Raw genomic sequence first — 72,089 nt, 5'->3', positions numbered from 1 at the left:
TTCTCTTTATGCAGAATTGCCTTGTGGCAGGAGGAGTCTTATCCTGTGGCATAAATGTCACTAGCAATAGTCAAACCTCAAACATCTTCAAGGTGATACACAAATATAAGCTGAATGCTTCTGTCTCCATGTGGCCTGGAACACAGCTAGGAGCTTTTCTGGGATGTAACCTGAAAAGCACACCTGAGGACCCTCAGGCTCAGAGTAATATTTACCCATGCCAGACAACCTACTTTCTCCACTGAGTGCTTGGGCATGCTCTTTGTTCCCCTTACTTGCTGGGGTTTTTTTTCCCAGAAAGTGTGAATTTTGTCTCCAGTGGTTTTCTGGTATGTCTCCTGTAGTATTCCAAAACATGCTGGTTGTATGACTAATTAAGTGGGAATGGGATTAGCAAAAATCTTTTCACTTTTTCTGTCATCAGTAGGTATATCAATACTGGTAACCCCAGCTTTGCCAACCCTGAGACCCGAAGGCATGTTCTAGGTACATCCATACTCCTGAGCTTTCTTGCCCACCAAAGCATGGGATAGGCACATTCATTCTGCCTAATGGATCTGGTCCATGGCTTGTGCCATCTCCTGACACAGACAGGGAAAATTTTAGGAAAATGCTTCTTGGCATTAGCCAGAAGTGTACCAGGGACCCCAACAAAAAAATTGGCAACATAAACATATTTTGGTGCCTGGGAATGTGTTTTGTTACTATTTCATTTATTAACACAGGAATGCCCAGTGTGTCCTGAACAGGGCTTGTTTTACTTTTTCCATGATATTGCTCAAAGAAGTATGAGCACTTTTTAACTCCTTTCCAGTCTAAAATCTCCTAGATCCAAGATGTATTCAAGGGTAGTAATTCCTGGCTGGCAAAAGAAATGCTTCTGGACAGCACTTCTGTGCGCATTTGTGTGAGCAACGCTTAGTTGTCATGCACATGCACAGAAAGTGACCATATGTGAGAAAGAATTTGCAGAGAATCTGATTGACAGCACTGAGATTTTTATTTGTTTTTCTGAGCACATCCAGCACTTGGTGATATAACTGGAAGTCACAACATTCTGCTCATATGTGGAAGTCTATGGGACAGGAATTGCTGGTCTCACCTCTTATTCATATTCTTTAGCTATTCATGGCATAAAAATTGTGTCTGGCTCTTGTGCAGACTTATGGGGAAAGTAGGGTGAATCATACTTGTAGTGTGAATGTGTCTTTCATTCCAGGACATTCTTTCACTGGAGAAGTTCATAGCAACTGGTTGGGTGTAGGGAACCTGAATCTGATGTCAGGGCATATGTATAATTTCTGCTGTAACCTATGAGTTCACTGGTGAAATTATCTTTTTCATGTTCCTTGAAAATGAAAAACATCTTAAATGATTTCAAGTGGGCATGTTGAAGTGTTGCTGGTGTAAGCACTAAAGGGCAGTATAAGCCTTCTCATTCTTTGGCAATGGCAGAAGATCCTTAATGCTCATATGAATCCATGAATGAAAGGTAGCAGATGCTTTTCCTGGTGCCTCCTCATTAAAGTTAGGAGGATAGCTACAAGCTAGGGTGTTTCTACCTCCCCTACTCTGATTATTGCTTAGAATCAAGTGCCAGAAGAATTAGTCCATTGCTGAAGAACTTTACAATGCTTTTCTTAGCAGATCTCTTATCCCATGCAAGGCAACAATTCACAGGTCTGAGTCCAAGCACAAAAGGGTACTCCAACTGGGAATGGGAAAGAAAAAAAGCCTTAACGTAATCTTACTTCAAACTAGTTCATGTAGTGCATTTCGTCCACTACAGTACCACCACCCACCACTCCAGATGACTTTGGATTCATCTGATATCATACCCAATCAAATGTACAAGACAGACAACACTCACAGTGCACAAAAATGTGATAAAATTCTGTTCTTATCTCCATGTCAAAGGGCCCCAGGCTGTGGATCACAAATGTAAATGAATGCAGCTGAATGCTTTTCCATTTTCACTTTTGTTTTTACCATGGGGTTTGAAGTGTCATATTCTGTAATATAACTTCCCTTTTCTTGTCACAAATAAACATCTGGCCACTTTCAATAATAAACTTGAAGAGAGGGGACATTTCCTTTTGGCTTGTCGGGCCCTTTCTTAACCTTCAAATTCCTATGAGAGTTAGGGAGAAGGAAAACTAAAAAAAATATTTCCCTAATGATTAAACTTACTGATGAAGAAAAACTTTCCTTCGAGCCTCTGAGTACCGTTTGCTTCACACAATCTCAAACATCCTGACACAGTTAATGCTTGAGGACCTGTTTGCTGCTCCCACTCTCATTCTTACATCATACAGGAAACCCTTGCAGGAAATGAAAGTTCTGACAGCCTTCTTCTCCCTCAACACCTTGGGCTTACAAGTCCAAGACAGAAAGTATACGAGGAGGAATTAAGGTGGGGTAAGAACACTGGAGAGGCAGGGCAGACACAGATAAATCACACACCTTGATCTTTCTGTCTGGCATAACATTTAATTTTCATTTTGGAGATAATTCTGTGAAATAATCTGGGTTTCACTGAGCAGGAAGGTTTCACTACATATCCCACATGGAGGCTTGTCATTCAGGGTTGTGTAGGCTGAGTCTGCTTTGTGCCTGTGTCATCTCAGAGGGCACTTTCAAAAGAATACAAATAAATTAAATACCCCTCTTCCATTTCAAGTGAAAGAATGGGCTCCCAGCCCTAGATGTATCCTCAGCCTGAATATTCTTGTCATCATAATGATTTAGTGCAGCTCTTTGTTCGGTTGGAAAGAGTGTGGTTTTGACCAGATCCACCCCACTCTTTTTAAATTAGGAGCAGAGAATGGCTGAGGTTATCAAGAGGAATAAAAACTGGGAAAAGCATTGTGAGCAGGGGTAATGAAAAGCTCTTTTCTTCCTCTGTTCTTAGTCAACAGAAATACCAGACACATAATTTTAAAGGTTCAGTCCAAACCACTGCCAATGATGCAGTGTGTAGTACATCCAGAAGAGGCAATTTCGTGACTGTAGAAGGAACTGCAAGGCCTTCGTCTGGTGATCTACAAGAGTTTCTTTCAGAGCTGATTAAGGACAAGGGAAAGATCCCCTCTGGTTCCTATGGCCCAGACAGTGGTACCATCCTTGCCACCACAGCTAGTTAAAAGTTTTCTAGATAAATGGTCTTTTCTTTCTGATGAAAACATATATATATAGAGAGAGACTGATTTCTGTTGAAAATATTAAAACACTAAATGGAATTGCACCAGTTCTGCCTCCATTTCTGCCTGCCTACCCATCTGGCTGCCTGCTCATCTCCCTTCTAGCTCCCTTGGCAGTTGCAGGACTTCTGTCTTGCAAAGTGTTTGGAAAAGCACCTTTTGGTTTCAAAACACTAGGAAGTGCCACAGCAAGAGTTGTCTGTTTTTGTTAAAACAAATGTACAGCTATTGCCAAAGCAAAGCTAATGGGGACTGCAGGAGCCAGGCAGAGATTCAAACTTCTGCACTGACATCATCACAATCTGAAAAAAAGAAAATTTATTTTAAAAAAAGGTATGGCACTTTCCCATGAACTCACAGAACAGTAGAAAGCCCTCAAGGTTTCTGTAGAATATGAGGCCTGTTTGTGATTCTCCTACAAAAGGGCACTGGCAGGCAACTACAGCCCAGGTGGGTTCACCAATGCACAACTGCTTCCTCTCAGGCTGCAACAGGCACCATGGCTTTGCCGTGCCCTTGTGGGGTGCAACGTCATCCAGATCTTTTTAAAATGTGGCCCTCTCCTTTGGAGGTATGTTGCATTCCCCCAGAGACTCCCTGGGAGCATACTTCTGCGTGGAAAAATGCAAGTGAGCCTCTCATGGTGCATGAAGGAAATGCTCTGCATTGATCCTGTCATGTCCAACAGAGATGTCCAGCTTTTATCTTTTTGCTAGCACGTGGCGTCTGGGGCTGTATGAGGTTCCAAGCTCTCCTGTGGTTGGTGGTGTGGTTATTCTGGTTTGAGAAGTCCTTAAATAATCTGAAACACCCACCGTAAAAGACAGTGAGCTGGCAGGCCCACTGATGCTAACATCACCTGGTCACATTTCAGTTCTCTTCCACACCCATCCTTATCTTGCAATGATCCATTAGGAAGAGAGAAACCCTTAGGAAAAAAAAAAGGGCAACAAAACCAAACAAGAAAAGTTAGGAGTCATGTACTTGTGCTGCATCAGCTGGTGCGTTTAAGGAACATAACAGCTATCACATGAATCACAGCAGCGTTGCAGGAATCATTAACACCGGGGATGAGTTTAGACACAGCTCAGAACAGAACTCCCTAAAGCAGTGGTGAATCGTCAGTGCTGCTGTGCAGTCTGCAAGGCTTTGGAATATTACCTGGTAACACACGAAAGGAAAAATCTAACAGGGAGGTGTTGCTCCCTCTCTGTCTTTGTTTGTTTCTTAGCATGTAATAGTCACCTGACACTCTGGCAAAGAGCAGCCTCTATAGCGGCTTCCCAAATGCCACCACCATGCTGTGAGGGCATACACATGCATTTGGAAATGAGAAAATAGCTGTTTGTAATATCTATGTCCATCTGCAGAAGAGTCCACAGCAGAAACAAGCAACAGGACCAGTGAGCCTACTGACCTTGAGAGGCTCACAAAATCACACTTAAAAAACCACCTGAGATTTAAACTATCATTATAACACATTGTCTTTTCCTCTGTTGCCTTCATAAGTTGTGATCCTCCAAGACTTGTGCTTCTCACAGCTTCTCTCTGCTACAAGAGCTTCTAAGAAAAATAGTACAGAATCTCCTAGGATGACTCACAGCTCATGGTCACACTGTTCTATGGTAAGACAAAGGAAAATACAGCAACGCTGGTTAGAGACAGTCAACTCTAACCCCCTGACTCTGCTCGGGGACACAGAAGCTCAGGCCATGTCACTGAACGTGGGTCACTGACTTCAGAGCCTGTGGTTGTATGCTGTTCCCATCTCCAGTTCACAGGGGATGCTCTGGGAATCAGCTTAGCTTTCTAGCCCATGAGAAGTTTACTCGTAGTTTACATTTTCCAATATTTTCTCGGTGACTAACAGTGCTAGTGAACTCTGAGGAGAATAATCTTTCTGCTGCCGGGTGACCAGCTTATTTTGCAGGTCCCAGCCTCATCTCTGGCTCTCCCTGCTTGCAGACTGCTGTCCAAACACTTCCTTTGTCCCTGAAACCCTGTGGTCCAGTGCTTTACAGCCTGTTCATCTCCCTGACCTGCTACAAAATCTCTTTCCAAAAGCTATCATTGATCAGTTTGTTCCTGATGAGAATAGTTGATCAAAGCAAAAGTGTGGCTTATTGTACTTACCACTATCAGAGAATCTCACAGCATATTTGATGTAAGCACCCACCTTCATAGTAGCCAAGCAAATTGTAATCATGATTAGATGCACACTGCCCCCCAAAAAAGGGCTTGGCCGGTGCTAGAAAGTTAGCTGATGTCCCTAGGTGGGGAAAACACTGATGGTGTGTGGAGAATGAAGGAACACAGAACTCACCCCAGCATCTCTGAAGCCTCTGAGAAGAGCCCAGAGCAGAGAGTGTATGTGGCGAGGCACGCAGTGCTCCATCCCATCCACCTACAGGAGACAGGTGGCAGAAACATGGTCTGGCTTGGAAAGTCACGATACTAGTACAACGCCTGAGTGACACAGAAAAGTCTCTGTGTGTCTGGTAAAATGACCAAAAACAAGGCCTGAGCGGATTCTTTTATAATCACGATCATTTTCTAACCTGCAAGCGGGAAAGCAGAGGGGCATTGCAGGAGAGGGAGATTTTGTTAAGCGGATTAACATATTAACTAAAAATAAAGACTGGACATATTTGGAATTCTAAGATAATCTTGCTTTTCTGGTGACAATAGAAACAACTCAAGCCTCTCTCCTCTGCTTTCTGTAGCACTCAAATTCATACTACCCTGTTAATTCATAAGTTTATATATATTGTACATAAAAAAGATACATCTATTCCTAGAACACATGCTGACATTTGGGTCCAGATGAACTAGTGATTGTCATATTTGATTCATCAACTACATGCTGAATAGTTTACCAGAAGATTTATTTTGAAATAAAAATTAGACTTAATTATTTTAAATCTTTTCCCCATACAGCATCTCCCTTTCGTTTTATCTATCCAAACTCATGAGCCTGATCAGGAAGGGGATTTTTTAAAACCTGCTATAGTTTCCACTTAGCTTGAAATGTCAAAACTCCCTACCCTCCCAACAGCAGTCTTGGCTCTGTGCTTGAGCCCATAGCAGTCTGAGTAGGGGAGCTATCCCTTGGGGATAACAGTGTCCATCTTGAGGCTGGACTGTCTTGATTTGGCTAATTCCAGTCCTGGAGGAAATCAATATCAGCTGTCTTGGGTGTCTACTGGTGTGCTGTGTCCTGCATGACATTCACTGTATGACATGCAGGCACACATGGGCCTTTACCTTTCCTCACAGTCGTGGCTTCTGTTTGGCCAGAATATATGTTTGGCCAATATATGCTTGGCATATATAAGCAAGATGATACATGGACCTTCCATTTCTCCAGGTTTCTTAGTGTGGCCCCCCTCCCTTACATCAAAGCAGAATGATGTCACAAGTGGCTGGAGGATCACCCCAGAACCTTGGCCTGGGGGATTGTCTATGCCATCCTTTTAGGAGAGAGCCCAGAAAGCCAACAGCTGCACAGGGTGCAGCGGACTCAGTGCCTCTGCTACCTGCATTATCTCCAGATTGTGTTAGTGAGGGTAATTGGTCTATTTTCCCATCTGTCAGCCCCAAAGGGAGCCTCTGGGTGCACACACCCAATGTGGACTTGGTGACCAATTTTTCCATGGCAGCTCAAAGTCATGGGGGTTTCAGACCCTTCTCTCCCAATCCATTAGAAAACACAAGGAGACACATGGGAGATTATTTTGGCTACCCATTAGTGGCACAGCCTGGGTGCAGTGTGTCTACCAGCCAGCAAGCAAACATTTACCTTCCTATTGGGACAGGTCTATCTCATGACTCCTATACCCTACTCTCTTACAACTTAAAATTATTTCTTCTTTCAATTTGCAAAGACAGCTGAAATCTCTCAAGAATTAATGAAAAATAAATGCCATAGCATTCTTCCATAGGAACCTTCCAGTGAGTTTATACACATGTGTGTGTGTTTATGTATATAGACATGCACACATAGACTGCACCATTTCAGCAGGGGACTTTCTATTTTACATTCTTCTCGGGCTAACACTTGCACTTTAATACCAGATATCACTGTGAGACATAATGAGGGTCATTAAATGTATTTATTAGCTTATTAAAGTGAACTGCCTTCACTGTTGCAGCTGGCCTGTGTTTTATAGAAACCTTAGCAAATCCCCAAAGTCACACAACAGGAGCCCAACACACTTTAGCTGATGACAGAGTAAATATCAAATTTACTAGGGCTAGCAAGTGGCAAACACAGTTATGGTATGTTATTTGAAAACCTGCCATGAGGCATAGTACGTAATTCTCAGCTCATAAGGGTAGAGTTGATTTGGAAGGAAATATGAGAAGAATTTGATAGGATTTAGTAATATTTTTGGGGATACAGTTTAATTGCAAGCAGCCAGGAAGCTCTTAGATAGTAGCTGTGGGTCTCAAACAACAACTGAATGGAGAGTGAGTATTCTGCTGGCTGTATGAGCTGGTAAAACATGGGGTTTAGTCATAATACATGAGACAGATACACTTGAAGTGCCCACATCTTTAACAAAGTCTATATGGAAAACAAGTTTATGCTTCAGTTAAGTTCAGGCAGGAAGAAGAAGACCCCAGTGGGTGCTGATTGTCTAAATGAGGTGTACCTGTGAGTGTGCAGGTAAATGCATTTATGCTTTTTCACTAGGCAACCTGTCTTTCTCACAGGGTGCTGTCTGCAATACAGTTTTTTCTCTGATTTTCATGACACGAATGTTTCTTCTTTCACGCTGGGGTTCTTCAACCCTCATTTCAAACAACTGGGGGATTTTGATAGCATGGTCTTCTCAGTGACCTAAGCACGGATGGAGGTAAGTATGGTGCCAGTGCAGGCTGGGGTTCTGCTGCTCACCACTTCCTCACAGGAACTTGGCTGGAGCAAAATACTGCTGAGGAGCCCGGCTGCAGTGAGGCCCTCACTGTCAGGGTGGGCAGATGGAACAGGAAGCTCTGCCCTCAGCAAAGCCCCAGGAGGGGCTCACTATCCAAGCCCCACAGATGTAGCAAAGGTTGGGACCCTGGAATTGTATCAGGGTAACGCTGCCCTTTAACCCTCACTTTCTGGTAGTCCTGCATGTGTGAAGATGGTGGGAAAGGCTCCAACCCTCTCAGACATTTCTTGAGCTGTCCCTCCAGGGCAAAGACAAATGACAAACCTGACAGATAAATAGATGCAGTATTGGTAGATGGAGAATTGGCCACACTCTTGCTTGGAGATGGCTCCAGAAAGAAACCAGAAACCAGAAAAGGATTAATCACAAGGAAATAGACTTTGTTTTTAAAAGCTCCTCTAGTCCAAACAGCCCTCTCAAATCTGGTCAGGAATAGAGTCTCCCAGGGCACAGGACGAGCAATGAAGCCAGGTGAAGACAGAAAAGCTGCTCAGTTGCTGTGAGATAGCTGTGACTAAGAATGATGACTACTGTCTGCCTTAATCAAAAAAAAAATAATCCTGTGTCCCTTTTCACTCCCATTACAAGGAACTCACTAACGGTTTTGCATCATTTTCCATAAAGCAGAAGGAAAACCCCTGCTGAGGTATTTTTACTCTCACTCTATCTCACTGTCCTGCTCTAACACCCACAGTTCTCCTGAAGATACAGTCACTGCTTATTCAAAGTTCAAGTGTAGGGAGACCTTGAGCTGTTCTGCCAAAAGCTTTCCCCTTCCCCCACCACCCCCGCCTGAATCACTGGCAGCAAACATAATGGCAAAGGGTGTCACATTCTTCTTAGCGTAATTCTGTAAAGCAGACTGGGATATTTTCCGAGATTTCTTGTAAAGCTGGATGCAAGCAACTCTGTGTGTGTGTACATGTGCGCATACCCGATTGCCAGTAAATCATCTTAAACTCACGTGTTTGGAAAATTAATGTCTGATTAGGCTGTTTTCTCACAATTAAGTGTGTGTATTCAAATTATAATTGAAGTTCTACTTCTCCAGGCTTTATTCTTCCAAGCTCTTTGTTAAATTTCATATATGAATAACACAAAAGTGTATCCCAGATAGCCAAAAGGCATGAATTGTAAGTGCCCACACCCCTATACACACATTTTTATAATGGCTTACTCTGACATGAGCCAGGAAATTCAGAGTTTGGTCTCATATGGCCTTAATTCATACCTTTGAACACACAAAATCTCTCCATAGGGTTATATTTTAAAAATAGCCTGTGGGACTTAACCCCAAATTTCTGTGCAACTCTGATTACATTGGCTCTTCCTTTTCCATCTTTATCTTTTACAGCTTTTCTTGATCATTTTTCAAAAAGATAACAGTTAGAAAGAGGGATTGGGAAAGGATTAATTAGTTTTCTGTAAGACCAATGCTATTTTTGAAGCTCTGGAGTATCTTTTTTTTCATTTTAATATATCTTAAGCATGTGTATGTTTTATATGTTCTTATCAACACAGTGAAAAATACTGTAATTAAGTGATCCAAGGACTCAACAGTTAAGAAATACCAGAATAAATTGCTTGCACAAGTCTGTTCACTTCTCTTACACTTACCTACAAGGAGATGGCTTCCACTGAGGGTCAATCCACGTTCACTCTGGCACTTGCCCTTATCAAATCCCTCTGCCCTCCCTGTCCTCCTGGGTCCCTCTCACCTTGGCCAGTCAAGCCCAGTCCTCCAAAGTTCTCATCAGATCACAGCCTCTTATCCCTCTTACCCTGTTTTTTCACCCTCTCCTAAGCTCCTGGCCCACAAAAGCCAGAGGAATCTCCCAGCTCTCCTCTCAAAGCGTGGTTCTCACCGAAAACTGGCACATGATGGTGGAGAGAAATTGGCTGTAGATCACGTGATTGTTTTGCACATACACAAATACACCATCTACCAACAGGTCTCCCACACGTTTCACCTGCTGCCTGCCCAGGTCAGTAGAGATATAACTAGCTCCAGTTTGCAGATGAAGACAAAGGAAGGACCTAGGGACCAAAGACAAGAGATGAGTGAGAGAGTTGAAAGCCAACCTGGTTGCATGGGACATTTGCCTGAGCCAAGCAGCCTGGGCATAAGACACCCTATGCTTGCACAGACCTGACTGTTTATCTGCTACTGCAAGCAATCTGTCAGGGAGTTGGGGACATCTGGTTGCCTGAGCTGCTCAACATTTGGAAATTGGAAGATCTCTGGTTACACAACGGAAAAGGCTTATAGGCCTGGTGGGCCTGACTTCAGCAAAAAGTAAGAAAGCAAAACTGCAAACCCCTCTCCCCAGCCCCTTTTCTTCCTTGCCCTTCCCAGCCCCTTTTCTTCACTTGTCCCATCCCAGCTTGCTTCAAATGTTCATTTGGCCCTTAGGCCAAGAACAGAAAGAAGAAAAATGGGTCCTTGTGAAAGACTGGGTCTTTCTTCTAGAAAATAAACCTGAAATGCTTTGACTGAAGGAGGAAGCAGTAGCCAAAGATGTGCCACCCCTGTCTGCAAAAGGACCTTTTCCACCAGAGCCTCCTTTGGCTGAAGCTGGGCCAGAGGTGAGTGAGGCAGCACAAGCAGGACTGTGGCTCCACAGCTGAATGCTCTGGGACTTGCTTGGGAAGCTGATGAATTCTGGCCACTTATTCTGTATTTTCATTTTAAATTCAGTGACCAGAGAGTTTAAAAAATGCATTACTCCCCCAAAACAGGCTGCAGTGTCATACCACTTTCTATGCTGTCTGGGTGGTTTCTGTATTGCTAAATTTGCCCAGAAATGTGATTCTGAAAAAAGCTTGGGGAGAGGCAGTATCCCGAATGCAGTGCTGGCTGACAGCAGTGTGAAACAGGGAGCAAAAGGACTGTCACCTGCAGCTTGAGACCTCCAGAGACCTTCAGAGAAACCATAGTTTCTGAATTTTTTTGTAAGTAAACAGGATTGTCTCAGAGAGACAGCTGACTCCATCTTCAGCTTCCCGTGCAACACCTGCAGCTCCACATATTTGGCTAAAGTTTGGGTCAAAGAGTAATATTAGTGTAATCAAAGTAATGTAATGAATTTAACACAGTGAATGGTTTCCAAACAGCCCAAGGTCTTTTGGGCTATGGACTGCTGGGATTCCAGACCTAAAGCTTCTCAATCTTTTCTAGAAATGCCAGTGGGTGCTAGGATATAGCGTATACCTTCGCTGACAGCTTGATTGACAGTGTTCCCGGTGAGCTGAAAAGGCTTTCATCCACATGGAGACATATTCAGTGCCCTCAAAAAGTGTGTTTAAGGGCTTCAGTTCTGGTTCCCTCCCTCTCTCCCATTTCCCACTGGGGAGAATAGGACCAGTGTTGAAGACCACAGTCCTGGCATTGCCCACTGTACAGCTGAACATAAAAAGCATTCATACCCTGAAAAAGAAAATCTCTGAATCATATCCTGAGTATTCCCTAAACTCTATATCATCTCACTTACTCTTTACTTAAGATGCATTTTTATTCCCAGCTTTATTCACAGCATCTTCCAGAGCTCTGCCAGTTCATCTCCATTGATCTATTCCTTAGCTTACATCTCTGAATACAGATCTTCTCTGTGGCTGAAAGGATGTCCCCTCCCCCCCAACCCCACATGTTCTCATAAACCTTTGAAAAACCCCTGATGATAAAGAGCAGCTTGTTGGTTATTCTCACTGCCTTGGCAGGTAAACCAGCCTGGACGAACAAGGACCTCTCTACCCTCGTGCCAATGGAGGTACAGCTTCCCTTCCACTGTTGCCAGCAGTCTTCAAGAGTACAGAATAACAAAAAAAAGTCCCTCTAAAGAGCCAAGGAAATGAGACACTCTGTCTAAATTCAGGTAAAAGGTTTCTTTACACTAGTTGCTTTGTGTGGTCAGGAACACTGATGGGGTAAAGAAGCAGTGGAAGCCACTTTCTTACCTTTTGGCAGAGGCAGCATCAATTGGATGGGTTTACTGTAGTGTCACTTATGACAGATACATGGAAAACTGCTGTGAGCAATAGAAAATTGCTTGCTGCATGGGCAGATTTTACACAGAATAAGCTATTGGTTTGGATGCAGATTGGGGGTACTGAATGAGAGGAGGTAAGGACAGGAGTTGTGGGTGTCCTTACCCAGAACCCCTCACTACAAAGCCCACACTATAAGCAACGCCATTCCAAATGTAAGAAACTCAAGAAAATATTGTCATAAGCAACTGGTGTGTGAGGAAATAACAGATTTAAAATCTAAAATCTCTTTTTTATTCTCTACTCCTAGTCCACTCAAGTTTCAGTTGTTTCAAAGGACTTTCCTAAAAGAAAAAAAGAGAAAAAGAAAAGAAAGCCTGAGCAGGAATTTGAGCTTATGGTTTGTATAACAGTCTCTAGCTTGAGCTTGTGAAAGTATTTTGCTTTATCTTTGTTTCAAAATGGAAGCTGCTCAGTTCACTAGCACATTTTGGAGCCTACAAGTTAACTCATGGTTTACTTCTGTAAACCAGGTTGAAGGATCCATCCCACTGACCTATTTTTATTATCCTGTTTATTTCCCAGTAGAAGAGCTTTTTCAAACTCCTTGATGTAGTTTTTGGGTATTAGCCACTGGGACGCTGAATGCACAGGTGCTCTGAAAGACATGCAGTATTAGGTTACAGAATAACTCTGATGTGATCTTTTGACATTTGTGTCTGATTATTAAAAAAAAAAAAAAAAGGAAAGAAAAAGAAGAAAAAACATCAATTGACTACATTTCATTAGAGTTTTTCGTCCAGCAAATGGGTCAGATGAATTCCTTAATTGTACATGTTTCATTTTGGGACCTTATGTGTAATATCAAAGAGAGTAATTGAATTGCATCAATCCCTGATTCAGCATATGTAGACCCTTGTTGTTGAAGTTTCCCAGTCAATCTATCCTTTTGCCCCCCTCTGACATAAATAAAGTCAGGAGTGGAAGATTCCCTTCAAGGAAATTTATCTCTTTGACAGTCAAACAGGTGGCGAAGTTAATGTGAAGTCTCAAGAGAACTTGGTTGGTAAGAAGGACCCTGCAATAACTAACCACAATGATTTACAAGGGACTAAATTGCCAGATTAGGCCTTGATAATTTTTCAACTCTTGACTTCATTATTACCTTGTGGATCTGGATCTTACATCACCTCTAGGAATGCCTGGGATCAAATTAAAGTGGAAACACCTGGTTGAAAGTCAGTTAAAAATACAGATTTAAGAATAGGGTGGTATTTGTGTGCTGGATCTGCTTTTCATGCATGGTAGACAGCTATAAAATTCCGTTTCTCTGTGTTCAAGTTTTGTTTTCAAATGCCAGTATGCCTTAGATATGCACTTGCTAATAACCACTGCTCTTTGCAAGCATACTCACTCCTTAGAGATCTACAGTGCTGGCATGTGCAGTGGATTTAAAAGCTAAAAGGAGTGTCCAAGTGAATCAAACTACAAAGTCAAAGCCTTAGACTGGGATGAAAATCTGTAGTTTGATCTAACACAGCATGACTATCTAGGGAAGAAGGCAGAGGTTCTCATGCAGCAAGGATTTGCAAAGAAACAAGATGATCCAGTAGTTAAGACCACATGCAAATAATTTTTTTTTTTTTGAGTAATGTGTGAGAAAAAAATAACAATTTTTGCCAGGAATCTGTAGGTGGAACAATCCAGTAGAATGCTCGGAGGAACAGTGAGCAGTGATTTAACAACACAGTACTGCCACACCGCTCTGTTTGAAGAGAGTCTCCAGCAAGTCTTTACGCTTTTTGTTCCTTTCATCTCAGTTGTCCTTCACCAGCTCTTCTGCTTGTCTGGGAAGCTGCAGCCTGTGCTTATGGCTGGGTTTCCATGAGCCAGGGAATTCAGCACTGGCACAGGAGAGGCAAAGCTATATGACACTACAGCAGTAGGACCCCTTCAAAGGACACCAGGTGAAAAGTCAACAATTTGTCTACTTCAGACAGCTGCCAGGCCATTTAATGAGAAGATGGCTATTAATAGAGTAAAAAATCCTTCAATTAGTTCTGCTGCTGGCACACAAGCAGTGGCAGATCTGGCCTAACAACCGCAATTGATGAAAAGTAAGCAGGTCAACCACAGTTGCCATGTGAAAAGACTTAACTTGATCTGGAGCCAGTCCTCAAGGGTACCACTGCACATGGCTGATAGTACAACTCGGCATGACATACTGTTCAGAGACCAGGGTATTGGTGAAGCTGGGACAGACTTGTTGCCATATTTCAGCAACTGATGCATTGCTTTGTCCTCTTTAGGGGTGAGGTTCTCCCACGTGTGGTGCCTTTCTGTTTGAAAAAGATGCACGTGCAACAGGTCCTTGCTTGGGAAGAAGTCAAAGGTGCTTGACAGAAAATGACTGCCCACAGGGGCACTGGAGCTCCCTGCAGAACCTGCTCTGCCCAAGGCATCAGAAATTCCTAACCACCTACATCCACTCCTGTTCACAACCATATATTCTCACAATCTTTCGCTGCCAGGTGAAATGAGTGTTAGGATATGTGCTCTCTGCATATGGCCTTGTGTCTTACTTTTCTGGGACTAAAGATGCTTTCATAGGGCTATAAGTGGACAATGCAGCACAGGGGCTCAAGGGGAAACTTCTCTAGCTCAGGAGGCTGGGCTAGAAAAGTCACCCCCATGTGTGTGGACCAGCCTGCAAGTGGTAACTATCTCTCCTGTTTTGTCGTGGGCACTTGAAACTTTTCAGTGTAGGCTGGGAGAGAAGCAAAAGCACAAAGATGATGGTAAATAACTCCCCCTTTTCCCCTGCGAGAATGACGTGACAGATGGGGAGCTCTCGCAGTGCCCATGTCATTAGGTTCCTGGCCTCCCTGGGACCAGACCCGTCACCTCCAGCAAGGAGAGGAGGTGAGGATGCAGCACCTCAGCAGATGAGAAACCTCAGAGTCCTGACCATGACACTGGAATTGTCTTCAGGGAGTGAGACTTAAGGAAAAGCTCCAGACAGTGACAGAGCAGGAAGTTACAGCAGCTGTAGGAGCTGCAGTTAATGAATTTCCCAGTGGGGCTTTAGCTTTTGCTCTGCCTTGCTCCCTCTGGCCCAGAGTGCTGTATTAGTTTCTCTGCTTCCCAGCCATCCCAGTCCCACAAGCTTTTTCGAGTAAGAATTTTCAGGGCAGCAGATTGTGTTATGAGTCCCCAGTGAGAGAATAATTTTAGGTCTGTTTCCAAATATTTAGTAACAAAGGCTTGGCTTCCCAAGGTGAATCCCAGGAACACTGACAGCATCTCCACATCTGATCATTCAAAAATCAGGAGGAAGGAAAAAATGAAAATACGCAGGATTTTGAATCTTGGGTCCCACAAGCTCAAGGGTTGCAGAATTTCATGTGCAATTTTGTCCCTTCAATGCAAAGGGGTTACCTTGGCTGACCTGACTGCTCTTATTAGATGCTCTAGGTATTCAGAGGAGAACCTTCACAGGGGACTGCAAATATTTATTAATACAAAAAAGACAGAGAAAGGTAAAAGTAGGTTGTTGGAGACTCTGGAAACACTTACCTCCAAGTCTACTGTAGCTGCTAATTTCAGCTAGAAGTTTGCAATTTTTCCAGGAATGAAGAACTTGGGCACAACTTCTCTTCCAGTCCTTGTGCCAGTTTCTGTCCCAGTCCCAGCCCCAACCTGGCTTGGACAGTGGCTTGGTGAAAATTACTAGTGTTCCCTTTCAGCAAAGGAGAAATTAATTATTCCTTGAGAAAACACCACCTACCAACAGCTGTGGCCTCAGAAATGCTATAAATAAGTATTCCATATTAAAATATAGTTCAAATTATTTTTAAAAATTCACTCCCAAAGCTTATAACCTCTTCACAGACTTATCACTATTTAGGTTGTTCACTCATCTAGCAAGAACAATTCCACATCTTCTAATTGCTTCCTTTGTTCTAGTTTGCCACACAAAATAAAGATGCGAAAGAGACTGAATAACTGCTTGAACAATCTGCTTTTTTAGAACTACCCTAATATTCCTCCAAAATTCCCAGGTTAGTCCTGGGACTAACAAAGTGCCTTATTTTGCACATGCTAACAGATGATGTATTATGTGAATCACATGTTATTTTTAAATGTCAAAATTTTTGGTTAAAGAACCAGAGAAGTGATCAGTTCTGTAATTCAGAAATAAAATACAGAGGACAACTGCTTAAATGATCTTTATTGAGAGTCACTTCAAGGAGAGAAAAGCTGGTATTTCTTATCAGGTTGACTGGATTGTGGATACAAAAGAGAGATGCAGAAATCCATGTATCAGTGCTTTTGCTGGACTATTCCAATTTAAGATGTCTCCTCTGGAAGGTGGTCACATCTGCCTCATGCTTATTTCCCACCACTGTGAACACTTGTCAGATAAGAAGCTGGTAGCCCTTGGCATTTCAAGCATTGCAGTTCACAGGCAAGCCCTGGGAAAGCAGCAGCCTTGAGGAAACACTTGGTTCCTTGGAGCCATATCTGCATGAAGGCCGTTGCTACCTTAGTGAACCAGTAGGAGCCACAAGACAAGAACTGGGAATGAAACCTCTGTGAAGACACCAATAAAACAGAGCACTGATGATAGCTTGATTTGGGGATATTTGGGAGACCTTAATTCCACCTTCTCCTCCAATCCTATTGTTGACATAAAACTCCTTACCTTGCAGGCCAGAGGTTTAACTAGGCTGAAGCTCCCTTCTAAAACAGCTGCAAAGGTCAATATTCCTGGCCCTCAGCATGGCAGGAAAACCTGACATCATGGTGGGATGCTTCCCATGAACTACTAATCTACATAGAGACCTAACTCGTATTCGGTACAGTTTGTTAAGCAGGGGAACAAAATGCCTGTTAAGAAAGCAGAATAAGTTTAAGCTAACTTTGCTTATCTGTAGCTTGAGTGGACACATCTAAATGAAGGCTTGTAATTACCTTCTAAGGGCTTGTTTAGACGTGGCAAGTGATGGAGATGAGAATAGAACAAGCATTCAAAACACACTGGCTAGTCCTGAATAAGTCCCAGAGTACAGAACTTCTTCCTCCAGAGCATTGCTCTTAAGTTAGGCTGAAACAGTTCGTGCTTATTGCAAAGTATTAGGGTACACCCCCCCACACACACTTAAGTGCAGTTATTTCAGAATAAGTCTTGTGCAGGAACATACATACGTAAGCCCCGGTAGATGAGCTCAGGACTATGGCTGCCTGCAGCTGTGATGAGAAGGGAGGGCTGGATGTCAGAACATGGGTAGGATGCTGTGCACACACTCTGCAACAGAAGCTGCTAGCATGGGGTGTGGAGGCGAGATCCCTAGAGCCATCTTAGCACCCCATTCTTCCCCCTGGATACAGCTACCAGCTTTTGTAATGGTTTAGCTCTAGCTATTCCCCACATCTTACTGTCACAGCAGCTTTCCTCAATAATTGGATTAGAAAAGAAAGCCTCCAGTTAATCCAGTGCCATAGGCACTGGCCCAGGCAAAATGTTTGCCAAAATGTTTTTAATAAGAATAGATAACATTTTAAAGGCAGTTTGGTTAGCCAGTACAGACAGGAATGTGTTTAAAGACTTTTTTTTTTCAAAATACGTTGTGGTTCCTTGGCTAAGAGCTACAATTGCCCAGTTTAGGAAGAGGGAAACAAACATCCTGCCAATTTAACTTACGCACAAACAACACAAACACTTGATCCTGACGGCTGCACATTCATCATTGAGCTCAAAAGCTTTTTTTATTATTATTTTGCAGAAGAAATGAATTGTTTGTGTATTGTCAGCATTAAACAGACAGATAAGTATGTAAGCTGAAATGTTATTTCTAAAGTTATTTTAAATATTTGGGTTGTCCACTTAAATTATGCCTAAATAAAGTTACTGTGAAGATCTTCATTTCTTTGAGGGCATAGTAAAGCCACATTTTCTGTCATTAGATACAGCAGCATTTCATGGCCAGGCAAATACACATGGCAGGTCAGTTAGCATCCTACGGGTTTGGGGTTTATGTAACTAAATTTCTAACTTTGTTGGGGACTGTCCCTAGACTTCCCAGTTCTTTTTTTTTTTTCCCCAAGGGAGAAAAGTAGCTGTGTGACTAAACACCTGGAATTTAGGCTTAGGATGACAAAATAAGTCATAAATAGGTACCCTCATCAACCAGTTCTGCCTGACCTGCTGTTTCAGGGACTGTCAGAAGACCTTATCTCAGTAACAGAAAGTTTTATTTCCTGTTTTTGGGGTATGAACTTGGCAGCAAGGGAAAACTGAGTGGAATCCCAAAGCTTCTGTACTTGGAAAACCTGGGTTTAAAGCATTAATGGACAGAAACAGACTCTTGAGGCTAAATACCTACCAGATTACCATTTGCATTATGATCATCTGCCTTTGTTGAACAGAGGACTTGTCTACTCAGAGATGCAAGAAAAATTAGGAATCAAATTCAGAGGTTAAGATGCTTTTATATGCATCAAACTCTTGAGTAAATGCACACTTTCAGAACCATAGTGGCTCAAAACGTACTCCGTTATGTGCGTTCACTACACAGCTCTGATCCCAAATGAATTTTCCTAAGTTGCTCCTGATAACAAGACTCAGAGTTCGTCTACACACAAGAGTTAGGACTGACTATGATGGTGTTTGAATCTAAAGAATAATGCTTGCTCCTAATTATTTATTCATTATGAAGTAAAGAGGTATGCTCCTGATTAGCTTACCTCACTTAGGTCCTCTGCACAAGTCCTTATGATGTAAGCTAAAGTACCCACTTACTCTGTGTTAACAACTCTACATACACAGACAGGCCTAACAGGGGGGGAAGAACAATTTATACTGTAATGGGCATCTAGCTTAGGTGCTCCAAGCTGCAACTACATTAATACATAAAATAACCTACAAGCACATGATACAGGAAACTACTAACACCAAAAGCAAAGATACTTGAAGCCCAATCTTGTCTTATCTCACTCCAACTACTGAGTGGATACACCCATTTTAGAGATCTGGCAATCCCAGATTCTTTTTAAAGACTAGGGAATAGAAGCCCTAGAAAAGCATTATAGATGAACCAAGGATGCAATTTGTTCTGCTTACTGGGAAGTAGAGTGCTACAGAATGATCTTCAAATACCTTGTTTACATGACTGTAAGCTTAGCATCATTAAGATAGGAGCTTTCTGAGAAAACTTTCATCAGCTGCCTATCCCATCAGGTCATTACAGCAGGACAGAAAATGACAAGAGGTGCACCCATGTCAGCTCACTTGGGTTTAACAGTAAAGTTCCACATCATCCTAACAAATGAAGGCAAGTGTTCCTATATTAAGTTACTAGGATAAAGTATTGATTTAAAACTTTTACCTGAGGTACTTAGACTGTATTATTTCACCATAAAGTCAGTGTAGTTTATTAGCCACAGCCCTGAAGAGACACAGCAGTTCTCATAGTTTCTGATCAGAGTGTTAAAGGAAACACTCAGCATCACGTGATAGTTGCAGCAGTTTAGGGTAATATAAACAGGAAATACCCTGGTTCCCACTCCATCCTCAGGCACAAATCTTCTCTTCCTGCTTTACAGGAGTCACCCATACAACTGGGAAGCCATCCAGTCAAGAGAAAACCCTCTTGGACAGGTGATTAGCTTCTCTATGTGCCCCATTTTTTTTTTTTTAAACAGTGGGACTAGAGATGACAGAAACTTCAGTATTGTTTTAAAAACAGCTTATCTGTATCAGAAAAACTAACAAATTGAATTTTTCTGGAGGTTTGAATTGAATTTATGCTCTGTCTCCCACTTTGCAAGACACACACTATGCAGACTAAAGGTCCTCCCCAGAAGCACTTAAGAAAGTCTCACTAGATCTACAAGGTATCTGCTATTCCCTTTCTCTACATCTATCTATGACTTTTGAATAGGAGATAAAAAGTTTTAGAAACATACTCAGAGTGCACCAGCCACGAGCCAGCCCTCAGCCACACAGCTGAAAAACTGAGAGAAAAGGTAGTAATAACCTTAGAGGAACCACACATTCAGTAATTAAAGGAGAATTCTGCAAGCCTTGAAACTTGCTTTTTAAGTAAGTCTGTAACCACTGAAAGTGGCATGGTGCTTTACAGAACCTTGGTATTGTTGATCAGCTTCTTGTTCTGCCTTTTCAGTCAGTCTAATTAAGTGTCTTAAGCATCAATACATCAAATTTTTAAAATTGCTTCTTAGCCTGACACAGCAGTAAAGATTGAGACATCTTGAAAACAAATATGCAGTAAAATGATGCTATGTAATAGAATGAAATTTGCTGTATTTGCTCTTAGTGACTTTGCTGGGAGTTAATTTGGCTCTGGGGAAGTCATTAAAAGACTTTTTCAAAAGAACATGGAATTTGGAGTAAGGGTTAATGTAAACAGTTTCTTCTACTTTCAATTAGTTTCTAAACAGAGTTAACAACACTGTTCTTGACACAGATACCAATTTTTTATTTTATATGTGTTATGTGCACACAGTAATAACTACAGCTGTACTGAAACTACATTTACTTTTTAATTCACTAAAACTGCATCTACCCCAGGTCATTTTTTCCATAGATCTGAATGCAGATCTATAGAACACCAAAATTAATATTCTTCAATATCTCTTTGACCAGCTATTTCTTCAATGAGTTTAGAAGACAGACAAAACTGTCAGCTCCTACAGCCTAATTTCACAGTACTTACCGATAGACTTAAGAGATTACACTGTAAACCATGTAGCTGATGAAGTGGATACAGGAATTGAGACATAAATATTTGATCTGTGTTGATACTAGAGAGCTGCAGAACAGGCACAAGTAGTTTGTGTTAGTTCAGTCTTTAAAGGAAACATTCCAATCGCTGTTTTAAGGAAAAGGTGGCTCACTTTAATAACCACAGGCATTGGTCACTATTTAACAAGACATTCTAAAAAAGTAATCACAATTTGTCTGATAGTAGTTTACAAGTGGATGGTATACATTAAGATACAGAGGTAGAAGTTCACTTTTACAATGCTTCACTAATACAGATTACCAAATTCAAGGCACAAAATTGTTCGCTTTACAAAAAATACTGTAAAAATGTCATTTGCTGTTCTACAATGTGAGTACGGCTCAAAAAAAAAAATCTTTACAACCTTTCATGTTCTGCATGTAGAGTTGCATCACATATTATTCTATTTTTCCTTTGCTAATAATTGGAATATGACCAGCACTTACATAAACAGTAAGTATCTCAGCTAAATTGCTTTGTCTTTTAGGCACAAGTCCAGTTACAGAATTTAACACAACAGCTTCCTTGGGGGGTGGGAGAACTCTGTCAGAAGTAAGAATGAGGAGGAAGAAAAGAAACATGTAGTCCACAACAGTAAACTGGACTCTGACATATAAAGGGAAACAGAACAGAGCATATTTCAAATCAAGGTACTTGAAAAAAGTCAGCTTAAATCACTGACTGAATTCCTAAAAAAACAGATGCCCAGTACAAGTTTTCTCTGACAGTACGTAAGACATTCATTTGCCTTTGAATCGGCAGACTTACAAATTTCTTTTAATCTTTGTTTAAATAGAACAGACAGTTGCAACAAAAGAGAATTACACCACAATTTGGCCATGTGTCCTTTAGAGAGCTTGGGTCAATGAGTGAAGAGATGCATTCAGAAACTGTCCTTGAATTTACTATAAGATCATGAGCAGTAGCTTAAATGACAAGATTTCCCTCCCTCCCCCTTTCCAATTAACATAGGGAAAGTCAAACCATTTCTGAAACATTGCATCTTCTAGCTGGAGACAGCTCTGAGAAGCCTTGGCAGGCTAAGGAAGAGATATCACACAGTGCATCCCTACAAGTAGTATGGCTAGTTTACTGTACATACAGTGATATTCTAAAAGGACAATGGTGGCAGCTACATCGTAAATTCATCTGACTTACCTATCACATTTCCCAAGTACTCTAGTCAGTTTTATTTACAGTATATAAAAACGCACTGATTTTTAGAGTTCAACACACAGGTTTAGGACCCAAGAGAATGCCACATTAAGATGCTGACATTTGCATCTGTTAGATGCAAGTGCACTTTGCAATTCAGTCATGTAACATTATTGCATTCACCTATAAAGGCTAGTCCATCCAAAACTGTTAAATTCCATTTTTTGCTTCATTGTTGTTTGTAGCCTGTTTCCGTTGAGCAATGAAAGGATACATACACTTGTCTGCTCCCAAAAATCGGTACATGCACACAACTGCTTCAAATGGCAGAATACTGTGAAAAAGAGGTTATAAATGTGTTAGACAGCATAAAACAAAACCTCTGCTTACATATACCTTTAAGTATATGCACTTACATGTACTATGTACTTGGTCTCCTTAAAAGCAACATAATAGCTATTAAGTCTTAAAGACTTAAAGGATTTTTATTTCACAGGGATACTTGGAGAATTGAAATTCTAGAGTCCCAACCACACAGGCAACCAGAAAGGAAGAAGCTGTTTATTCAAATCCCTCCAGCTTAGACCTGATTTTCTGTTTCTTCACAAGCAGTGTGATAGCTTGTTTTAAAGAAGTGGGGGGGAAGGGGGTGGGGTGATGGGGCAAGGGCATCACAGAAGGTCTACTCAAGGCAAAGCATCTGCTGAAAGCCACATCAGCAGAGGTCATCAGACATTTAAGATATTCTTTAATGTGGGATTAGTGTTAGTTAATGCCATTCTTTGATCACCAGATGTCTAACAACCTTGATTTATATTCTAAATGCAATCATCCATCCTCAAAAAGAAAGGTCCAAAGTAAAAGAGAGCAATTTCCTTTTTTCCCCCCCTCCAGATAAAATTCCAAGAGGTGATTATGTGATAGGTACCTGGCTACAGACCCTCCCTTCCTTCTCGAATGCACAATATATTGTTTTTATTTCAAGAGTAGCACTCAGGGGCTCTAGTGAAGGACTGAAATGGGATTCCTCAGCCCCTGGAAACAGCAGCAGACATTCAGTGGAAAGCAGTGCACAATTTCCAGTCATCAGGAGTAATGACCACTGAAGCACCAAGAAGTAGATGTCACTGGTACAGGTGTCCTCACTGCCAGCAGTACTGCTTGTGCAGTAGTGACTGGAGGGCCTTTGATCTAAAGGCTGCTGCCTGGGGCATGGATTATGCAGAAGCTTTGATCTCCCTGTTGGAAGCTAAAAGGGCCTTTGATGTGACTGTTGCTGCATAAGGCTCTGCTTGTGCAGGAAGCGCTGAAGCACCCTCTGAGCTTCTGCTCGAAGAAGTTAGTTCTTAAAGATACTGACAGTGGCCTCCATTTGTTGGCAGAATAGATTCATATATATGCTCTTCCAGGAAGAGGTGAGCAGTAAAGATTCTTCTATTCTTAGGTGAGCCTGTCCACCAGGAGAGACTTGAGGAGGAGAACCACTTTGAAAGTGGAATAAGAGTCACCAAGGTTTTCAGTTTCAACCATCCCTCACAGAAGGAAAATAACACACTATATTTTAAAGGTTTCCCCTATATATTACAGATTTAAAACAAAACCACAGACAGCTCTGAAGCTGATCTCCACAAACTAGAATTCAAGTGATGTTGCATCAGAGAAATTGAAGCAACTCCTGCATTACCCTGTATCATTAAAGTGTCAGCCTGGTTACAGATGAAACAGTTTCTATCCAAAAAACTCTAGTGTATTAGAACAAAAATAGTAACTCCTTTAAATAGTCCTTCCACAGACTTCTACTCTGAAAATTGGTTCCAAATGTGCAGGTTTTCAGTTTATCTACAATATTTGTGCAAGTTCTGGAGAGTCTGCAGGCAGGACCTCCTACATACTGGTTCTAGACATAAGTGGGTAAATGTTAGTCTGCTGCCTCGTGCCCCATTCCTAGAGAGAATCTCAAACAGTGGACATAAAAGTCTGTTGAAAAGAAAATAGGAATCTAAGGAGGATGGGAGATACCAGAAGGTTAAAACAAGGATGCATAAATACATGGGATCTCAGGTTTATGCAGCTTCCCAAGCAAGCAACCTACAAGCAGCAAGCCAAGAGAGAGACTTATGAATTCTAACAAAACCACACCCATGGTCTGTGTGGGTGGGTGTTTATATCCAGGTATTGGACATGCTCCTGTATTTTACTAGTATTTTGTGCATTGTATTGCCAACTAACTGGGACTTCAGCTCTTACCTTTTCATGAAGGTGACCATATACATGAGGCGAGGTGTGCAGATCATTGGCTGGTCTGTAAGGATAGCTCTCATAGCCTGCTTCACACAGTATTCTGGTTTCAAGGGTGGAAGGAAAGGCTCAATTTCTTTTCTGAAATATTCAAGACAGATTGATATGATACATAAAGGACCATAGACCTCAGTGAAGAGTTCATTAACTCACTTTCTTTGGAACTTCTTTACATTCACTGTTAAATTACAAAGACTATAACTCAAAAGTCGCATTGCCTATGTACAAAATGACAGAAGACAGCAAATTCAGAAATTCTCTTTTTTGAGTAACACTAATGTATACTAAAGCAGATATAACATTTACTTTAATATTTTTCATGGTAACAGTTGAGTTACCTTCAGATACTTTTATGGCACTACAAGCACAGAGCAGAAGGAGAATTCTACTCACCTGATCCTGCACCCTCTAAACATTCCTGTATCTACAAGGTAAGGGCAGACTAAAGTAGTTTTGATTCCGTCCTTTTCAGCAGCCTTCAATTCATGGCTCAAAGACTCATGGAAACCTACAGCTCCAAATTTGCTGGCACAGTAATCCTGTGTTGGCAACAAACGAAGCCAAAAAAAAAAAAAAAGGCAACACAGAAAGGACAGATATGAATGAGGTTCAAAGTCAGCATACCTGAGGTGATTCTGCACAGATTTTCAAAGCAACAACAAAAGACACCCACTGAATAGAGCATCACATCAACTCATTTATCACTTTACTTTTGAGGCAATTAGCCCAGAATCATGAGAGCAGGAAAGCTGAATGTAGGAGGATATTACCTTGGATTCAAGTCTTTGAATCAGGCAGGCTTGCATGACAAGTTACTCCAATTACCGGTTTGCTTAATAATAAATGGTACAACAAAGGACTGAGATATCTAATACTACCTTGGGTCACATTTGAAAACACTTGGAGAGCTGGCACAGCATAGGCATAAAAATCTTAATGGTGTTATTTTTAAGATTAGTTTCAACAGAAGACATAATGGAGTTTTGAATATTTCTTTGAGATAATATACTAAATTCAGCAAAATAAAAAATAATTGCATAGACAGCAGTAGCATTTGAGTTTTCTGTTGGATACGTCCATCTCTGCTGGTGGTCACACCCACAGGAAATCCTTTGTAGCTTTCTCAAGACAGTAAATAATCTACGAAGGCTTGAATTACACCAGCTTCATTCATTTGTGTTATGAAACACTGTGGTTTAAGGCCCTGGACTGAGCCTTACCTGTATGCAAAGAAGCCTGTGTGCTTATGGGGTAATATGACCATTATTATTTTAGACACATTAATTTTTACTAACTGAATGCTTTTTGTTCACACTTGCATTTATACTAATGACTCAAAAAGCAAGACAATAAGCTCTAATCCTAACCTGTTTTTATGCACCAAACAAGTCTCACAAACTGGAGTTCTCAAACAGCTGCTAGTGAAGCAAGTGAGACATATATTCTGGAAGGTTTACAGCCATTTCCTCACAGAAACAACAAACAGAAAACATCACTTTTGAAAGCCTTTGGCTTTAAGCTTAGCATTGAAGATCTTGCCAGGAGTAAGTGGTCAACTTTCAAGTTGCTAAATTTATTCAAAAGATCATTTAGCATTCTGAAACCCTTAGCCATTCTCAGCTTTCAGTGAGGTGGCAAGTCCACCATCCAAGTAGATGAATGCAATGGCTGCCTGAGTCCTCAGGGAGCCATGTGTTGACATGCTACCCATCACCACAGCCTCCAAGTATCTTTGAAAATCTGACTTCATTTTCTCTAGCTGATAAAATTAAAAAAGCTTATCCTAACCAAGAAGTGTCAATTTTTTTATAAAAGTATAGTCTAACAAACCTCCACTCCAGCAGTACTGAATAATCCCAAGGAACTTGCAACTGTCACGATGTGTCCATGGTTCATTTCCAGCATCTTGGGAAGGAATGCTTTAGTGGTCTAAGAAGTGAAAAAACAAAACACACAAACAACATAAACAAAAAAAAACCAAACAAAAAAACCCCAAAAAAATCCAAACAAAAAAACCCAAAACCAAACAAAAAAACCAGCACACCATACCATGAACAAGCTACATTAGTAGTAAGTTTTCAAAACCTCTCGCATTTATTATCAAGAATATAAAAGTACAATGATTGTACTGGTTTTGAACTTCTGAGTTTGTCAAAAATGTCAACAGAAAATCTACAGCTTGTTTGTGAATTCAGACAGCACGTCAGCAAGGATTACATCTCCAGAAAACCTAAGGTTAAAGGATCAATTGAGTTCAGACATGTTTATTTTTCTGCAAGAGACTAGTTATCAGAAAGAGATAATTCGACCTTAAAATGGAAGTCACATTTTTTTAAAGACAGAAAAAGGAATGCAAAGTGTTTAATTACACCATCCAGCACATCTGTTGAGACCAGTACCAATTATCAGTTCTAATTACTGAGAGTGTATTTCATAAGTTAGATATGGCTAGTTTTATCCAAATAACTTATCACCTTGGGCATTTTACATTAAAAGAAATACTAAAGGAAGAGTCTTTGCTGATGTTACTTTTTACTTTTTACAATACAATAAACACCTGCTAGTCTAAATTATTTTCCATCTTTATTAGTATCCATAACATTGTTATAACTAAAAAGACAAGATATATATTTGTTACTAATTCCTTAGAAGTTTAAAAATAAAAAAAGATAAAGCCAAAGCAAGTCTCAAGATGAAACTTTCATTTTAACCTCCAGTTTTTATGTTTTGATTATAATAAAGTTTGTTTCTGATCTGAGTCAGACTTAACACCTTTAAAAAATTAAACTTTAAGCAACAAATTGAAGGTACTTGCTAGAAGATCACCCTTACTAGATTATGTACCTTTGTCATATCTCTCTTTTGAAGTTGACTCAACACTTTCTCATTTTATAAGCAGAGTGCCATATATGCTACAAAAATCAATGAATTAGTAAAATGGCATGTGTAGTTACAATGTACTTTGGTTTCTAGGTTGTCAGTGTACCATATGAGATCACTTTTAAATTGCCCAAGAACTTCAGAAAACGCTTTTTAACCACAGACATGCCTAGTTAATATATCAATCTATTAGTGACAGAGCTACTAGTCTAAACTCACTCAGTACTACTCAGTTTAAACCTCCCAGAAACCTAGTCTGCCCATGTAATTTGTATCCAAACTCAGAGCATGAAAATGCCCCTTAAGTATTAGCTACTTGCTTAATTGTTGGTCTGAGTAATGTCAGCTGCATTCTTTAAAAGACTTGCAAGCTACAGCTGAATCCATCTAATTCCATTCTTAGGCTGTCTGCATTTTCCAATCATAGACGTCAGGACAGTTTTGCTCTAATGATTTTCACATGTTCCTGTACAACATTTTTGCCTGCAGGTGTTAAATGACTAATCCAGACCTCCTAACACCACACAAAAGAGTGTTTTCACTGGACAGCTGGCAGATGATAGAAGATTAACAGACCTCCTGACTCCCTGCCTTTTCTACTGTTGATTCATACAACTCCTAGATTCTGTCATAACTACAAAACGAAGCTAATTATAAAAAAATAATCAGAGCAAGCTGCCTTGCATTTGTTTCTTTCCTCATGGCAGGGATCTCTAAACCTCTTGTACTGAGCCTCGGACAAGAATTCAGTTTGCTCTTAAACTAATCTGTGCCAGGCACACAAAGTTTCAGCCTCTCTTCCCTTGTTGCATGGCAACAAAGCCCAGTCATCACCGGGCAGTGCCGACTGAAATCGTAAGAGGCTTCGCTTGGATGGCACTGAACTTTTACAGAGTGCTCTTTATCCGGAGCCTGCCTTGCACACTCCAACACCAGCGGTGTGGTACACTATCCTGGGTGCTCTGTGCTATCCCTATATGACATCTGTGCCCTGACTCAGTCTTGCTAGAAATTTACTCCCCTCCAAAGCATTTGTCAGCTCCATCATCAGTTTCCACTTATGTCTCAGCTATCTGTCCACATCACATTGGAATGACTGAATGCCACCTCCCATTGCAGAAAGCTTGATAATGCAGTCTGAAGCTCTGGCTGCAAACCACAGCAACTACAGGAAAGGGGCAATTGCCTTGAGTTTTTCTAGGGGGAGAGCAAGAAGGGAAAGAAGTAGTAATAGATTTTTTTCCCTACCACTTTCAAGGCATGAATCAATGTTTTCTTCCAAAAGATAAACAGGCAAGTGCACCAAGCTATAAAGTGCACCCTTACTACAGCACTGCTTTTTTCCCTCCTCTTTTTTTTTTTTGTTGTTAATATGATGAACTATATATAACTAGGTGTCCATAAATGTCTATATTTAGCTATGGCTGAAGAAGAGAATTTTAAGAGTCATATATATAAATACGGGAAATAACCAGAATAGTAAATTGCAGAAAGCCCACTAATCTATGCTACACTGCTTGAAAGCAAAAAGATTACAAAATCTGAGTTTTCAGGGCTTGTGGCTAAAGTAACTCATTTTCAACCAGAAGAAATTGGCACACAATGAATAAAGCCTGTTGAGCACACTTTTGGGTGACGTCTTCAGCATCTCAAGTGCAGACTGAACAACTCCCAGTGCAGAACTATAGTCACTTCATGTAAGTCATCTCTTAAAAAGTCATTTATGGCCACATAGGAAAAAAACACAGCTCCCCTGCTCTAAAGACAATTAGCAATTCATAGAAATCTTTGCATGAGACCTCAGTGCTCTGAAGCAGCCTGTTCAGAGCAAGCCCCTGTACTTTGTCATGGGATGTTATCCCACAAATCCATTTAAAACCTGAAGCTGAGGCAGTCTATAAAGATAGCACAACTATCACATGTAGGAAACTTTGCAGTCAACTATCAACATCTCAGATAAATGGGTGTCAGAGAAAGTCCTCTCGATTGCTGCCACCCTCCAGCCATCTGCAGCAGCTGGGAGTCAACACTTGAAAACAAGCACTCTCAGAGGCAGACACACCCTATGGGGGGATGCATTTCCAGGCTCAGAGTAATGGTTTGCCCACTGCTCCTCCCAGCCTCCTTTCGCTGGGAAAAAACAAACCCAAAGTGAAGTTATTCTTTCGTTGTATAAGCAAACCCCAAATAAATCAGTGTTCTTCCTGACTTTCTGGCACAGCACACTTTCTTGATCAAAGCAGCTTTCTCTATACTCTGGTCCCCAGTTTTTCTGCACGTTACATAAACCAGATCAACCTAGTTTCTAGTTTCTTTCAGCTTCAGCTACATCTACCTACCAGACCTGAAGTCTTCTGTGTTCTTGTTGTGCTGCTGAGAAACTAGTTAAGAGTTTGACTGGTTTGGGGCAAGATGCCTCCTGGGTGGCCTTCCCATCTGGAATTTGTCTGAACAGGTAGCACAGCCCACATTAGTCTTTGAGGTGATGCATGGACATGCTAATCCTCCATTAAAAAAAAAAAAGTGTTAGAAGATACCAAGCAAGAAATGTGTTTTGTCCATGGCATCAGAGGTCATGAACCAGGCCCCCAAAATAATTCAAATCAACTCAAGTGATTTAATCAAACTATCTGCCTTCTGGTTTGATCCTTGAGGTTTCAATTTTACCTTTCACAGCTGCAGAGGAAGACATTTAAACAAAACATTGAAGTACTTAAAGCCAGAGCTAGGCCATTTATTCATGACAAACATACCAGTTTTCAACACTGAGGAGAAACAAATAAGTAGAATATAATGGATGAAAGGAATTGTGTTGTGATGCATCAGGGTGAAGAATCAGAAGTTATGCAATATTCAACATCAAGAAATGCAAGTTAAGCATCCTCTTCACCCAGAATTAGCTTGCTTCTTTTTTTTTTTAATTTAGGAAAGAAAAAACCCAAATCCCAAAAGCATAGTGAAAACATGAATTTTCTAACCTGCAATATACTTTAGACACACAAACTAGGTAGGATAGATAGAACATATGAAGCTGTTCTGAACAAAGAGCAGAGCTAGTTTTTAAAGTTAGTTTAACCTTTAAGATTTTTGGAGCGTAGAGATCAATATCTTCTAAGTTTATTCCTCTATGCTTCTGAATATACCAGTAAGAAAAAACTATTCCCAGTAGCTGTAACCAAACATCTATTTCATGTGCACACAGCTTAAATGACTTATTTCTCACAAGTGTGAAACTGAACAAGCATTTACATGTCACTTCATAGCTTTCGTAATCTGTTCTCAACATTTTGGTTTACGGCAAATTAACTTCTAACAGTCTAGCACTTCTTCCCTCCCCTTCCCCAAATTCTTTAGTTCCATTCTTAATGAAACAAAACTCAAAAGATTGTGCAACACAAAGAACAGCACAGCTGCAATGTCAAGACAAATTAGTCTAAATACAGCAAATGAGAATATGAAGAAATACTGTGTTTGGGAAAGTGATTTTTTAATTAAATTTTGGATTAATTATTCTTAAAGAAGAAAGCAAGCAGAAAACAATGTTAGCTGTATGCAGCTCAACACAATGGATACTGAATGCAGAAAACATACCAAAGTAGAAAAGTACGTGCTACCTCATGTTTAGAGAGTTGCCTTTGTATCAAAGAAAGAAACAAGCAGGTACCAACACATGAGGTCCTTTAAAGTTCCTATTTTTCAATACAATAGGTTTCTTCATACTTTCTGCCTTCTGTCAAGAGTCTTTTTGAACTATTTTGATGGCATAAACAAACTGCACTACTGTAAAGTAGGAATCCCTTTATACCAAAGGAATAGCTCATTTTCCACACAGCTCCTTCAGGTAAGGAAGATGGAAAGCATGGGGGTTTTTTTCGGGCTTATCTAAACAGGTGAGTTTTTACATCACTAGTTATCCACAACAGTGGCATACTGGTATAACATAGAGGATATTTCCTCCCAAGCCACAGCTACTCCTGACTGCCAGGGCCTCTGCCTGACAGCACAAACGCATGCAACATTCGGGTAAATGTATTGTTTCAACTTCATGTTAAAAACTATTCAGCCAGATCCAAGAAGCAAAACTGGTGTGGTTAGTCAAGGACTTGCATCCAGACATCTCTGGGAACTAAGGTACCAGAGACTATAACTGCTTGCTGCAATCTGTGTTAGCTAATCCTGTAACTCACAGTGACAAGAAAAGGGTTTTTTTCTAAAATACATGTTGTTATCTCCTCTCCCTCCCTTAGCATGGACATTCAGACTTCTTTTCTTCCCATTATTCTCCACAGTCCACAGCAGAACATGTTGCAAGTTCTCTTACTCCTGTGCGGGACAGCATGTGGCCACTCACTCTACCTAATAGAGAGACTTCCACATGCCCCAATTTCTCATTCCATTCCAGTAACTAAGAAATGCACAAAGGTTTGACAAAAGTGCACCTCTAACTCTTCTGCAGACAGCCTGTGGCACCCTTACCTTAAGTAGGTTTGTCCAAACTATGCAGTACAGTACCAATGCACTACTATATGTTAAAAGGAAAAGGAAGGTGGCTAAAAGGCAGAAAATTCCCATGGCAAGCTTATCAGTAAATACACTGAAGTTATTTTCAGCTACAGTCATACATCCCAGCTTATTTCAGTAGAAAACAACTTTAAATATGTTTTATAAACACAGGTTAAAACCTCGCTTATAGGATAACATTGAAAGTCATCACCAAATAGTTTTAGAAGAGGCCTTGAAAATATACCCTAGAACTCTTACTCTCAAAGGAAAATTTATTCAAGTTAGAGGCTATAATATTGAAAATGCCTTCTCAAGCACCAAAGCATGAAGTTACAGCCTAGATTTAACCATTTTTTTTTCCTTCTAGCTTTTTCATTTAGTTCCAAAGAGAACAGAGAATAATTACTTGTAATTGCATTATCATCTCAATTATTTTTCCCATATAATCTCCACATCCTTCTTAAATTCCTTCATACAAGCATACTGAAATAGTGGGCTAAATTGAGATTAGTAGCTATGCTAAGACTACATGAAAATATCAAGTACTGAGCTGAAGACTAGGGAGACCACACAACACAAAGGACATGGCTCCAACAGTAACAGGCTGAATGTAGCAGGCAGACAGAAGTCTACAACTACTGTTGACCTTGCTAACACAAGGGACCAAAGCTGTACTTTAAAGGACCTCAGATGTCTCTACTGACTGTTTTCAAGAACTGTTGGGCCCCTTCTGGATAATTAGCTGCTGTCTAAGTAAATATTTGACTAGCTGTGGAAATTAGAATAATTTTTGATCTTTGGCTTCTATTCTCAAGAAACGATGATGAAAAATAGGTCAGAATTACACGGTCTTCCTAAAGTAGTGAATAAAAAATAAAATCACATTTCTCTGAATTTATGGGTCTACCCAGATCCTTTTTATGTGAAAAGAATCAGGAGATAAACATGACGTCCTCAAGCCAAGCTTCCTTAGATGGCTGTATTAACTATTCAAGGATTGTTCTCAAGTGTGCCTTGCACAGACCCTGCATTTAGAACAAAAAAAGCTAGACCTTCCAATATTTCATCTCAAAAGACGTCCCTTTGTTATTTATCTCCTAGCAGGCAACACAACCTTCAATTTCTCATTAAAGCTTTATTTGTCTTTCTCATAAAAACCCACTGTTTTGGGGCCATAGGGATTCCTTTAATAATGTACTACACCCGCAGTTAATGCTTAACATACATGCACAGTAATAATGCTACAGTTGCCTTGCAACCAGAAACTCATGAAAGAACAAGATAGACTTAAAAGAAATCTATAATGATGATGAGTACAAGGAAGCAAAGCCACACACAAACTTTCCAATACCTTGGATAGGCTACATTTGCAGGCAGAGTGAAACTGCAGATAAAAATCTACTCGGTTTAAGAGGTGAAGGTAATACCCAGAAGGAGTAAGTCACAATTAAAAGCAACATCAGGTACTTTAAAACTGTATTTGATTTACAGAGAAATAAGCATATTTTCTCCTCTCTCCAACTCTGCGTGAAATACTGCACTGAAGTACATGAAGTCTTATATAGTAAAAGCATAAGCTATTACTTAAATCACTTGTTTTATAATTTATCATTAATTTACGGAAGTGATTTTCTCCACCCTCACAATGGATCTATATACATAAAATCTCCTGCTTCTTAGACATATTTCATCAGCTGAGAAGCATCAAAGTTGTACAAAAATAGGTGCAATCTTATTTATGGAAGTTTGTTAGTATTAACAAGTATCTTTCATGTACCATTTCCTAAAGAACAGGTATGCTACAGTCCATATTTATGTTACTACATTGTTTAGCATTTGTATTATTTAGGGTTCAGTTCCAAAATTTCTCCAATTTTTAAAGCCAAGAGCTGCCACTTTTTCCTATGAATGGTTCAGTTATTGTAGTGGTTCCTCTTTTACATGGAGTTAACTCACGTTAAGTGTATCAGAAGAAAGATGAAACTGAATTAAGTAGTTTCCTTAATCAGAGCTCAGTGCCACAAAGCTGTTTACAATGGGTAGACAGTAAAGATAAGATAAGTAATGCTATTAAACAAAAAAAGCACACAGGAAACTAATACCACTAGTTATCTCTCAAACATTAATCATTGATTTCCACTCTTTACTACTAGAACTAATTATGCTATGCCTAGGGCAACTGAACATTGCCTGACTAAATTGCCTTTTGTATAGCTTGTTAACAAGGCTTAGTTGAAAAAGGCTGTGTCCACAGAGACAGGGATAGGAAAAATGCTTCGGAAGGACATTGCAACAGAAATTTTTATTACTGTTGCCTTATCATGTCTTTACATTGGTTTCCCCATCATTTCTTTTAAGGGCTTAATTTCCTCTGTTTTACCCCAAATTGGGGTAGAAAATAGCTTTGTTCTCCCTCTCATCTGAAGTGTAGGTTAAATACTCAAGAACACCAGCTATGTAATAAAATTCTGGCTTCAGAAACTTTCCTCTCAAGAGTCAAGGTGGAAAAGATATCACTGCATCAGCTTTACAGTGCTCTGCTGCTACTCAAACTCCAAATGCTCTTCAGTAAAGCTTTCCTGCATCCCCCACTGCTGCATCACTCTAGATTTTGAGTGCACCATTATCTAGGGCAGGGGTTTAGGTACACAGAGCAGAGCCAAAGATAGCACTGATTTCTCCTTAAGAACATTTCACTTCCATTTAGAGGGTTCACTACTTTATATGCTTTTTGGGCATGAAGAAATTCAGGTATTCAAGCTAAACTACCCTTGTTATTGCTATACCAGCAAATGGAATTTAGATCCTTTAGGTTACTGGTATGTAGTCTCCACCTTTCTGCTCCTAAGAACTTCCTAAGAGGAAACAGATTTTAGATTTACATGCTTTTTAAATTACTTCCCTCCTCAGATGTCAGGCTTGTCCTGTAAAGTATCCAATCTGTCTAAAGACTATATGCCACCAGTTATTTCTGTGGAAACATTTAGCTGCCTTTAATGGACATGCTTGTATATATACACTACCATAAATGCACACTGACTTGTCTACTTTCTAGATATTGCTTGGTTGATGTATAACTGCTTCCTATATATGTAGTAGTATACATAACTGATTATATATTTTGATCTGTTTCCTCAAGAGTTTGCAAGTCTTTGATTTCATATAGCTATGAAAAATGAAGCACCATGTCACAGGTTGCCCAGAGAGGTTGTGGAAATCTCCATCCTTAGAGGTATTAAAAAGCTGTTTGGACAGTGGCCTGGGTCCCTGGCTCTAGGTGGCCCTGCTTGAGCAAGGGGGATAGACCTGATGATCCTTCCTGCCTCAGCCATTCTGTAATTCTCCACTTAAGTATACCAATTCCTTACTCAACAGCCCATTCCTTCTTCCTCTTCTAGAGGAAGTAGTTCACAGGCCAGCAGAGACCTTGCACTCAGTCTGTATGTTAACAGCAAGTTTATCAACACAGAAACTTAACTAACTGGAAAGGATGCTGATTCTTCTGCCACATCTCTCCTGTATCTCTCCAACAGGAGCTCTTGCCTATAATAAATTATCCTGCTCTCTCTGAAAGTGTCTGTTCCACTTCCATTTCTCTTTTTCCTTTGGTCTCAAGTCCCTTCAGCCAAAAGGAGAGCCCAATGAAGCAGTGCAGAGCATCTAGATTAATTTATTGTGGAATTAACATTTTCAGCTGAGTTCAGAAGATACACATACCATACGGTTTTCAAAAACTAATTATTATTCCCCTGGCTATTAGAAGGCCTCCAGTAACCACTCCCTTGTCAGCTTCTTAAGGGTATTCTGAGCCCTCACAAACTATTCTGCCCACTTTGAATTTTAATGGGGTTTAAAGCTTGGTCAGAGCCATCACATATTGGATTCTCGACAGCTAGCAACCAATAGGGCAAAAGACAGTATCTCTACTTAAGCAGTGTCAAAGTGCAAAACATAAATTGCTGAGGATGTTTGTTGTGAGTTTCAAATGCCAAATTAATCTAAAAGATGAGAAGGAATAGCAGTAGGTAAGATGGCATGGCAAGAGAGTTGTTGGAGGCCCAGCTATGTGTTTAGCCTGCCTTACACTGCAAAACAAGCAAGTCTAGACTAAAGTGGAACTTGGAAACAAATGTGTACCTGCAGACTTCTTCAGACAGCACAAACTTAGGGCATAATCAAGCATGAGAACTGAAGGTTTCAGAGTACTCCTGCTGAAAAGATGACCTCTTCCCTCCCACCCAGAGGCATTTTATTAGACAAGTTGATATTTATTCTCCATAAAATTAATCTCATTCTACTCTCAGACTATCATAGCTACCAAACCACAGTTATTAGTCAACTTAAAGTATTACACAGTTGGCAGCAGCCACTGAAAAGCAAGATACAATTTAAAGAAAATGAATCCTTCTGCTCAGATCTACCATATTAACATTTGAGCTTTCTATGTACCCAAGATTAAACACAGAGTTCCAACACAGCTGTGACAGCACAATTACACTCCTATAAAATTGGAAATTTACGTTACAAACCAAGCAGGTAGCACCACCAACCTTGTGTTCTTCCACAGGCAGATCTATCTGTAAAGATGACCAAATTGGCATTTATTCAAATGTCATACTGAAGTTACTTTAGATTTTTCTGGTCAAGTGATACATGAAGTTAACACTTGCCTACTCCCTTCCACAAAAGCTGGTTTAAGCCCTGTTGAAGTCAAGTGACTAGAAATTCCTTGTTTATATACTGACAAATGGCTGTGTCAAAGGATCTGTAGTGTTTCAGAGCTATGTTGACATTAGTGTAACAAACACATTAGTTCCTCACTTTCATTAGCACAAGTCTGCAGCAAATGTCCAACCATTTGGAGAGCAGTTATTTATTGCCAGCTATTTGATAATCTTGACAAAAATGAAAACATGCCCATGAGTCTGTTAAAAATCCACATAACAAATTCATTTTAGGAAAAAACTATTAGATAAGACCTCAGAATATTCTGTTCAGGGAACAAGAACACAATTCAACTTTTAAATACACATTTTTCTCCAGCTTGCCATAAGCTTAGTCATCCTCTGGAATATTTTGTAAAACTTGGTATTTTAGTCTACAGGTTTCCAAAACATTATTAGAGAACAGTATTGTCAGAACCACCTATGGAAAATGTGAAGTCATCATTCATGTTTTATAATGTATGTAGCAGACCTTTCACGAAGTGGCTAAGCAGAAAAGGACTGCCTCACATTTTATAGACAGCTTAAGGCCAGTATCTCCATTGCAATGCAACTGCCAGAGTCCTTGCAGGCAGATGAAGCTGAGTCACTTTACTCATACTGCCCAACTCAGTCACCAAGTCCTTGTTTTGAATCATCTGTTTTATAATAAAGAAAGTGATTATGCTACAACTGAGTATCTCACAAGAACAGGTTTAGAAAGAAAGCCTCCCTTTTCACATTTAGTGGAAAGAGAAAAACAGAGAAGATGATATATCTGAATAGAGATTTAGCCTCAGTATTTGTTTAGGAAACAGTAAGACCCTAAAAGGCTACAACTTCTTATGAAGTAACTCACTGACCAAGCAATAGCATTTTTAAAATGCATGGAGCTTAGAGGTTTTTGAAATACTTCGATATTTCTATTTTATACTTCTCCCCAGCCTTCAAAAAAAGAGTGTGCAGAAAATAGTCTTAGCAGGTAAACTTTTGCTTCATAAGCCAACAAAGGATAAAACGATCAGAAGACTCCAGCTAATACACTGACTAAACCAGCAACTAATACAGTTTTCAAAGATTCTGCTTGCACAGGCATTTTAACCAAATACCAGCAAACAACTCACTTTCTTAGGAGGTGAATTTTCAACGACAGAGACACGTCCTTTGCATGCCTGTGGAAACTGCTTAGTTCCCATAAGCTGAAACATGGCTCTGGCCAGATTTTTTCCACATTCTGTGTTAGTACAACTGATTTCCAAAGAAGTCAAACAGTGCAGTGCACTGCACTGACATCACTGCTCGTGATGATAGACAACAGCAATCATAGTATTGGTTCCAGGCAAATAAGCTAAAACTGTTAACATAACATTATATGATGTGTACAGAAAACTAACTTGCCTTTATCTAAGGGTTTTTAATAAAGTGTAATTAAAATACTGCCATCTCTTTAGAAGTCAAGTTTTACATTCAGACTGCTATGCAAGTAGCAGATTTGCTACAGCTCGGAACCATTTATGACTACTTAACTATTTAGAGGCTATAAATCCTATTCCAAAAAAAGTCTCCAAGAATGAGGTTTCATTAGGATAGCCACAGAGGCCCTGTTCAAAGCTACATGGTTTTATCCTATCCCTTCTCATCCCCACACACTCACTACTCCAAGTCTGAAATGTTCATGCAGTGATTCTAGTCTCTAAATAGAAAAACCAACCAATTTGGACAAGTTTTCCCTCCCTGCCCTCCAGCCAAGCTGAACTGGCTCACCCAAAGACCAGGTGAATATGAAAACTAATGCAAGGTAAGATGCAGATTCAAGGGGCGGTCCCACGTGACAGCTTGCCACTACTAAGCTTCCTTGTAGTTTCATCCTAAGTCAACAGAAATTTTGGACAAGTTACTTTTAAGCATACACTCATGGGCTTTTCCAAAACAACACTGAAAGGAGAGTGCTCAAGAAGCTGTCACACAAGTTCAAACAGATGGCAGAAGCAAGCAGCACTAGGGCACATTCAGGTGCAGAATTCAACAGCCATACAAACTTGAATTTCAAAAGGCTCACACCAAGTCAGCCACCTCAGCTCCACAGCTGTTCTGGCATTCCTTGGCCTACCATGCCCTCCCATCCCAGTTGTGATAACTCACTGGTGTCAAGTGTTAATTTGACTGACATATAAATCATTATGCTAATATAATTATTTACAAGAACAGGGTGTTCATTCAGAAGTGTAAGCACAGACATAAATCTCTCCCCTGTTTGTGACACATCTTCTTTCAAACCAAACCCTCAAACCCCAAGATTCTATGAATCTCAAAGTCTGTGTCTACTCATCTATATTATAAATGCATTTGGAAAGACTTTTCATTTTTTTTAAACAGATTAAGCAGCCTGAGACAACAGGTAAAAGTTTATAGCATCACAGGTAAATCAGTTTGCCTTTGCAGAAAGACCTCTGCCATTTTTTACAAAAGACAGACAGGTATCAGTAACTCAGTTTTACCATCACTGTCAATAGCCAGAAACCTCAAAGGTCAAAGGGAGCAAGGCTTATCAAGTGAGTGATGTGCTGGCTTTTACATACAGAGAACTGTGGAAAGATTTAGTACTAGAGATACATAAAAAAACCTTTCCTTCCCCCAAAAGCCCTGGAAGTGAAATCAAAGCATGAGAGGCATCGGGAGAGAATAATAGTTCACAGCTGATAAAGATAAAAGTAGAAAAGATTTAAGAACTGCAGTGCTAAAGTGGCAGGGATGGTGCTAGAAAACATAACATTCATCTTTCCTCAGCCTGTCCAGTCAGAGTAATTGATGACACTGAGAGCTATGAAAAAGGATTGCTTACCCTCACAGATCAGTTCAGACAGGTTTTAGGCAGTGATGCAAGCACTGGGTTAGCAGGACACTTAGCTGCATCATAATTAGGATTGCTTTTCTCCACCGTTGAGCACATGAACACACCTGTCTTCTAGAAGTCTGCTGTAGTCACTTGGTTATTACAGAAAGTTAATAACATAATGACATAACATTAACTTAGCTGTTTTTCATAAAATAAAAGTGGACGTTACTTGTAAATAGAAAAATCTAGAGTTTAAACTCCATTGCCCTCCTCACCTCCACAGAACAAGGAAGGTATGCAATCTTTAGATTAGTATTTCACTGAAACACTGAAGAGCCACTCTTTCTGCTTCTAGCAAGGTTAGGCACCATGCTGTCAAAGACTATCATCCCATTCAAGGTTTTCCTGTCTCCCCAAAGCCTCCACAAGCAGCAGCATAATTGCAGACCAATGTCAGGGCAGAGGTTTGTGCTTATTCAGCTGACCTACCTCATTCCATAAGAAGGAGGAATTTAACCATCACACTGCTTGCTCATCCAGGACCATGCTTTCAGAGTAGATTAGCAATCCTGAAAATATTCATATAGTTTGCTGACATGCCTCTGACCCCCAGAAAAAGTCACAGAAGATTGAGGAGTGAGATTATCCCAAGTGCTTACCTCTGCAAGCCATACTGCAACTCCAGCTTTATTTTAGATGACTGTAGAATTGCAAGCCACTAATAATTGATTAATACTTCAGATATATTTCAAGTAGTTTGAGAAGTCTTGGCATGGTGTCCTCAGGACAACTTTTCTTAACAGAAATTTCACACTGCTTTTCTGTGAAACATATCACTGTTTTCACCTAAATTCTTCAAGCTTTATATAGTTTAGTGCATGGAAGTAACTGGCTGATCATACTTCATGCTACCGTCTTGGACACCAATCTACAGGCAACAAACAAGTAATGCATCACAATCTGAGAATCTCTATTTTCTGTTCTTCGAGAGTTTAAGATCCAGACACCTTTCAAATGGTGCAGCAAATTCCAAAGTACATCTGAGAGAAGCTATTGAAAAACCTCAGGTATGACTGAAGCAGTGTAAGAAAAACATTCTGAATGGTCATTTTAGATTTGTTAACTAACTGGGATGAAAATCAAATACTTTACATCATCGACAAGAGGGAAGGGAAATGCACAAATTCAGGTGCCATTTGAATAAAAGAAGTCAGCATTCTCTACCAGGCAAGGAAGATGCCCTAGCACAGAAAGTATATGTAGGAAGGTTGGTGTTGTAATACACTCAAAGAATCTTCAGTACGATTTCCCACAGCCCTGATGGAAGTCTTGTTAATTAACTAAGAGTGCTATAATCTCTTTTGCTCAGACTCCTCAATATGTAACTACTCATTTGTCATCAAAATACAGTAGACAATGAAGAAGCAGGATGGAGAGACTAGAGCTGAGAAACACGTGGAACAACTACAGTTCGGTCAGCAGTACTGTGGAATCTCAATTATAGATGCTCAAACTTATATGATTCCTACTCAAGGCAAATGAAGAGGTGTTTTGCAAAAGACTAAGACCTACCTACCACCCCATCCCAACATGGTTAATTATGAATGATGGCTCTTCAGATGAGTACATTGCCTAAGTCATTTTTATCCTCACCTGTGACTATTCTGAAACTGATACATGATTGCTGCTATGGCCAGAGCTCAGACATACAGGTACCTAACTAAATGGTTTGGGTTGGTAACCTCACCGAAAAAGGAAGAGAAGACTAACAAAAAAAACCCTGAAAGTTTGAGTGATCACTATAAATAAAATATGACTACAAAGCTAAATTATAGATACATAGATACACAGATTGTAAGATACAGGTCACAAAATTAAAGATTGCATGATGGTGACAACTGTGCTTGACACAACGCTAGACATGACATAAATCTGTGAGGAAAGCTCTGAACTGCTAGTGTTGTGCTCACTCCAGCTTCAGAAATATATATCCATTCATTTATTCTCCAAAACTTGTGTTAAGTACATTACTTTATAAAGTAGGGAAGGGCAGATTTTGGGGCATGCATCTGGAAGACACTACTTTCTCAACTGATAGATTCCCTCAATTTTCTTGAGAAATGAACCCAAGAACATAGGAGCAGCAGAACCCTAACAAAGCACTTATAAGTTTTAAGTATGACTAATATGAGTATTTCCATAGCTAAGAGTATGATTGCTTTTTCCTTCATACTCACTACCCAGCATGCTACCACAGTATATGAAACACATGTGCTGTCCAGGGTAATTTACTGGTGGCATGTAGTTGGAATAATTTTGCAAGGGAAGAGTTAGTTTTGATGATACTTTTTGGATCACATACATATGTTTTGCTTGAACTTGATCCAACTCATTTTTCAATGGAAAAAAGTCAAGAACATGTAGATTAAACTTTGTAAGTACACTTGTGTGTCTTGGGGTACATTATCATGAAAGTTAAAAAACAAAACAAAACAAAATCAATTAAAGCTGCTAACTCCACTCATTCAAAATACTAAATATAGCTACCTGGCCCTTCAGTGGAATATTGTCTGTGTATTTGATCATAGGTGTCTGAATTTGATGACAAAAATTAATCTGCTATGCTAATAGGCCACAAGACTCAGCACAGTATAGTTTCAAATAACATAGGATGCTTTTTCTTCTATAGAAGATTCAGAGTGCACATTAAGTGTAATACTTCCATATTTGAACTAAACAAACTATAGGCATAAGTGAGTTTTATTTAACACCAAGGAGCTTGAAGAGACTACAATTACAATACATAATTACTGATATATTATAGACAACTATAAGCCACTGTTACTCTCCAAGTAACCCTGTCAGTCTAATTAGGCTGATAAGAACAGCAGCTGCATAAATGGGTATTTGATTTAGTAACTCTGTATTAACCATCTTTCCCAGGTATATTTAAATTTTAGAGGTTTTACACTATTCACAAATGCCCTAAATACTTACCAATATTTCCCTCTTTAATTAGTATTTATCTCTTCCTGTATCAAGGTCAGGCCACCTAGAAAATTACTTCAAAATTCTTACAGATATGCCAGCATACATTTAAAAAAAAAAATCAAGTAATCTGTAAATAAATGAATGTAACTACTCCAGCTAAGAAAGGAGTACACAAGGCTTTAAAAATTCTGGGTCCTAGTCTCTCTCTACATGGATTTTTTTTTTTTTTATATGACAGAGCTAGAGGAGAATGCTTTTGCTTCCCCCTTTTGGTAAGTTGAAGAGAACTGTAGGAGGAGACGAAGCTGAAAGATTTGGAGTATCCACATGACAGAAACACAGATCACTGTTCTCTCAGAGCTGAATACTATGGATCTGTTGTACAGGAGGACCTTCATATAAGAGATTTTCAGACCCTGCTCATCACCTCACCCTTGCCCCAACAACCAAATCTAGAAGCATTTCCCAGGTGATGCACAATATTAATATCTATCTATCCATCAACAGATAATTCTTTCAGAAAATAATGTTAGAGTAGGTGCAAGACTTGCAAACTGCCCCAAAAATAAGAGTTTGTATAGCAGTTTTAGTCAATACAGTGGTGCAATCTAAAGCACAGTATTTTGATACTTAAGCTTTATTGTAAAACTACAAGAAAAAAAACCCCTATATTACCCAAAAACTGATTAAGCAACAGCTTTAACTTATACTGTGACTTAACATTTTTAAAAATTTGAATCCTGACATATGACAGGAAGAAAACTTCTTAGTCTGCGGAAGTTCAGTTTTAATAATTGACAAGTGCAGCCAACTAAGTTATTATTCTTGCAACAGACCGGCAGGAAAGATAGTGTTACACTCCTGCTACAATGTTATGCATCTGCAAATTATAGTAAACCAGAGCTGGCTTGTTTCAAACCAGGAACGCATTTTGTCCCTATGTTTTCAATATCAGAAGCATGCAAGTTATCACAGCATGAAATAACAGGTTTTTAATACTGCAGCGGATTTTATGCTGTGGAAATTGCTACATGATGCAGTGGTGACATGTTTATATAGAACACTCATAGTAAGGATTACACAAATCATAAATGTCAGCAAAATGGAAAGCATCTGTTTAGGCTGTGGCATGCTAAGGATCTCTTGACTGCCAGTTTGTGATATGGTACACAGCCCAGCTGAAGTCACAACAGCAAAACAGTGACAGATTTTCATGTCACCGCCTACTGCAGAAGTTGGGCAGCCTTCAGATGGTAGCTGCTAACATAAAAGCAAGCTCAGATCACCTGCATTCTGCATGGAGAGCAGGCAATCAATCTTATGTCAGATGTTTCAAGGGAACAGTACTAGAGCCCTACTTTCAGTTTTTATATAGAAGCACAGTGAGGTTTGATTAATGACCAAGGGATGAAAAAGAATTTCCCCTGAACCACAGTAAAAAAAACCCCAAAGAAGCAAAACCCCAGAAAGTACAGAAACTTAACTACTGAAGCAATAATACATGCAAGAGCCATGTCTTTACAAAATCCATTTACAGCTTTTTGGACTAAACACCCTCCAAGAATAGTTAAAAGCCTACATAATGCTCCAGAGTATTACTTTGCTTTTGGACCACCAGTTTAGCTGACATGGAAAAGACTAGCTATATAAGACTTCACACATCTAGACACATTGTTCTATTTAAGTCAGCATTGACTTGCATCAAAAAAGTTGGCTTCAAATCAGCTGATTCAGATGATATCTTCTGAATTAAGTAGTATTACTTTCAACAGAAGTCCACCCACTATTGGTCAAGCCAACCTTTTCTGGGATTGTGGAGCGGAACACAAGGAAAAGAGCTCTGCCAACAGCAAAAGAAAAGAGGAAAAGCAAAGCAGGACACAGACACAGGATCTACAGGAAGTGTACATACGAACAGATCCTCAATTAAACATAAAGGGTGTTGACTGCTCTTTAAAAACTTAAGCCAAATTCTCAAGTTCCACAGTTCAGACCTAGCTATACCTTCTTGGAGTATTGGACTAATTGTTTTTTTAATTTTTAAGTTACTTCACACTAACATTTAGGGATGAATGGAACTGCTATGGAAACCCAATCATAGCAATACTAGACTCTAAGTTTAGTTTTCTATTACTATAAGAGACTCAGAACACACAGAGTGCTTTAAAAAGGTTTCTGAAACTGTTATAAATAAGTGTATGACTTAGGCCTGAAGGAAGAACAGCTGGAGAATTTAGGATCCTCCCATATTTTAACTCATAGTGATGTCATAATTTAGAGCTCTTGGAACTGTCGATTTGGCATTTAAACCACATCAATAACAGTCATTAAATCTAGTGCACATCTCTATTGGCTTAAGCACCAACTTAACTTTTATGAAGGGGAACATGCAGAGCTCTTAATTATAAGAAGTCACATGAGCTTTCTCAGAACCTTTCAGATTGCCTTAAAATATACTTTCAGAGTTCAAGTGTTTCTAAACATACTATCTCGTATGCACTGAGGTTTAAGCACTCTCTCTGCAAACTTTACAATACATTGGAAAGAGACTGCTCTGCCATTAAGTGTTTCACAGTGCAGATTTGAAGGGGCTCCTTTAGGGTTATGAAACAGCATTTCACTTCCACATTAAAAAAGTTCAGTTTGGGAGGGCCTTCTAAGTTTTGAAGATGCAGCTTTGTACAAAATTTTATTATGAACAGGTAAGACCAGTAAAAGAAGGTTTAAGTTGAAATATATTTCAGATTGCTTAATCCTTTCATTGTTATGCAAGTGTATTTCATAACCTTATTTGAAGAATCAAAGAGCAGTTTTAATACTAACAATGGTCTCAGTCTGACAGCTAATGCTAACCCAAGTGTGCATCATGCCCTCCTTCAACACTCCAATTTATGTAACGCCACACCACTGTGGGTTTAAAAATAAACCACACAGGAAAACAAGATTTAGATGGACAAAAAGAGTAAGATCACATAGCTTGTTCTCCTCGATTAGCATCTCCTAGCTATGGAGACAATACCATCCCAGAAACCATATTAAAGATTTTCTTACTTCTTACAGGCAGCCCTCAGAGAAAGCTATGAGGACAAATACGCAGGATTCCTGAAAAAGTGTTCTTGGCTTGATTTCTTGAGAAATCTTTTTTGCTTTTCCTCCCAGCCTTCAAAAGCAACAATTTGCCTCCAAGGCAATTCAAACAACATTTCCAGCAGGAGTTTTAAACATTTTCTCCAGAAATGTGCAAGCTTGCTATTGTAGTCATCATTAAAACAGCACCTTAAAGCTGCTAGTGTGCTGGCAGAAGAGCATGTGAGGAAGGCTGAGAAGCCATTCATTAACAGTAATAACCTTTAAGCAGATTCAGAGGTTATGCTTGTAAAGGTTTTCATATCCAGAGTTACAGAAATGGGCACAAGACTTAGAACTCTAGATTCTGGGAGGATATAGTTGATTTAAAACTATTTGTTAGCAATCTTAATACCACGATTCCTGTTAAACAGAAAAGTTAGTTCACAATAAGAAATCCCCAAAGCAGTGAGCTTGTAAATGAAAAGGAGAAAGTGCAGATCTCAAGAAGTTAAGCAACAGCAGTTCATTTCCCAAAATTAACTGCCGAAAAGGGCAGCAGAAAGGACTTTATAGTTACCCAGAAGTGCGCGTGGCAGTTGACCATCATGGTCCTCTCAATAAGCTCATCAGGACACTCCAGAAGATGGTGCCCGGAGACCACACCAGCATTGTTAACCAGGACAGACACCTCGCCAACCTCCTTGCGGACCCTCTCAGCTATCGAGTAGACATTCTCTCTTTTGCCCACATCACAGGTGTAGGTGTAAACCTGCAAGTTGCAATGGGGCAGCGCATCTTTCTCTCCATCACCAGCTATTAAAGAACACAGACAAGAGAACAGAAGGGGTGGGGGAGCAATAAAGTTCTTACTCGCTTTTTGACATTCAAACAAGTAGTCAAGTGTAAATAGCAAATACAATCCCAAAACAGCAAAACTTCCATTTACTTAAGGTGTCAGTGCACTACACAAGAACTCGGCTATTTACTACCGCTGTCAAAGTGCTTTAAGAAAAGCCGCAGGTTTTAGAGCCGCCTCCGGAGCCCAAGGCTGCGCGAAAAAGGTCTGCGCTCAGCGCTGCGGGAACGGGGCCGGCTCCGCCTGGCAGCGGCAGCCGCGGGGGTCCGACACCCCCGCGCCCGGCGGTCTCCGGCCCGGAGCCGATCTCACGGCCCGCCGCTGGTGAGGTAGCCCCGGGCCGGGCAGGTGAGTGGCGAGGGGCAGTGCCCGGAGCCCGCCCCGGCAGCGCGGCGCTTACCTCTGGGGGCGGCGGTGGCCGCCTCCTCGGCCATCTCCCGGTAGATGTGCCGCACCATGCCCGCCGTCTCCTCGTTGCTCTGCGTGTTGATGTCCCACAGCACCAGCAGCGCCCGGCGCCGGGCAAACTCCAGGGCGAAGAGGCGGCCCAGGCCGCTGCCCGCCCCGGTGATCAGGCACACCTGCCCCGCCACGCTCTTCTCCTTGGGCCGCACTAGCCACTTGGCCGCGGCCAGCACGAACGCCCACAGCACTCGGAAAGTCACCACGAAGAACTCCAGCAGGATGTTCATGCTGCCGGAGCGCGGGGGGATCCGCGGGGCCGGCGGCGCGGAGCCTCCTCGCCGCCCGGCTCCCACCTGGGGCCGCCGCTGCCCGAGACCGCGCGCTGAGGGCGCCGAGGGAGGCTCAGCTCCCGGGGTCCCGCCGCCGAGCTCCCCTTCTCCGCCCTCGGCACCCTGGGCACCGCCTCAGTCACACACGCCGAGGAAGGAGCCCGGACACGGCTCTGCCCGCCCGCTGCTGCCACCGCCCTGTCCCGTCCCGCCCGCGGCCCCGCTACTGGCAGTGCACATCTTGCTCGCTCGGCCCTCTATATAGAGCGGACTAAGCGGCCGAGCCCCGCCCCTGGGCTGGCCCATCCCGCCCCGCATTCCCGGGACCCCCCGCCCCCGCCACGCCCCGCCCCGCCAACAAGGGAGGTCCCCGCCGGGAACGGGAGTGGGAGCGGCTGGAGCTTCGCGCGGCTCGGGGCGGGAATCCCGGCGGCTCCCCCCGCCCCCGGCCTGAGACTACATGTCCCGGGGTGCGCGGCGCCCGTCGCAGCGCCATCTCGGGGTGGCCGAGGGCGGCCGGGCAGCGGCGCAGCTGCCGCAGTGTGGAGCGGGGGAGCACGAACGGGCGCTGAAGGTCCGTGCTCGGGGCAGCGGCGAGTGACCGGGAGCCGCCGGGATCCCCGCAGGATGCCCGGGACCCGCAGGCCTCGGGTTTCTCTGCTGAACAAAACCCCGATGGTTTTTCGGTCCGTCAGCCAACTTTAGGGCCACTGGTATCTCACCAGCCACAGACTTAAGTGGGAGCTCACAAGTGCCAGCACACGGAACGTATTTTTTTTTCTGTGCGACAACAGCGGCCTCTCCCTATAGATGGGCACCCTGCGGCCCCTCGGCACCCGAGCATCCCACTCCAGGGCATCTGCCAGCTCCAGACGATGAGGAGCAGAGCGTGCCCTTGCAATTTCCCACAGCAGGACTTATCCCACTGTCTCTGCCCTCCTGCAGCCGCGTCCCTTTCTTCCTACGGTGCCCTTTTGTTCCCTGTGCAGCCACCAGTTCTCAGAAAAGTTGTTGAAGCTTTATATTTGTGACAGCTGCCTCTCGGATTTAGCAGAAATTGGAGTTCAAAAGTTCTGGAAAAATGTGCAGACAACTTCTTCTTTACTAGATATTGCAGGTGTTTTAGTTCATATTTGCGTGATTTTAATCACTCCCTTTTATAATATTTCTAATGAGATCAAGTGATAGAAACGTCTACTATTTTAAAAAATCAGCATCCATACAGCTGTAACTAGAATCCCGAGTATTCTTAATGACGTTCTCGGGTGTTAGTGCCACCCGGCACCTCTGCGTGTTGTCAACAGACAACAAATAAAACCAGCAAACGCAGAGCTCGCCATTCCTTATTCCCAGCCCTCCTGCCCACAGTTCTTTTATACCGGACAGTTCTTTGCTGCTCGGAGTTCCAATGATTTCCCTTCTGCCCGTACATGTGTAATGATGTGCCGGCACCTCCGTAGGTGATTTTAGGAGCACAGGTATGATCAGAACAGGATCAGACCTACGACCCACAGCCTTAAGCAGCCTTACAAGCCGCAGCGCTGTGCTGGGCAGCGCTGTTTCTCGAGACGCCTCCCTTCTCTACCTGTGCAGTTACTAATTCCCTATGGCGAGCCCAAAAGATGTCCAACCTAATGAAAGCACATTCCGGCACCAACGGAGCCCGCAGTTCCCATTTCCCCGCGCATCCCGGAGAACGACCCTGCCCGCGCAGTGGGCGGCACGGCAGACAGCCGAGCTCCAGCCGCAGGGACGGGAACATCTCCGGCATCCCTGGGCTCTCCTGCGGAAAGCGCTCCGGTTCCGGAGCTGGGCAGGGCGCCCCGCTTCCCTCTCACTCCCGGCTTCCGGGGGTATGCTGCCGGGGCCTGGAGGGAGTGGAATTTCGCCGCTCTCAGCCTCATCCCCGCCTCGGTACCGAGCGCGGGCGGGAGCTAGCGTCCCGTAGGCTTTAAGCACAGGGTTTAAGCCTGGAATAGGGGAAATCCTGCCTGATGCGAGACGCCTTGGGAGCCCCGCCACCGCAAAGCTCGTTCCCAGCCTCCTGCAGGGAAGGCTGGGTCTGGCGACAGGGTGGCTCCCGACCGGCCTGGGACACAGTCCCCGGGACACAGCCAGTCCCAGGATACGGCCAGTCCCGGGACACGGCCGATTCTCCGGGACACGGCCAGTCCCAGGACACATTCAGTCCCAGGTTACGGCCAGTCCCGGGACACGCCCGCCTCCAGCCCCACCAGGCTGGGACACTTTTACCTCAGGCACTCCTCGACCACCCCATCGCCCGCCCTCCGGTCAGGCACAACGGCGGACGCCCGAGCCTGGGGTCCTGGCGGCGCGCAAGGCCCCGCCTGCGCGGACGAATGGGCTAAGACCTCGCCGCGCACGCGCACGCCCCTCTCTTCCGGCGCTGCGATGGCGGACAAGGAGTGAGTGCTCTCCCTCCTGCTCCATCCACCGCCATCCGGGCCCATCCGCCGCCACCGCGCCGCCTGGCCACTGCCCCCGCCGCCCCCTGGCCGCCGGGCCTCCACCGCGGCCGGCAGCGGCGGAGATAGAGCCGGCCCGGCCCGGCCCGGTCCTGCTGCTGCCGCCGGCCCTCGGCGGGGCGGGAGGGGGAGCGGGCCCCGGGCGGGCCGAGGGTGCGGGCTGGGCGGCAGGGTCCTCCGGGCCGGGCGGGAGCGCGGTCAGGGGTGTGCTGAGGCGGGAGCAGGGAGGGATCGCACTGGAGCGGGAGCTCGCCCGGGTGGTTGCGGCTCTGTAAAGTTTTGCTGCGTCTGAGACTTTAAAATCTCTGGGATAAAAGGCAGCGGGCAGAAACTGATGCACAGGAAGTTTCTCAATACGGGGAAGAGTTTCTTTATTATGTGGGTGACTGATCACTGGAACAGGTTGCCCAGAGATGTTGTGGAATCTCCCTCACTGGGGATATTAAGAACCATCTAGACACAATCCTGTGCAGTGTGCTCTGGGGGCAGAGCAGGGAGATTGGACCAGCTGACCCACTGTGGTCCCTTCCAACCTGACCCATCCTGTGATTCTCTGAATAGCCAAACAACTTTAAAGTGCTATGAAATAAATTTCAGAGTGCTGCCAAATTTGCTTGTCCTTTTCAAGCACCTGTTGAAATGTTTATTAAACAGAAATTCTCTTTGAACCAGTCTTTGTTTTATTACAAATTGTGCTACAGCAAGGTAAGGAAAAAAAATTTACCACTGGAGTAATGTTGGTCTGTGCAGTCATCCATCCACAAAGGTTGTGTCCAGCAGTTGGTCTGTCAGGGTTCCCTGTCTTGAAAGGGGAACTGTGCAGGTTCTGAACCCAGGAAATCACCTAGTTCAGTCCCAGGGAAGTGTCCTGGGACACTACTCTGGGCCTGGGAACAGTGGGAACAAGGAAGACGCTGCAGTGAAGTGTCTGGAGGCAGTGAGGCTTGTGCACACCTTGTGTTGAAGAGACAGCATTGGTGTTTGTTGTATGGAACAGTGTTCTTTGGGTTTTTTCATCTCGACTAAAAGAGGTGGTTTTTTTTTTTGTTTCCTCTTAGAGCAAAGAAGGTGCCCTCTGTGCCCGAGAGCCTGCTGAAGAAGCGGCAGGCGTACGCGGCCTTGAAAGCCAAACGGCAGAAGAAGATTTTGGCTATAAAAAAGGTGAATATTCGTTGATCCTTTGACTTAGATTGTTTGTCTGTTACAGTATCAGTTGCTGCTACTGCTGACGTGATCCAATACATGGTATTTAGGACAAGCATGTTGATATTTTCTTCAAGATTTGGAATAAAATATGCTTTTTTTGGTTGATAACAGACCAGTTTCAGTAAGTCAAGGTTCAAATGTACAATTGTCTGTCACACTGAAGTTAGTCTTGTACAAGGCAAGAGGTTGCAGCCTTTGTGAGGGTGAGCTTGATGCATGATCGTAGAATCACGGAATGTTAAGGGACCTTAAAGATCATCTAGTCCCAGTCCCCTGCCATGGGCAGGGTCACCTCCCTCTAGACCAGGTTACTCAGAGCTCCATCCAGCCTGGCCTTGAAGACTTCCAGGGATGGGGCATCCACAAACTCCTTGGGCAACCTGTTCCAGTGTCTCACCACTCTCACAGTAAAGAATTTCTTCATAATATCTAACCTATATTTCCTCTCTTTTAGTTTGTACCCATTACTCCTTGTCCTGTTCCTACAGTGCCTGAATGAAGGATTGGGAATGATAGCGGTGTTCAAGGCAGAGCAGCACTGCTGTGTAACAGCCTGCCAGGCTCTTTAGAGCATCAGTGAGGGTTCTTCTGAGCTGTGAGAGCTCCCAGCTTCTGAGCTTCTGAGCTGGGAAGTTCGGGAATGTGGCACATTATTTGAAGGTGATTTGATGTGTTTAAAAGCTTTATGTAACCCTAAGCAATTCCCAATTTATTGCAGTACCGTAAGGCACAGAGAAAACTCATCTATGCCAGAGCCCAGGCTTACCACAAGGAGTACAGGCACATGTACCGGCAGGAGATCCGCATGGCCAGGATGGCCCGGAAAGCTGGCAACTACTATGTCCCAGCTGAGCCAAAACTGGCATTTGTGATCAGGATAAGAGGGTAAGGCTGAGTACAGGTGTAAGCAATTTTATGTTCAAAAGCACTGGAGTTAACTTTCCTGTTACCTCTGTGTTTTCAGGGCTTACATATGTAAATAAGATCAAGCCTTCCACCAGTGGCTTGGGCAGTGGGTGGCAGTATGTTGTACATGCACCAGAGGTGTCTGTATTAAAGTGTCAAATCATTTTGCTGGCTGGCTGTTGTCTTTAGGAATCCCTGATTTTTAAGAAGACAATGCTGCAAATATGTGCAGACAGTCATTCTGTCTCACCTTGAGCTTGATAAAATTACATGTCCTTATTCCCAGACATTCTGCTGAACTTTTTTTCAAGTGTTTGTTTAATTCTTCAGTATGATGTTACAAAAAACTAACAGAAGATGTGATTGGAAGAATTATGTTCAGGAGAGTACAAGGCTAGTTCTAAGTTGTTTCAGTACAATACTTTCAATTCATTTCATGGAAGTAGATATTTTAACTTAACACTGAAATATACGTAAATAGTAATTTAGTTACTAAGGTTGCTTTGTGTCATTGCCGAAACAATGATGCTTTTTTATGTGGGAACAATGCTGTTGTGTCTTTTTTAACCTGTTCCCTAGTGTTTCTGGGATGTTGATAACTGAGGATTTTCCCCTCTGTTCTCCAGCACCAATGGTGTCAGCCCTAAGGTCCGCAAAGTGTTACAGCTTCTTCGCCTGCGTCAGATTTTTAATGGCACATTTGTAAAGCTCAACAAAGCTTCTATCAACATGTTGCGGATTGTGGAGCCCTACATTGCCTGGGGGTGAGTGAAATGGCCAGTTTTACCTAATATTTTTATCTTCAGCGTACTTTCCTTCCTTTGAATTGAAAACATGATTAAGGAAGTGCTTTAAAGGTAATGCTTGATGGATATGATTGCTCTCTCATACTGGTGTTCTTGGGAACCTGGTGCAAGTAAAATTTGCTTCCCTGTTGCTTTTGTATTTACATTTGGGGCGTGCTGAAATGATTTTTAGTTGTTTATTATGGGAGTCTAAATCAGGGATGTTAACCTGGAATGTGGCTTGCAAAGGCTTCTTTTTTTTACCTTGACTGTTGCAGGTACCCCAACCTGAAGTCTGTGCATGAGTTGATCTACAAGCGCGGTTACGGCAAGATCAACAAGCAGCGCATCGCTCTCACTGACAACAGCCTGATTCAGAAGCGCCTTGGTAAACACTGCTGAGCAAAACTAGGCACCAGCCTGGTGCCTTGGGGTGATCAGTGCTGAGCTGGACATTGGTCCTTGTGTGTCTCTGGAATATACTAGGGTTTTAAGTTTGTAATTTTAATTGTAAACTCCTTGACCTTTAATAGGCCAGTAGATCTTTCAGTAATGAAAAAGCGCTGCAGCAGGAAAGAATCATCATCCTTAGCTTTGAACTTTCAGGCTTAATGTTAGACATTTTGTCATAGACTTTTGTGATCTGGTAAACAGACTGAATTTGCTGAAAAAAGAGCTAGCTAGTAAAAGCGATCAGTGTATTTAGTAAAAATGAAGGGTGGTGATCAATTGTTGGGATATGGACTGCTCCAGGAGGCTCCTTTTGCAGTTGTGCCAGGATGAATGAAAGCAAATGCTTTAATCTCTCCCTTTTTTTGGCTCTTGATTTGCATTTTGCTTCAAATTAGGCTGTGTCGCGTTTGTTCCTTTTCCAGTGCAATAGATCAGCAGATTATAAACTTACAAGTATTGTGTTTTAATCACTTTTCTTTTTACCAGTGTATTTTATGAGCAGTTAACTTGTAACATGTTGCTGAAGACTGGAAAGGCATTAAGGAAACATGCTGTTGCATTATTCATCAGCCTAACTAAATAGTTCAATGAATTTTTGTGGGCCACTCGTAACTGTGGTTTAAGTGTATTTAATCTAGCTTTTCTTGAAAGTACTTTCCTAAGATTCTCTAAGAGTTGTTGTTTTTTGTTGTTCCTCCTTGCTGGTTGCAAATATTTAACAGTTGAAACTGATACCTCTTTCCAAATGTGCCAACTAAATGTTGAGGTGGTTGCAGCAAGTCCATTTTAAATGGAAAAGTCAATCATTCAGCGACTGCTTTCTGACTTCCTCAAGTCAGAAGTTTTTCAAAATAAGTAGGCATGACAGTAACAACATAATTTTTGGCTTGTTATTGACTAGTGGCTCTGTAGTCTTTCTGAAAACAATGTTTCTGAATTTTAGGAAAGCTTGGCATCATCTGCATGGAAGATGTGATCCATGAAATTTACACTGTTGGCAAGAATTTCAAAGTTGTGAACAACTTCCTTTGGCCCTTCAAGTTGTCCTCTCCTCGGGGTGGAATGAAGAAGAAAACAATCCACTTTGTGGAAGGTGGAGATGCTGGTAACAGAGAAGACCAGATCAACAGGCTCATAAGGAGAATGAACTAATGGTGAGATATTGCCAAGGGCAATCCACTGTTCCAGCTCTGCTCTGTAGGCTGCTGCCATTATTGTCAGACATTTAGGATTAATAGATGCTCACTCGTGCTTGGGTGGTACCTACAGCGTAAATCTACTTGGACAATACAGTGTTCTTGTTTTATTTGTGAAGTTTTACTTAAGCTTAAACATTTGTGAAGAAATTAAATTATCATTGTAGCTGATATGTTTAGGAAATACAAACATTACCAATAACTTGTTTTAAAACTTTATTTGGTTTTAAGATGGGAAGCCTTGAGATCTTGGCTAAAACTTTCAGCCCTTATTAATGACTTCTTAATCTGATTCAAGTCTTGTGGTTGCAAGTACAGTGTTTTTTCAGGTTGTCTATAAAAGCCTGCTTAGGACTGGTCTAAATTTTCAGCTTATTCAAGCTTCAGAATGATTCAGTTAGAGCTTTCAGGTATGATGACCAAGATGGTAATTTTGAAAGACTGATTTGCCCATTTGAGTTGTCTGTCATTTAGAAATGGGAAGGGTTATCAACACTTAGGTAGTTTACAGTGACATCTAAGTCCTGAAGGCAGGATCTAGTTCAAAGGTAGGATCTGGTTCAAACAATCTACCTCATCTATTGTTGTCATTCTGCTGTTGCTGCTTTAGTGAAAAGTCTCAGCCGTTCAAAGCCAAAATTTTTTCAGAGTTCTTGCCTTTGCTTTTTACACACTAAACTAGCTTTGGTGTTGCCCATACCTTATTTTAAGTCAAGGATAAATGCCCTTTTAGTGTGACAGGTATGCTGGAGGAAAGCTTCATTGTGTTAGGGTGCTTTGAAGGGATAACAGGCAAAGACCCAATTCTCCCTGAATCGATTCCTCCAAAGCCAAGAAGGTTTTTTGGTTGGCTTGTTGGGGTTTATTTGGGGGTTTTGGTGATGTTTGTTTGGTTTTTATAGGGTTTTGGTTTTCCTTTTACATTAGATATGCAGTTTACTTAGGAATTCTTAACTTTGAGTGTTAGTTAATAAAAAAGGTACGTAGTGTTTTGAATTTACAGCGTAAAACAGGTGCAGTTGCTATTTGGGTGAGTTCTCAGAAATGAAAGTTTCTGAAGGGAGGAAAGTTTTGCTTTGCTTTGGTTTTTTTTTCTCAAGTCTTTTAAAAATATTCTTACAGCCAACAAGGCACAGCAAGCTGAGCTCATTGAGGTCTGCTGTCTGTCCAAGGAGCAAAAGGAGTTCTAGGGAATACTTCCTGTTTGACTGACAGCTTTTATTGAAGCTTTTTTTGTAGGCTGCTATCTTCTTCAGTTTTCACCCCCCCAAGCTTCTTGCGTGTGTTGTTGTTACCTCCATCTCTGAAGTCAGCAGAGTTTTAAAGCACTGGTTACATGGCACTTTAGCAAAGTAGTTGCTAACTGGGGACAGTGCTCTTACGAAGCTCTTTATGTCAACTGTGGGAAGAAGTGGGTAGCTTTGAGAAGCAGAATTGCTGTAACATTTGGTGTCTGGGGTGATGTTATGTTACCCATACTAGTATTGTTGTAGAAATTTTACTGCTGGTGGCAGAAGGTTCAGTATTGGCAGATGTTTCCCTGAAGTAAGTGCATGAGGCTTCATAACCAAGATTACGGAAAACTAGTTTCACCCTATACCTCTGTCTGTTTTTGAGTATAAGATGGAAACTGCTGGTTTTTAATGGAAACACTGCAGCTTTTTTGTCAGGGTAGATCCCTTCTCCATCTTCCCTGCCAAACATCAGATGTATACTGGTGGTCTTGTTTTCAGTAGCCTTTTTAGAGGAGGGAGGCTTCTAGTTCACTACTGCAGTGTAAATGCCTGTGAAGGTTAGTACATTGGCAGAGAAATTAGGGGTATTCAGCTGGTTCCTCGTGTTTTTTGTTGGACTTGTAGCTCAGCATCCCACGTAAGTGACATACATCAGGGCTTTACTCCATCTATTAATTTGGGAAGGGACCATGCAGTTTCTTATTTTATGCTTACAAGCAGTTGTTCTGCTTCGACTGCAAACATAAAACATACATAACTTTGTAAATCTAACATAACTGACTGTTCTTGTCTCTTCCACTCTCTACTCCTGCTGTTTTCCTACTGCTTTGAATAGAGTGCATGCTTAAAATGCAAGTAGCTTACAGGTACAAAAAAACCCAACGTTGTAGTTTCTACTGAGGTAATGGGCAACTAGAGTAGTAGGTTCAGGTGATGTGCTGACAGTACTCTTTAAATACTGTCATTATGAAGGGTCATGTATCTGAAGACGAGTATTCCTCTTTCCTGTATGTAGATGGTTTCTTGCTATTTGTCTTTATTTCTTATTACTTAAGTGACAGTCTCAAATGAATTAAAAAATAGACTTTGAGAACTGATTCCTTTATATAGATTAGGGGGAAAGAGCATAGTACTTGATAGCAAATTTTTACAATTCAGTATTGACCGCATACTGAATTTCGTTTCTTTTCAAGCAAACTTTACAGGAACTCATCTCAAGTCAGCTTTTTGGTTTTGTATGTAAATAGTCCATGAAATGTGCTTAAAATGAAAGTGCAGCAAAAGTTAGAATATGCACAATGTCTCCACACATCTTTAAATATCCAGTTCAGGTACCAATGGTTCAGGGTAGAAATGTTTATCCTGTTAGGTCTGGCACTTGAAATCTGTGTTTTCCGTGAAGAGATGTTAATCTAGAAGTTAGTTATTGTGTGGAAGATTACTGCAGTCTTAAATCCTGTGAAATGAGTGTTTTCAGCCCAGATTGTAAACTGTAAAAATGTATTACTTTCTCACGTGGCCAGAGTAGTTTCTGATCTACATGTGCATAATGATAACCTTTTTCTTTTTTTCCTTGCAGATACAGATGCCCAGCTGCAATATTTCAAACTCTGGTCTGTTAATAAAACAATCTTGCACAAAACAGCCTGTTGTCTCCATTGGTCTCATTTTGTGACCCTCTTCCCAAGTGGCAACGGTTGCCAGGTTCACTTTGGAGTAATCTACTTTAAAGAGCCGTGTATAGTTCGAATTAGCAGTATGTAGATACTGTTTACCCTCATTAGGAGGAAAAAAATTTGGAAGGATTTGTGCAGGTAATAGATGGGGTTTTACATGGCAACATTTATTTTTGTTGTGATTAAAAATACAGTAAATTACATACTGAGCTGTATGCTGTGAAGGGGGCAGGATTCCTACATAGTTGCAGTGCACCAAAAAGCTGTGTGAAAATTTTTCTATGTAAAGAAGCAGCAAGTGTAAATTGGTTCTTAACATCTTAAGATCCTGATTTCAAGATTGTAATTACTTCCAGCACTGAACATCTTCAGGTATCTTTTACCAAAGGAAGCATGAAAGACTTTACAAAATAGCAAATTATTCTAGATAATTACTCAGTTTAATTACGTAATTTGTTTGCAGTGTTTTACTGCAGATCTTACAGAAGTGGAGACTGCAGGATTCATGATATGAGCAGTTGTTGATAATGTGTAGATGTAACACTGGGACTAGTAAAACACGTAACTGCATTCAAACTGATTTCTCATCTTGCAAGCACTTTACTGGAGGAGTCTTAGCCTGCCAAGGCATTTGGTGCAACAGATGAACAGGTTGTGTCTGCTCTGACTGAAACACTTTTTTCAGGTACAGGCAAGCTGTATTTACATCACCAGTGAAGAATCTCCATTTAAAAATCGCTGGCATTGATTTTTGTTTTTTATGTCAAGTTGTGCAAGAGCTTATTTCTGCGCTTCAATCTAAATAAAACTTTGTAACAGCAATGCTTGTTTATTGAAGCTTGTCAGAAGCTAGTTTTGGTTTAAAATAACTTGGGAAATTATGATGGCATGTTAACTAAAAATAGTTGGGTGCTTTTGTTTATGACTGTGGTTAGGAATTGGCAAAAGGTCTGAGTGTCAGTCATATGGGTCACTGTTTCCAGATACTCGAACAGCAGAGTCTTAAAACCTGAACTGATAATTCCCCTGTTGTGAGTCGAGCTCCAAAATACAGTAACACAACTTCTTGTGTCTAAATATGGAAGTACTGACACCTTTGTCCATTTAAGCTGACTGCACTAAATCAGAAGAATTTGGCATTTCCTTACAGCTATTCGGTGCAAGTAATTAGACAACTGGTACATGCTTGAAAGAGGCTTAATGAGTTTGAGTTGAAAACGATAAAAGTATTTCATCTTCATAAAGCGATAAGCTGTTTTACAGGGGAAAAAAATCATTTTCATAAAGTTGCCGGATGAAGGGAAAAATGGTGAAAAATATAATAATTACTTTACACAACTAATGGAATTAATCTTGTAAGAGTACAATCTTACTTCAGAATTGCACACAAGGGCAATGAAATTTGCATGCGGGGTTGATGTACCTGAGAAAAGTGTTCGGTTGGTGGTTTGTCCATTAATTTGCTACAGAGTTTTCAGTTCTTTGACTCCTACTTGTGTTCCAGTATATTAACAGAAAAGCATGAGTATAATGAAGCCACTCAAATGGATAGCAGGCATTGTATGATAGGTATAGAGAGTAGGAGACTAACTCATTAAATTTGTGCTGTAGGACCTTGTTTGGCTGATAAGAGTGCCCTATAGGTCCCAGATTTTATTTAAAGGAGTACATGAACTGAAGCATTAGTTGAGGATAAAGTTAATTTAAGTTAATTTGGTTTTCATGGTACTTAAGCAACTAATTTTTCTTACCTGCCTCTGAAATCCTCTCAGATAACAACTGCAAAATGTTAGTGTGGAAACTAATACTAAAGTGTAGCTGTATTTAAGCCAGTATTTCTATGTAGTTGGTCAACTTTTATAGGAGCAAGGCTTTCAGGATTTTTGGTATTGCTCTTCAGGCATCTCCCGTAGTAGGCATTTACAGAAACAGCTCATAATCTGATGGCTAAGGGCACTAGAAAATGTGGCACTGTCCACTATGAGTTTTGGAGCATTTATGAGGTAATTTGAGTTAAAAATGTAGCAGATAGGAGTTTAGTCCCTAAACAATAATGCAGATCCTTTGTCAACATTCTGTGATAAAGTTCAGGTTCTTGGAAACATGCCGTTACTTGCTGTCCATAACTGCCAGCTGCTGACACATTCTGAAATAAAATTTCTGTGAACTCTTCTCCTCTTTCAAAATGACCAACATCTTCCTGTTAGTTCCTCAGAACTGAAGCCAGAAGCTTTACCTAATAGCTATTGGAGAAGCAACAGGAGACTGAAATGTTAGCAACTCACAAATTTTGCAGGCGTGCTAAGGTTTATATGCTTTACAGTTAATTGATAGTCTTTTCTTTGCTGGTGTCCAGCTCATACAGCCTGTTTGACTATCACCAAGTGTAAAGTCATACATCTGGAAACAGAATGGGAGCCCATCCCAAGGATCAGTGTTTTGAGAGAAAGTTAGCAGACGTGATGGATAGTCAGCTGAACACAAGCTCCCACTTGGCCAAATGCAATTCTTGGATGCATTAAAAAGGGAATATCAAATGGTATGGGGGAGGCAATACTACTTTTGTTCCAGTAGTGCTTACACTAGTGCCAAATGCAGTATCCAGTTCTTGTGCCAAAAATCAAGCACATGCCTTATAATACTTGGAGAGCTTACTTTAAAGGCAGACGTGGTTACGAAATGAGTATCTACCTATAATTACCGCCATGAAGAAAAGTAGTTTGATAATACAGAATTCTTTGATCTAACAAAGCTATAATAGGATGAAATGTCTTGAAATTGGAGCTAGATAAATTTTGGGATTTAAGCAAACAATTTTAATGGAACCTAATTAGATACTGGAACACTTAACCAGCGGTGTGCCAGATTCTTTGTCAGTGGTCATTTTTAAATAGAGGTGTGGAGTTTTTTCTTCCTGTAAAGTATATGCTAGACTTCTGAGAGATTTGTTGAGGGCAGTCCTGGAAGCCTCTCTTAGCAGAGTTACTAAATGCAGGCTCTTCAGGTCCTTGAAGGATACAAGTTAGAGCTGTGGTTTAAGGTGTCTGGCCACCCTGAGTGACATTCAGAATGGTTGTGGTGAGTCTTATGTGCTTCACAAGGGAATTTGGAGTACCACAGTGCACAAAATGGTGAGTCACCTAAACCTTAGCATAAACAGGGCTCAGGAGAAAGATGTTAGGATTTCATGTACCTTTTATGGGCTTTGCTGCTTCTGCCTGTTTGGAATCCAGATCTTGCAGCTCTCTCCTGAGGACTGGGATCCACGTATTGTTTTAAGAATTAAGCAACTGTCCATGCTGAGTCCCCAGCAAGCAAAATGGTGTTCCTGCTTCATACAATGGGTTTGCTTACACTTGGGTAACCAAACCATGGGTTTGTTCAAAGCATTTGTCCCATCTCCCAGTTTCCAGAAGACTCTCCTTTCCACAGAACTATTAGTGAGAAAATCTTGGTATGTTGCTAGTTACTGAAACTGTACCAACGCCTAAGGTAAGGAGAAGATCCTGGTTTTAGCTTGGATTGGGAAACTGCAGAGCAGAGATATGAATCTGAAAGCGGTCAAGCTTAGAAGGGAACAAAATTTTAGTCTCACAAATCCCCGGCAATATGTTCTGCTTAACTAATTTTGTAAGGTCTAAATTGTAGTGAGAATTTCTTTGTCTTCATGGATCTTGGTGATTGTGTCAATTCTCTTTTGTGACATTCCCATTCTTGCCAGAATTGTTTTTTTCTGAGAGCATTTGTACTACACTGGCTTACTCTGGGCATCTTAGATCCCCAAACATGCAGGTTTAGGTGCAAGCTAAGCTCTTACATGTGGTGGTTTTTCATGAATGAAAAGTCTAAAAAATTAAGTACTGAACTCATGTATTGGAAGTGTTGAGAAAGAACCGAGATGTTCAGAAACAATTTTCTACACAAAGTTTCCATAGTTTTTCAGTCTCTCTGTAGATGATCACACCAGCCATTTCTAGCCTATTCTGTGGAAACGAAGTAGGTTGTGACCTTGGACATATGGCCAATAAGAAAAATTTCAAAGTCTGGAGCTGTAACCAATTTTCCCTGATTTGTTTTTCTAAAGACAAAAAAAAATCTGCTTTTGCAGTTTTTGCAGTCCAAATACTGCTAAGTATTTCTTCATATAAACTACTAATTGCTCCAAATATCTTTCATTATGAAATAAGTAGATACTTGGAGGAAAACTGAGAAATAAGGGCATGTGCAATCGTAGGGCAATGAGGTGTATGTGGGGAAGAAGCCACATGCAATGTTAAATCTGGGGTAGAGGAGGAAAAGGGAGCAGAGGGAGATGTAAGCAGCAGTGTAACTCTTCACCTGCTTAGCACTGTTTTGGCAGTACAGAGGGGCTGTAAATCCAGTTTAACTAGCCAGCATGCCACATGCTTTACATGCTTCCCATCCTGAGTTGCTCTGGCAGTCAGAGGTGTGTAGTACAACTTAACTAGTCTTCGGAGTATGCCTGGAGTAATGAGTGTGTGAATGTGCACTGCCCGGGCCCTGCAGTGGTATTGTGAAGCTCTACCCATGGCACATTTCCATTCTTACTGCATTTTGTTAGGAGCTGTGCAAGGATTATCTGAATGGCATATCTGATGGCAGCTGTTACCCACAATATTATGCTCTTTTTTTTTTATTGCACTATAAAATCCAGCTGAAGTTTTCAAGTCCTGATCACTCTGAATATCTCATGAATAGAATAACACAGTAGTACCTCATAATTTCAGCATAATGCGTGTTTAAATTTTTGATACCAATACTTTATATCACATACCGTTATAACAAGGCCTCCAAGATAAAAATAAATAAGATATAGTGATCCAAGACAAATAGAAAAATGGGATTGAAGGAAGGCTCTAAGCATCCCTAGTTTTAATTTGAAAGACAGAAAAATTTTTAAACTTCTTTTGCCGGGTTTTAGTTAACACAACTGAACTGTAAAAGAACATGTTTAACTAGTAATGCTGGCACTATTTTTGTGTCAATCCTAATTTTGTAATTTTAAGTACTTTTTTTAATCTGAAATGCTTTTTAAAAATTTTGATATTCCTTCCTACTACAGAAATATAGTAGACGAGGCTTCTCTTTATACAAATGGTCTCCTAATATACACACACACACTTTGTGGGAGAAGCCATCAGAATTGAAAGTGCATAATCGCAGAATCGTAGAATAGTATCCTCAGTTGGAAGGGATTCACAAGGATCATCAAGTCCATCTCCTGGCCCTGCACAGGACAACCCCAAGAATAACGCCATGTACCTGAGAGTGTTGTCAAAGCACTTCTTGAACTCTGCCAGGCTTCGTGCTGTGACCACTTCTCTGGGGTACCTGTTCCGGTGCCCAGCCACCCTCTGGGTGAGGAACCTTTTCCTAATAGCCAACCTAAGCCTCCCCTGACACACATTCACTCTATTCCCTCAGGTCACCAGAGGGAAGAGATAAGTACCTGAAAATAAATAATGGGAGACAGTTCAGTTGGCTTTAGTTAGGCACACCAAGTGTTAATTATGTGTTCAGAAACAAGTAAACTAGTTATATAGTAGTGTCTAGCTCAATAACGTTCTTATTCTAGCAGATTAAAGGAGACGGGATATAAATGTTGCATTTATTTAAAACCTGAAGTGCTGCAGGTGGAGGGGGTTTAGCTCTGACTTGAGCATAGTGTTAGCTGGGAGATGATGTTACTTTTGTTATTATTCTAGTTTAGTTTTAATTATTGCTTTGTCCATTTAGAGCCTGGTGGTTCTTTGAAGTTCTGCATGATCTTTGCTATTTTCTTTCTTGTGACTATCTCTGAAACTGTGGTTCCCATTTAAGTGTTTTGAGGGCATGAAACTTAGTTGGCAAAAGTCCCAGGGAAAAGGATGCAACACTCCTTTAATCCTTTTATTTGCTTTTACTTACTGTATAAAGCTAAAAATTGTCTGGCTAAATGTAGAATGACTCCAGAGAATATGTATTTTGCACAGTGCTTCCAAATTAGTTTCCTTCCAACACCTCATGGAGAAGAACTGAGTGAACAGCCCTGTAGACTCTCTGTCCCAACATCTGGCTTTCTGCTATCATGGTGTTCATTTCTGCTTGTTCTGTTAGACTGAAGTCCCTGGCTTTCCCAAATGAAGAGTGAATATTTCTAACTACTGTTCTACTGCTTCCATTTCTAAAGCCTTTCTGTGACAGCGTTCTTAGCAGACTTTGAAGTACTTCACCACTCACATCAGTATTACCCTTTTCTTTCTGCTGGGAGAACAGACCTACCTGGCAGACTGGTAGTTGAGCCAAGGCTCAGCTCACAGGAGCAGGAGAGGAATCTGCAGCTTGGGAAGAAGCCTCTGAGCAGTGTCAGGGAGCCAGTAGCTGTGGCTGGGAATGGGATTTGTTCTCACTGGTGTACTGTGACAAGGAAGACTCTGCGGCCAGATGTCTATGATCACAAACAAGGTAAGAGGTATCTTTACAAACAGGATTGGGACTCACCACCCAAAATCCTGTCCTGAATCATTCTTGAACATGAATCCATGATTCAGGTTTTCAGAGGTACCTGGAAAGGTAGCAATAGTCTGTGCTCTTTGTAGCAGATTAGTCTAGCACATTTACCTGGAAAGAGGTTGTCTGTGTGTATTCAATAATTTTCTGTGACCGAGAGGGGTTCAAATTCACATATATAATTCTGCAGAAAAAATTACCTACACTTCTTAGAAACTGAGTTTTTCTGAGTAATGGCTATGCTTTTTTTTGAACTCAGCATTGCATATGGTCTGAATTATCCTGCTGACTCAAGTATCTCTTGGTCTATAGACATCAATCGTGGATGTTAAATAAATTTAGACTTGACATAAATACAGAGATTCTTTGCCCCACCAAAATATGCTTTACTCTGGATAGGCACAGTAGGAGAATTTTAGGAGACAATTTTGGCTGCTGTAGTCCTGCAGGACTGACCTTTCTAGGCACACTTTAAATACCAGCTTGGGCACCTATCTGCAAAGGGAACTCAGTCACTTTAAATACCAGTTTGGGTACCTATCTGCAGAGGGAACTGGGTCCAGAGCCAGTTCTGAGCCAGCAGTTTTCAGCTGGAGTGAGGGTTGTTCTGGAACAGCTGAGGGGCAATATTCTTGAACTATTCCCTCTTAGCTCTGCTCTATTTCATATATTCAAATAAGCAAGACCCGCTTTTAAACATCAGTCACAACTTGCTTTTTTTAAATTAAATTGGCTTCTTTTCCTACAATTTTTACCCCAGTTTCTGTGAAAATTTAAGCTGTGAAAAAACAGGAAATGAAAATGATATGACAACTTAATTTCTATCCCTTCCCTTAACATGCTTCTTTCCACAAACCCCGCTGATTCTCCACTATACAAGTAATCTAGATTAATGATTGGTTGTGTTTGAGTAGCAAGCCAAGACCTGAGATAAATTTGCAGAGTTTTTGTTCTGGATGCTGTAGTAGCACTTTCTGAAAGACTGTTGTTTTACTGAAGAAACTATAACTAAAAAATGGAGCTTGTAAATCAAGTAATGGCACATACATGTGATCTTTGAAATATAGTCTTAGTGAATCATGTTACATTAAAAACATTGATGTGTAGTTAGATTTAAATCCACTTTTTGCTAAATGCCTAGATTATTTCTGATTTTCTTCATTCCCTTGTTGCTTTATTTTTTTCTTTCACAAAACGTGTGTGCTTGAGCAAAAGGGGCTATTTCTGCCTCAATTATACTTTCCAGAATGCAAATTTTGTTTCTTGTGTTTAGTTTCTTTCCATGTTTTCATTCTGAGTCTTCCTGAACCAAGATTTTGCAATAGGAATAAAATTCTCTTAACTTTTGCTCAGAAGCTGAACTTTTGAAATGAATATAATTGTTTCAATTATAAGCTGTCACTTCTGAAAAAAATAATAAATATATTCATTTTTTCTTCCTATTTTTTTAATATGATGTGTTTTAACAGTATGGATAAAGGTGTGTGTGTAACAGTTGTCCTACATGGGAAATGGCCAGAAATCTGTTGGAAAAGTCTGTGTATCTCTGAAGAAAAGCAGGTCTTTTCTCCAGCTGGGAATCAGGATCCCTCCACAGATTATTTTTTCCAAGGACTCCTGTTACTTAGCCATCTGCAATGTCCCCTCTTGAAGTGCTGAACTTAAACCTTTTTATTCATAGTACAGAAGCACTATGAGTATCTTTGGGGTCTTTAAGACCTCCAGGACCTTATTGAGATGCAGAAGTTAATGGTGCAGAGAGTTCTATCAGACAGGAGGCTCCTTCTGCAGTAACATGTTGTGGAAATGTTCCTCCTGGTAACACCCTTGTAAAAAGCTACACATGGCTGAAGGCAATTGCTCTAGTGTGTTGAAACCATTTTATTTCAAGCAATTGTGAGACTGAGATCCAACAATACTACTATTTTTTACATGAAATTTCATTAAAATTGCATTCAGAGCAGGCTTTGGTTGAGACTAGAAAATAGCCCCCAGTTCAAAAGCTGCCCATTATCCATCTGGAGCAAGTGAAGTACAGTTCCTGTAATGTATTTATGTTTTTGGATGCTGAGACATACATGTGAAGTAGGATGTATCAGAGTACATGTCAATCTATAACCTCTGACAGTTATGGTCACTTTCTGAAAGTTCACTTAGACAAAACCAGGCCCTTTTAAACATGCATGTTTCATGGAGCCTGCTTCCTAGGAATGTCTGGGAAAGGCAGGGCAAGTGATTTAGTAGCAGTAATAATCCAAGAATTAAAAATAGTTGTAGGTACTCAACCCCATGTACCTTTTAGTTGCTTACACAAAGCCTGTAGGGACATGGCAGGTGACTGTACCACAGTCAGTTTGTAAATGAATCTCTAGATGGAGCCAAAAATGCATGAGTTTTGTAGACAATAAAATGAACTCAAGATTTTTTCTACTGAAGGCCTACAGCTATGAGAAACCATCTGATTCCATACCAGATCTTTATATCCACCTGGAAATTACTGAGGCTCCATAGTGGATTTTTTAGGGCTTAAAGCCTAAAAAATTGCACTGCTAGTAGTCTAAACAATTGCACATCAGGACATTTTACTACATATTAATGGCTAATGTAATGCTAGGATCCCTTATCTCACTGTCAATCTGCACCTGCACATCCATTACATGCACAAAATTAGTATGAAAATCTCATGGTGTGTCCTCCAATATTGGCCTGCTCATTAAAATTTTCTGAATTGACAGCATTGATAAGCGCTAGTCACATCTGTTCCCTTTTGGTGCTGTGTTTATGATGTGATATCTGGTTTGCCATTTACTAGCCCACTGATTTAGGAAAGCATTTACCAGCTTTGTTATATGTTCAGGCTTAAGAATCTCAACACTGTTGTTGCCTGAGGTACCTATTGATAGTTTAGGACAGACCAACGCTTAAAATCCCTCTTTTCCTTGAGAAAAGAAATTGCAGAGTACGAATATAACATTAAGGAAAAATAACCCCTGATTGGTTTTATATGTTATTCTTGATTATTTTCATAATGTATACCATAATGAACTGTTTAAAGAGACTATTTAAAGTTGTGTTTGCTTTCATTTTCCCCCTCACACAACTTCACAGAAATGTATGGTTTCACAGACTCATAATGGTAACTGATGTCCATGGAAAAGTAGGAAAGCATCTGTGTTAAAAGTGACCAAATTTAAACCAACTTTATGAGCTCTCAAAGTCCTTTTGTGCTCAGAACCTCCTCTATCCTGCTATCTCACTGGAGCTGAAGGTACCTGCACTAAGGGACTGCACTTTTCCAGCCAATCCTGTAACAAAACACAGCGAGTTTGTGCCACATTAGGTTAAGACTAAGAGAAAACTACAGCTCTCAAAAATACAGCTTTCTTCACTGTCTGTGAAAAACTGCTTAAGACTGCATGATCTTGGGATCATGAAACAATTGCAGCCTCACAGTTGCTTGCTTTCTTGGCAAAAAGATAAGATCCCAGTAGTTACTGTGCTCACAGGTGCTGCAGAATACTCAGTGAAACAAGCTGAGAACCATGAGCTTTGCCTTGCATGGAACCCTTCTGGCACTAATTCTTGCAGAGATCCAACTAAGTAATCTCAGTTGCTCAGTCAAAAGTCCCACACCACCTCGTTTTATTTCTGACTTCATTGCATGAGATAACTCCTCTTTTCAGACAGTGATACTCACGTGCCGAGTGACCTAGAAACTTTTTGCCCCAGTTAGTAGAGGATCCTTACTCCTGACGTGGGACTGATGGAAGAACTGCATGTCCATCTCTCAGCAGACTCAGCTTCGGGGCAGTAACTGCCTTTGCTCAATCTGTCGTTGATGAAAGGTGTCCGTTAGACACAAAATGTGAAAGCAATTATTGGCACTTTTTCAAGGTAATAAACCACGGGCTGTTCCAGTGATTTATTCCTATCATAGTGACCTGCAAAGAGAGAATGAGGTAGATCTGGTTAATGTATGCAGAGAGTGGCTTTGCCATTATTTGCTGTTGAATGTGGATAACAGCACTAGGTGATATGGCAGCTCTATTTCTACAGTGGTATTCCTCTATGATCTCTGGCAAAGCACCAAGAGCCAATTTAACATTCACAGTGAAATGTCAAATAGTAGAACTTTATCTCTAGCCTCAGAGAAGCAATGATATGTGATTTATGTGAACAGAAAAGTGTACTCTGTAGTGACAAGGAGCTAACTTTAAAGTAAATGAGAACTTGGATGACTAATATAGATGAATAATGAAATAAATAGTTTGAAAGGAAGCTCTTTAAGTCAATCATCTGCTCAAAGTACAGTAACTTCAAAGTTAGGTCAGGTTACTCAGAGCCTTGTCCCTTGAGTTTTTAAATTCTTCAGGGATGGAAATTATACAATATTTATCTATGATACCCAATTATTCTCATGTAATTAATTTTCCTTCTTGCACTATACGGCAGTTGCCTCTTTTCCCCTTTGCCATGCACTTCCATGATGATAAAGTCTGGATCCATTCTCTCTAAACTCTATTTAGGTATTTCAAGACTGAAATTAGAATCCCCTCTCTCTTCTCCTTTAGCTTTCTTTTCTACAGGCTAAACAAACGCGGTTCCTTCCAAAGTACGTGCACGGCAGGGGAGTTGGAACTAGATGATCATTAAGGTCCTTTCCAACCCAAACAATTCTGTGATTCTGTGATTCTGTGATTCTGTGATTCTGTGATTCTACATGCCATCTCCCTGAATACCTCAGTAAACCCTAGATTTCCTGTTTGTTAACATATTTACTGAGAAGCGCAAAACTGGGCACAGTACTCCAGATGTAGCTTCATCAGTGCCAGCTAAAGGGAAATAATCCCTTTCTTCTGTCTAGTTGCCATGCTCTAGCTAGCATTGGTCAATATATAGTTAGCCTTCACAATTGCAAGGGCTCATGTCTGCCAGGACTTACATCTTTTTTACTGAAGTCTAGATAGACAACATCCACAGTCTTTCCCTCACTCACTAAATGGATCACCTGGTCATAGAAAGAGATAAGGTTGGTCAAGCAAGACCTGCCTTTCATAAACCCATGCTGCCTGAGCCAGATCCTGTGGTTGTATTGTATGTGCTGCATGATGGCACTCAAGGTGATCTGCTCCATACTTTCCCTGGCAGTGAGCTGAGGCTGACAGACCTGTAGTTCCCCAGAGCCTCCTTCCAGCCCTTCTTGTAGATGCTTCACATTTGCTAACCTCCACTCAACTGGGACCTCCTTGGATACCCAGAACCACTCAAAAATGATGGAAAGTGGCTCAATGAACATTTTCACCAGCTTCCTCAGAATTCTTGGATGGATCCCTTCAAGCGCCATAGACTTGTGTGCATCTGTGCGATACAGCATGTTGCTGACCATCTTCCCTTGGATTATGGAGGCATCATTCTGCTCCCTGTCCCTCTCTTTCAGCCCAGCGGACTGATTACCCCAAGAACAACTGGTCTCACTATTCCTCCCTCCACATAGTGTGGGGCTTGGGCTCTTGTCTCTCTTTATGAAGGTTCTATCTTCTGTTCATCCTCTCTGATCTACTGTATGCTCAGCTCCTCTGTTGTTCCTTCAACTGGTTGCTCGACTGATGACTTAACCAGGGCCCACTTCCAGCAGGTGACACTACTATAGTCCCGGTAAGTATTTCCAGGAAGTGGCACCCAACACTCTTTGCAGACTGAGACCTGTATGGTTTCATCCTCCTTTCAAGTTCTGTCCAACGGTGAATCTCTCACAAATGCATCTCATAGCTTCAATTTCCCATAATAGGGAGACAGATCATGTGTGAAGTACATGACTATGGACAGTCACCTCACAAAAATAGCTTGATTACCTCCCCTTTTGAATTGTATTGGTCTTTATTGCATGACTACATGCAGTGGTTTGCTGTTGTGTATCAAAGGGACCTCGGATTTCTGCGGTGTGACCTCCTGCCCCTTTTACCCATGTCTTCTCTTTTCATCCCTATGGTCTGTTCATAGCCCTTGCCTCCAGCCATGAACAGAGCTTGTGTAGGCAAGGACACTTCTGTTTTCAAAATCCCTGTGTTTTGAAAGTATGAAAGATACAGGGATGCTGGAAGAGAAAAGAGGCCTCAGTTCACACTACCATGAAGAATTGATTTCCTCTGCTTTTAACAGCTGCAACTGTATGTTTCCTAATTTTCTGCGTACCTGCCCAGATATCTCAGGCTATGACTTGCAAAAGCCTTGAGAACTCACAGTAAGAGTAATCGGATCTGCATTTTTGCATATGAAGGGCTACTCATTGCAAGTGCCTTGAACAAACCAGATCCAGAATGTCTCAGATTAGGCAACCAAAATCAGCAGGTATTTTGAAATGTACCCTTTGTGTGTGGAACGCCACTCCTCTACCACAACGGTAAAATAAATTACTTTGTGAGCCACATGCACGCACTGTAGTGAGAAAAACTCCTAAGAGAATTCATAGCTCTGTCTTCAGAACAATATGTATTAAATCATTTTGAGGGCCACACACTGAGTATCAAAGGGAAAACAGTACTGGATTATTGTTCATTAAGTGAGCATCGTTCATCTGATACACCAAAGGAAACAAGAGTCCTGCTGAATAAAAAGCCTGTGACTATATAATGACATTACATCTTATTATAAGGAAGTGAGGGAAGAAGATGACTTCCACAATATAAACTCTAGTATTAGTAATTTATGGAGAGCTTATGCTAGACATAACATTACCACCACAGTTGTCACCAGGGAAGTGTTTGCCTTTTTGCTGAATGCAGACCAAGTCCAGAATGTCTTATGTCCCCTACTCAATATATAGCACAGCAACATCCTGCACTGTTGCTTTTTTAGAGTTACATCACCAATTGTTTAACATCCTTTCCTGCCCACCGCCATTTCCCCATTCATTTTTCCATCTGTCATGCATTAATGACCTTAATTTATCTGATGAAGATTATTACAGTGATGAAAGCATAACTATTGAAAGGAGGCAGTAACATCGTTAGGCTTGTCAGCTGGAGGAGATGCTGGTTTTCTGTGGACTAGCATTTGTGACTTTGTGTCTGTCAAACTTGGTTACTTTTATGAGGCTGAAATCCTGACCTTAATATTTTCTGCCTTCTTGCTGCCTATTTCTGAAAGGTTCATCATAGTCATTATCTTTCTCTAACTTGAGTGAATTTGAGTTGTCTCTCAAGGATGAAGGATGAGGAAAGGAGGTAATGATGACAGTTAGCAAGCTGTGACAGATCATACTGAAACATCTCAGCTACCAAAAAGCCAGCACCTCCTCCAATTGATGATCCTGCTTCTGACTCTTCACCTTCCACACCGTACTGTCCTTGTGTATTTAAATTGTACTTAAGTCCTTGTATTAGTTTTCATTCTATTACATTAATTCTTAAGGTAAAATTGCTTTGCTGTCTGCTGACTTGCTAATCACTGCGCTTTTTAGGAACACAAGCTCCACAGACAGAAGCATAACTGCTTTGTGACATTGGGGTGGATGAAAATAATGTTACACTAATATTTGTCACCAACCTCCTAAGTCTTCTGATACAAGAAAATAAGTTATCCTTTATCAGTTTTGGCAAAGTGGTCCAGTTCAGTTTAGTCCATCAGTGAAGGTGGCTTCAGCTAACGTACTTGACTGCCAAAGGGAGTAGGGAGCTCCCTTACATATACTTTTGCATGAACCTGCAGAGGTTGTGCCCTCCAGCTAGTGGGCAGGAATAACAAATTAAGGGCAGTACCACTAGAGCTGAAAGTGGACAACTTCTTTAGGATTAATAACAATGATCCATTGAAGTCAGCCTTTTCTACCAGTAGGAAGGAGAATAAACTACATCAGGAAAAGAAACCCAACTTACAGTGTGTGCTTTTTCTTAATGGATTCATAACAGTCCCAAGAATGAATTTACCTGCTTATGCCAGATATCCAGCTACTATAATGAGGGTTACAAAGACTCATGCATCCAGGTTTCCTTTAGCACTCGAGATCACAGTGCTGGCTCTCTGTCCTATGGGATAAAGGATTAATATAAATTGTAAATATTTCTTTCCAAAACAAAGGAATACATTATTTTGAGACACACAAGTACGAGAAGCCACTTCCCATCATCACATGTTCCTGGAGACTTCAGTATGTGAAATAATTTTTTTTCTCCTATCCATATTTACACAGGAGAAATGTAATTAGAGGTTGTGATAAAGGAGGCTGTAAGCAAGCAAAACAATACAGCAAAACATTAGCTTTAGTAATTCTTGCTGTATTTCTTGTTCCAAGAAAGAAGCAACTATTTTTTACTGATATTGCACCACAGGAAGAGTACAAGGGCAACAACAGGGATCTTGGGTTGATGTAATTGTTTTACATGACAATAGTTTTCTTGAGGTAGTCTCTCTAGGAGTCAGTCTATTGCAAGATCTCATCTATTACTGGTGAGAAAGAAAAGAGAACACCCACAGACAGTCTTTTCTGGGAAGTGGGCAAAATGATGGTCTGGTGTTCTTCCAGCAAATAAACTAACAGCAGCTAGATTTCAGTCTGCTGCAGAGATTTCTCACAGGCAGATTCTCCCTCAGTGGAATCAGGTTAACTCTTTTTGTTTGTTCAGCGGTTTTTTTTAAAAACTGCATTACTTTACACAGGAAATGCTCAGATTAACAAAATACT

The 72,089-nt window shown here is 41.1% G+C and overlaps 2 protein-coding genes across 2 annotated transcripts; one reads left to right on the top strand and one right to left on the bottom strand.

The window, feature by feature from the left end:
- Positions 1-21,021: 21,021 nt before the first annotated feature.
- Positions 21,022-47,187, bottom strand: RDH10 (retinol dehydrogenase 10). Its single transcript, XM_027638936.1, has 6 exons — positions 46,623-47,187; positions 45,944-46,179; positions 26,215-26,313; positions 24,778-24,923; positions 24,334-24,465; positions 21,022-22,420 (listed from the first exon to the last, which is right to left on the bottom strand). The coding sequence occupies exons 1-6, from the start codon at positions 46,912-46,914 to the stop codon at positions 22,297-22,299; spliced, it is 1,029 nt and encodes a 342-aa protein (XP_027494737.1). The 5' UTR covers positions 46,915-47,187; the 3' UTR covers positions 21,022-22,296.
- Positions 47,188-49,273: 2,086 nt separating this feature from the next.
- Positions 49,274-56,867, top strand: RPL7 (ribosomal protein L7). The gene is made up of 7 exons (XM_027638937.1): positions 49,274-49,382; positions 50,501-50,603; positions 51,367-51,533; positions 52,181-52,318; positions 52,618-52,727; positions 53,736-53,946; positions 56,803-56,867. The coding sequence occupies exons 1-6, from the start codon at positions 49,369-49,371 to the stop codon at positions 53,942-53,944; spliced, it is 741 nt and encodes a 246-aa protein (XP_027494738.1). The 5' UTR covers positions 49,274-49,368; the 3' UTR covers positions 53,945-53,946; positions 56,803-56,867.
- Positions 56,868-72,089: the final 15,222 nt, after the last annotated feature.

Source organism: Corapipo altera, unplaced genomic scaffold (assembly GCF_003945725.1).
Source record: "Corapipo altera isolate COAL_440 unplaced genomic scaffold, ASM394572v1 49, whole genome shotgun sequence".
Taxonomy (NCBI): Eukaryota; Metazoa; Chordata; class Aves; order Passeriformes; family Pipridae; genus Corapipo; species Corapipo altera.
This window is presented reverse-complemented; position numbering and strand designations above follow the sequence as displayed.

Coding starts and splice junctions, on each gene's coding strand:
- RDH10 (XM_027638936.1), bottom strand. CDS start 46,914: ATGAACATCCTGCTGGAGTTCTTCGTGGTGACTTTCCGAGTGCTGTGG. Junction 24,924..26,214: donor TCAGTACTGCTGGAGTGGAG/GTTTGTTAGACT, acceptor TTGCCAACACAG/GATTACTGTGCCAGCAAATT. Junction 24,466..24,777: donor TTTAGAGGGTGCAGGATCAG/GTGAGTAGAATT, acceptor TGAATATTTCAG/AAAAGAAATTGAGCCTTTCC.
- RPL7 (XM_027638937.1), top strand. Junction 50,604..51,366: donor AGATTTTGGCTATAAAAAAG/GTGAATATTCGT, acceptor AATTTATTGCAG/TACCGTAAGGCACAGAGAAA. Junction 52,319..52,617: donor GAGCCCTACATTGCCTGGGG/GTGAGTGAAATG, acceptor TGACTGTTGCAG/GTACCCCAACCTGAAGTCTG.